Genomic DNA, 72,089 nt, shown 5'->3' on the forward strand with positions numbered 1-72,089 from the left:
CTTGTGGACAATGCAGAGGGTCTTGATTTTGATCCTTGCAGCCACAGGGAGCCAGCGGATGGATTTCAGCGCCAGAGAGATGCGGTTCCTGAGCTTGAGGACAAGGATATGTCTCAAGGTTCTGTTCTGGGTGAGTTGCAGAGGACACAGAGCAGAAGCAGGGAGGTTGAGGAAGAGGTTGTTGCAGTAGTCCAGCCTAGGGAGAACCAGGGCTCTAGAGACAGTGGGCCGATAGGGGAAAGTGAAAAAAGGTAGAAGACCTCTGAGGAGGTGTAGTTTATAGTTAGACTTTTTAGAGATGTCCGAAATGTGAGAGAAGAAGGAGAGAGAGCGGAGTCGAAGATGACCCCAAGGAATTTAGCCTCGCAAGTGGGTGCGGGTGCAGGTCCAAGGGAGACCAGCCAGAGTGAAGTGGGAAAGCGGGAGCAGGGGTCCCAATGCAAACAATCTCATGTGTACTGCCGTTGAGGCAGAGGTCGTTTTTGCACATCATGACTGAAAAGCGGACAGTCCGATATGAGCAAGGAAGAGGAGGTGGCTGAGGGTAGCCTGAAATATAGTTTTATGTCATCCGCATAACACAGGAAGTTAGAAGTGAAAGTAGCAATCGCACATGCCGAGACAGCCATATAGATGTTGAAGAACCAGGGGGATAAGTCAGATCTCTGGGCAACGCCACACGTTGAAAGAGCAATAGCAGAGAGAAAGGCTCTGAGTTCTACCTGTGATGGGCGGTTGGAGAGAAAGGAGGTTAACCATGCCAGAGCCTAATCTGTAATTCCAAGGGTGTCACGGAGACGTGCGGTCAGGATGTTGTGGTTAACCATGTCAAAGGCAGAGGAGAGGTCAAGGAAAATGAGGACAGATGGAGTGTTAGTGTCAGGATTTGAGAGCAGGTCTTCAAGCGTGTTCAAGAGAGCAGTTTCTGTGTCTCTGGATGCTCTAAAGCCAGGCTGATGGTCATGAAAGCAAACGATAGAATCAGTGTGGAGGGTCAGCTGAGAGATAGCCAACTTCTCCAGGAGTTTGCCCAGGAAAGGAGTGATAGATATAGGGCGGTATTGTAAGCGACTTCAATTCAACACTACAGCTAAGTCAATGCCTAGTCTGGGATGCTGATGGAAGCCCTTATTGATGTATTTGTATATCCAGTTCGTTTACTCTGGATGACAACCCTTATATAACACCCCTCTCTCAGAATCCCCCTGACCCCACTGAGCCAAGAAGTTGGTTTGTTTTGCAAATTAAAAGGTTTATTTGAAAATTCAACAATATATATATATCTATCACACTTTTATAGTAAATTAATATTTGATAGCACACTTGTGAAGATGATAGTGATCAACAATTGATAATGTTACAGTGGTACACTCTTTTTGATGGCTTAGAAGTGATATAGAGAGAATAAAGTAGCTGAGAATGCTTTTATGGCTTCAAGGACAATGCAATGATGAATGAAAATGCAGTACAGAAAATAAACTTGATATGACTTCAACAAAAGACAATGTAATCACTTTTCTTTGACAATTCACCCCCCCCCCCTCTATGCAAGGTAAAGAGATGGGAGGAAAGCACACAGTTCTCAGGAATGCAATCAAATATAATTCAGTTCCCCCCTAGCAAGCTTAGAGGAAAACAGGTAGGAGTTTTAAACACAAGCAAAATCCTTTTAAATGTGGTGGCAATGAAGTGAAAAATATACTGAAATTGCTTTTAATTCCCTATAGGAGGTTCAGGGTGAGTGAGAGATACTTTAAATTAATTCAGGATCTCTTTAGCAATGCTCTATGAATGATTGTCAGGTTGCAAACGAATTTCAGCAAGGAAAGCAAGGACAAATATTTTTACACGTGTCTGAAATTAAGCAAAATGTCAAAATGTCAAATCGCGGCAATTTAGTTGCGTGCGTCGAGCGCAATTACAGAGGCACTATAAGGAGTAGGAAGTCGGTTCTAGGTTCGTTGGAAAGCCTAGAATCTTAGCTTTAAGCACAAACGGTTCCGGAGATACGGACGATTTTGTGAAGGTAGTTTTTCAGAAATGAAATCACAGATTCAGAATGACAGATGACAGTTTTCAGTTTTAAAGATGACAGAATGACACGATTCTAGGAGGCAGTTCTAATAGGCTAAAATAGTTTGGATAGGATTATTTCAAAATAAGAGATTGTTTTTTTCACAGTTCTGACTGGGTACTCACACTATAAACTTAGACAGGAATGCGGCTTCGTCACCGATCGGGTCAGGATTGGCTGGATTTCTGCTAGTGGTTCTTCACAGCGATCTGGTCTCTGGGACTCTGGTTCTGTTATCGGTTCTGCTAGCGGTTCCGGATACATCGGTCTCTGGTTCTGCGGGTCTGGATCTAGTGGATTCTTAGCAAGCAGCAAACCGCACAGCCCTGCGGTTGAATAGTTTGCAAATGATTTTTGAGGCTTGCTGAAGAGAACTCAGCTTGTGGGTTAGCCTCTCTGCTACAAGTTCTGAAGTAAAGTTCTGGATCCCTGGAGTTCTGGATTTGAAGTCTGGAGTCTCCCGGCAAAGCGTCCCGCAAGAAAGTGGAAAGTGATCTCCCTACCTGGGTTCCAGTGGCTCTTTTTATGTGTTTAGAAAGTGGGTGGGTCGGCTCATTCTGCATGCCCAACCCTCTCAGCTTATCATTGGCCAGTTCCTCCTCTCTTCCTTGATTGGGGGAACTGGGTTGTGAGTCAGAGTGATGAGGTAGGTTTATGGTCAGAGGATCCTCCCCTTGTCAAATTGCACACAAATCTATTTCTGATCCAAACACATATTTATCTATGTACCATTTTTCTAATATTATAGGTCCAGTTAACATATTTTCTGTAGCACCAAACCATCCGATCCCTGTCTTTGTACGATGTCGTGTCCACTTATGACAGAATTCTCCCCTTTTCATCCAGATAACGACCTCTAAACCTTTCCAGATTTTACACAAATGTGCACCAGGGATATGGGATTCAGATGATAAAGTGTCAGATTTTTAACATGCATACATTTGGAGTAACAACCTTTTTTTCCGCTACTATCCCCAAGAACATACCACAGGGTCCTAATACCTCTTAAAATGTGCACAGAAAAATCACAAGAATGATGATGTTATTTATATAATTTTTACAAGTCCGCACTATGAATTATCCATCTTTTTAAAATCATGCTCTGGCCCCAAAGGGGTGTGGTTTTCCAAAGCACATGGTGGAATTTCTGGTTTATCCACTTCCCCCAAGCTGAGCTTGCTCACAGATGCAGTGCCCCTCCCAGTTTCTCCCAAGAGGAAGCCATTTTACGACCCCCCCGCCCCCAATATAACATTTGCCTGAGTCAGGGACAGTGCTTTGTTTAGTTTCCTGTAGTTCCCAGGTGCCACTCCCCTAATTCAATCAGAGAGGTGTCATCTCCTTTTGGCAGGGGCAGCAGGATGCAGCCAGGCCTGGGAACACAGCTGCTGAATTCCCTCTCCTGTCAGGGGTAGTTGTCAGGCAGAATCCAGTTTCATTAAGCCAGGCTTCAGCTAAATGTCACTTTTGTTCCCAGTTTATCTTCATTCAAATCAAACTCACAATTTTTGCACATGCTGATTCTAAGTTCAAAACTATGACCTTTCAACAGTTGCAAACTATGTGATACTCAACAGTAGGTCACTCATTTATTTTAAACATTTAGATTTTAGTGTCTTTCAGTCCAATTTCACTTCAGCTGCTGACATCCACAGCTCAGTCAGTTTTGTTATAAACATTGTTTTGGGCTCTTCATCTTTCCAGATTTTGTATGCACACAAGAATACATTCTGCCAAATGTCTGCTGGTGTTCATTGAGATTTTTGAATATCTTGTGATGTTTAAAATAGGCATTTTTAGCTTGCATTCAGGGAAACAAAGGTGATTTTAAAGCGCTTTTGTTTAGCCAACCGGCACTGCTGTTTTTCCTTTGGCACACATTTCACTCATGGCCCTCCTGGCCCATCATGCTTGCACTGGTGGGTGGCAGGTCAGGGGACCACTTTGCTGTGCGCAAAACTGCATGGTTCTCTAGGATTCTGGCGCAACTGTGGGCTTTTCCGCCATCTTGGATTTTCTAAGCCCACAGCACCAAATGTTGCAGCTTAATAGTCCAAACGTGGGTCAGGACACCCAACAGTATTTTGCCAGAATGGTGGTGTCGGCAGAGGGTTTCCTGACCAGTTGGTGCACAAAGGAGTTCTTAAGAGCAGTTGACAAAAGAGAGTTTGCAGAGATCAGCCAAGGGTGGAGCGAGGTAGTCAATGCTGTCCTTAATGGTTTTGGAGGGGCAGAGTCCACCTGCTTTGATGAAGCCTTCATAGACCAGACTTGTCTGGTGACCTCATGCATAGCGGTGTACATATGTAGACAACATGTCATAATTAGCAGACATTTACATATTAGCAAATCTATATCAAAAATACATTGCATGCAGGCAAGGGCTAGGTTAGTGCGGTAGGAGAGTGTGAGTTACATATAATTCTCTACGAGCCATTTAATTGTGCTCTTTCTGAATTTGATAAACGTTAGGTCAGATCTGAGTGTGTGTGGTAGGGAGTTCCACAATTGTTCTGCCCTAACTGGGAAACTGTACCCTCCAATGGTGGACAGTTTAAATCTTGGCACTGGAAGACAGTTGGGGTGGGCTATTCTTGGTGGTCTGATGGAGTTTTTTCTGATAAATCGTTCTGCTAGGTAGCGAGGGGCTTTGTTATTTAAGAAATTGTGGATGAGGGAAGCCGATTTCAGATAAATATTTTCTTGGGTGGAGAGCCATTTGTGTTTCCTTCTTATTTCAGAGATGTGTACTCTTCTAGGATGCTTAAGACAGCCCTGAGAGCATTATTTTGGAGCACTTGTATTCTGTTGATGGTTTGTTTGTTTGCCCCTATGTAGAGAGCATTACAATAATACAAGTTTTGATAGGATGAGGGCTCTAGATAGGATTAAGCAGCTGTCAACTGACAGGAATTGTTTTCCTGCTCGTATTAATTTACATGTGTAGGCCTTAGAGGAAGCCAATTAATTTACCTGTTTGGTAAGGGATAAGGTTGAATCAAGGTAAAAACCTAAGGTTTTTACTTCTCTGGCGACCTTGATAGTATTCCCATCAATAATGAATGCCGAGTAGTTAAGGTTAAGTTTTGAGATACGAGCTGCGGTACCCAGGATGATGAGCTCTGTTTTGTCTTCGTTCAGACACAGGCCATGGTTAGCCATCCATGCCTGAACGATGCTATAGACTCTGTTCACCACAGCCAGATCTTCCCCATAATCCCCAGTAAATGGTAGGAGAATCTGGGTATCGTCTGCGTAGTTGGTATAAGTGATACCCAGATTATCAAGATCGTCAAAGAGTGGCTTGGTGAAGATATTGTAGAGTGTTGGCGAGACGCATGATCCCTGGGGCACTCCACAAGTAATAGTTATTGGGTCTGCTGTGGCCGATGTGGAGAAGACCCTCATTGTCCTGTCACTAAGGAAAGACTGTATCCAAACTATAGCTTCCTTTGAGAAGTGGGCCGCTGAGTCCAAGTGACTACACAGGAATTTAGGGTCCACCAAGTCAAAGGCAGCTGAGAGGTCTAGTAGGAGGAGAAGTGTTAATTTTCCCTCATCTCTTAGTGAATCTATTTGGGCCTTTAAATTGATAATGGCTGTCTCTGTGCCCTGTTGTGGTCGGAAACCATATTTGCAAGCGCCTAAAAGTAAGTTCACCTCAAGGAAGTTCTGAATTTGGGTGTATGCTACCTTATCTAAGATTTTTAGTAGAAATGGCACCGTGGTGAAAGGCCTGTAGTTGGTGGGTATGTTAGTGTTAGTTTTTTCAGAAGAGGGAGTACCCAGGATTCCTTTAGATTGCGCGGGATGATGCCAGTAGTGAAGGAGGCGTTAATAGGTTTGGTGATGAAAGGGGCTAGATCTCTAGCAGTGTCCTTGATCAGTTGTGCTGGGCATTGGTCACCTTTGCAATTGGATGGTTTAAGCGCAAGAATCATTTTCTCTCACTCAATAAGTGAGACCTCAGAAAAGTTAAATTGGGTATGTTCTTTGGGTTTAGACTTCAGTGTTTTGTTTGGGGGAGTTTGAGTTTGAGCTGATAGTAAAGCTTTCTTTAGAGCTATTTAGTTTTAGCTAGATTGATTTCAGAAGAACAGAATGAAAACACAATCTAGCCACTGGGTACAGCTAAGATCGATTTTAGCAGAACAGAATGAAAACACAATGCAACCACTGGGCACAGCTAAGTTCAGTTTTAGCAAAGCAGAATGAAAACACAATGCAGCCACTGAGCCAAAGCTAAGTTCAATTTGGCAGCACAGAATGAAAACAAAATGCAGCCACTAGGCACAGCTACGTTCGACTTTAGCAAAGCAGAAAAAAACACAATGCAGCCACTGTGCAAAGCTAAATTTGAATTTAGCAGAACAGAATGAAAACACAATGCAGCCACTGGGCACAGCTAAATTTGCTTTTAGCAGAACAAAATGAAAACACAAGGCAGCCGCTAGGCACAGCTAAGTTTGATTTTAGAAAAGAAGAATGAAAACACAATGCAGCCACTGGGCACAGCTAAGTTTGATTTTAGCAGAACAGAATGAAAACACAATGCAGCCACTAGCACAGCTAAACTCGATTTTAGCAGAACAGAATGAAAACACAATGCAGCCGCTAGGCACAGCTAAGTTTGATTTTAGAAAAGAAGAATGAAAACACAATGCAGCCACTGGGCACAACTAAGTTCGATTTTAGCAGAACAGAATGAAAACACAATGCAGCCACTGAGGCAAAGCTAAGTTTGATTTTTTGGGAGGTAGTGGGGGTGGGACAGAACAAAGTAATGGAGGTAGATGATGAATGTTTTAGTAGAAGGGGACTACCTTCAGGGTAGTGGTAGGTGTCCTGATGTTTTTCAGTGGGCTCGGAAGTTGATCAATTTCTCCTCAGCTTCTATGTGCTCAAGTGAGAGGTGGTGGGGGGCCCTAGTCCCGGCCAGGCAACGGACAGGAACAGACATGAGACTTAGGAGTGGGGCTTTGGGAGGATGGCCGGCCAAGCCTGCCAACCTTTCAATAAACCCAGTTGAGGAAGGCCTCAGCCAATCCTAGGCCACCTGTATCAGTAGCAAGAAAACAGTTTCCCCAAATGGGATGCCTCAGTCACAATTCTTTTAAACTTAATTTCAGGTTAAATACTTCATCAATGGAACGGAAGGAAAGATTTGCCAGGCTTTTTCGCGCGATTGTGCGCTCAGCTTTCTATTAGCCCAGGGGACGTACCTTCATTGCAGATTGTGCAGGATGTGCACTGCAGGGCTCTTGATGGGGGTAGAGGGCATTGATGTCTCTTAGCAGCCTTCGCTAAGAGTTAGGGGGAGAAGAGTGAGTGCAGCAAGCAGGAGCCAGAAGCGCGGCCTTGGGAGGAGAGCCGGGCAAGCTTGCCGGCTTTTCAATAGGCCCAGTTGAGGAAGGTCTCAGCCATTCTTAGGCAATCTGCATATGTAAACAAGGTGGTCTATGTGCAGGCAGCCATCTTGGAGTGGCAGCACCAACAAAGAGTACCAAGAAAACTGTATCCCCAAATGGGATGCCTTAGTCACAATTATTTTAAACTTAATTTCAGGTTAAACGCTTTATCAATGGAACAGAAGGAAAGACTTGCCAGGCTTTTTTGCGCGATCGTGCGCTCTAGCCCAGAGGGCTTGCCTTCATATCAGATTGTGCAGGATGTGCACTGCAGAGCTCCTAGGAGGGATGAGGGCACTGATGAGACCAATCTTGTAACAGCCTTTGATAAGAGGGATGGAGAGAAGATACGCTAGTACAATATACACGGTCCCATGTCATTTCATCGACAGAAATTACTTTGTAGTAATTTACTACAAAGTAATTCCTTCACAATTGTGCATCAAAGGTTTTTCTTTTTTATTTACGGGGTCCCTCCATACACCCCTTCTCCTTCATTACTACCCGTACCCCAAACCCTCCACACACCGTTTTTACCCCTTAACCCTTAAATACCCATATATTTCTATGTAATTTCGAAGTAATTCCTTTGTAGTAAATTACCACAAAGTAATTACTGTCGATAAAACAACGGGATACCATGATACACATGAATCCCACTGCACAAAGGGTGCCACTGCTGGGTTGCTGTATTGTTTTTTGCTGGTCCCTTGCTGGCCCACCCACACTGATGCCACGTTGCACAAGAGCACAGAACACTTAACAACAGTAAACGACGGGCCAGGAGGCCCTTGCGGCAAAACTCGCCACACAAAGGGTGCCGCTGTTGGGCTGTTGGGGCTACTGCGATGCTGGTGGGAGGAATATTAATATACCAGTTGAAATGCACAAAAAGAAAGAGCAAAGAGCAGCCGCACCACAGCCTAGATGTGGGAATCAGCCATGCAAGTGAGGAAAGGCTAATTTTTCATCCAGCAGCCATCACTGCTAATAGATATAAAGTGCTGGAGTCATTAAATTGCGTGGATGACAACAGTGCAGCTCAGCAATCGAATGATAAGCCACATTTACCAATTGGCCCACAAAATAGGGATCAAAGGTCGACTTCTGTGAGTGACAATAGCTCTGCTCCAGAGGTATTAGACAAGCGACATGTTACAAATAGTATGACATGAAGAGAGTGGGCTAAGTAATGGGCCAGGCAGCAATGGGATCAATGGAGGGGACACAATGGAAAACATTTCAAGCGCTCCCATGGGCTGCATGAGCTCCAGAATCATTGCATCAGCATAATGTTGAGGATAGTTATACGTATTTAGACAGACATACACATAGGGCCTCATTACATGGTAGGTGGTAAGGGTTTACCGGTACCGGTAAGGGCACTGATACCGGTAAACCCTTACCACCTTACTACGAGGTCCCTTTGCGGGACCCGACCTTAACGGCTGGTGTAGACCAGCCGTTAAAGTTGGAACCCGCAAAGGGACCTTGGTGCTAATTACGGTACCGCAATTTGCGGTACCGTAATTAGCTCCTTCCCCATTCCCATTGAGCCCTAAGGGGCAAAAATGGGAATGGGGAAGGGCCATGGAGAAAGTGGGATTTACTGCCCCGCCAACCTTGGAATGGGGTGGTAATTCCCCTTTTCTCCATGGTGGTACCGGTATGGTACCGGCGGCAACCATGGTGCTAATAGCACCATGGTTTACCGCATTCCGTGTAATGAGGCCCATAGTTAAGAAAATGCTCGCCAGGGTGCCCAAGATGGCGTGTAAGCCAGTAAATCAACTGAGAGCAACAGATATTATGCAGGTCTCAGATTGCCCGAGCATAGGAGAAGAGAGACACATTGATAGCCCACAGGATCGCAGCAAATATAGGATGGAAGTGAAGTGAAATGAATAAGTAGCAATGATTGTCCCCCAAAAAAAATTAGAAGCCCCCCAATTCAACAAAAGCCAAGTATAAGACCAATATGCCATCTGGCATTGAACAGTGCTCTAGTAAATCCTGGGTTGAAAGAGGGAAGGAGGATACAAAAGTCGGGGGAAGGGTTAAGGAAGGCGACCACAGCAGTACAACCACAACAGAACAAACACAGAGGAATAGGCATTATGTGTTTATGACAAATACTCCCTAATGAATGGGAATTCCAGAGAGTCCAAAGAAACATTATTGAACAAGGTAATGCACTTGATCCAATACGTGAGGGATAGTCAACCAGTAACCCAAAAGGAAACAGTGGACTGTGTGCATTACCCAGCAAAGGATGATATTCAAAAATATTTCATACAGGAAGAACTCAAGAGCAACTTTACTGTCACTGGAATACGGAACTTGCCCACCAAATGGTGTTAACATATAACTAAGAGCCCAGCAAATATGACTATAATTATTGGATTGATGCCCAATAAGAGCGAGGTGGCATGGGTACAGTTGCATAGTGACTCCCAGGTGACAGGAATACAGGGCAGAACATTGATAGCAGGTCCACGATTGTCTGGAACATCTAATAATACAGGTACAGGGCTAGAGGGTGTAGCTTGACCAACATAGCACCTCAGGAGCACCATCGACCCCATGCACTGTATTAACACAGGGGCAATGCTGATCGCAAAGTGTGAATCCTATCTTTGAATATAGCAGTCTTAGCACGACATTTACCAAATGATACCTAGAATGCATGTGTGAGATTCTTTCAGATTGTGTACTTCCAGGAACATGGGCAACTACATTAATACCATTCCAGGAATATGTTTGCCATGGCATCCCGGTAATCAAAGGAAAGGAGGGAGACCAAATAGAGGAATGGCCACCCGGATAGACCCTGCATTAATCTCCTTTCAGGAGATTTTAGATTGTAATAACAATAATGTGTAACAATCCCAGATAGAAGCTCAGAATGGGGTTGAGCTCTTTCTTTCAAATTTGAATAACAGACCAAACACGGGTGAATGGGATATCACCTATTAAATGTCTAAAAAGTAGCATTGAAAGATTACTAGAAATGCACCAAAAACTGTGCACATTGCTGTAGCAGGGGACCAAAATATGCTATATGACCCACTGTAGGTGACCCAGATGATAAGGACTAAGCATGGGATATTCTGGATCTTTAGATTCCAAATCCTAAGAGGCGACCATAGAAGTTGCATCTCTAAACCTAAGAGCATGTAATGGTAGGACAACTGGCGATAAACCGGCTAAGGAAACATTAAAGGGCAGACAACAGAGTATCCATATAGATCATACCCTCCTTGATCTTAAATCATGTCTTGAATGTGAGAAACAGTAGCAATGGAGTGGTCCCATGATAGGCTCACGGTAAAGTGGGGAAATATCAATAAAGAGGACACAGTGCCAGACATCTACTAAGGAATATGCGATCCATTAGGACACACACTTAAGGACATTACAGCAACGAATAAGACCCAAGTCAGTTTACATGAGGAAATAATGGAGAAAAAAAAAAAAACCTTTGTGGGAAAAAAAAACATGAAATACGGTGGAGAAAGTGTCAATAAAAAGAACACAATGGTACGACGAGAACGACTTAAAGACATTAATAGCTGATACAGGGCAAATTAGGGGTAACACAGAAAGGGTGTGGGAATTCATTTTGAAAGTGCTAAAAAAACAATAATGCCGTGACATTCTGGAAGTTAATGACCACACCTCGATATGAAGAAAGTAGGACTATACAGGGCTGCATCACAGAGAACATCTGGCACAGTTACTGCAAGGACCTACGCAGGGAAGGCAGAGATTGTGGAATGGTGGCGGTTACTGCATTTGGCTTAGAGGAAGGAATCAGGGATCCATTAGTATTTACACTAAATGTGATAAGGTCGGCAATCTCAACTCAGTGTGGCAATAAAGCCTCAGGTCCGGATACTGTACCAGTGGATATATACAACACCGAGGATGTGATCTGGGCCCCATATTTCATGCAACTTACTTGTTAGTGCAATGGTAACCTCCAACACAGGACCTGAAACATGGAGGTCTGCCGAGATATTCCCATTGTATAAGAAAGAAGGATGTCACTGCCCATCCAACTATAGACCAATTTCACTATTGGATTAATTTGGAAAAATGTTTGCAAAAGTGATATTGGGTCATGTAAAGATATAGATGTGCGAAAACCACATAGTAAGCCATCTACAAGTGGACTTTACACTAGGCATGAACGCAAACGATGAGTACTTTAGAATGTCTATGTTGGTTGAGAAGTATGTTACATTAAGGGAAATGAATCTGCATGTCACATGTATGTATTTATTTATTTAGTGGTCACTTATAAAGATCCTATATGCTTAGACAAGTGTTTCAAAGTACTGCGGGGCAGAAAACGCACAGAAAATAAAATAGAAATAAAATTTTTTACAAGGCCTTGGAACGTTCAGAATGGGCAATTACAATGCGTTAATGTGGTACAAACATGTGAACTGAGGAATAAGAGACTTTAACAACATAAAACAGAGAACATCCCAGAGGCCTGGCAGCATTTAGAATAGTGCAAGTGCAGTTCAATAAAGTGAGGGGGAAAGGAGTGTGAAGGTACAGACAAAGACATTAAAAAAAACCAGATGCCATCCTAGAGGCCTGATGGCATGTAGAATAGTGCAAGTGCAGTGACATAAAGCCAGGGAAGCGGGGGAGGGGGTAAAGAGAGGAGAATGTACAGACAACAGACAGGAGGCGAGAAGAACAGGGCTAGAACAGGGCAACAGAAGGAGAAGAAAGATAAGTGTCCATCACAATGGCCGCACAGATGTAAGGCCACCTACATTTGATTAATGCAGAAGGCACTAAAGCATTCATGACAAGGTGGTAATGTTGTAGGTGCTGGTCAGAGAGTTGTCAATAGGCAGAGGGGAGAAAAGAAAAAGCACACATCAGTAATTAGCAGGGTTAGTGCCACAGAGAAGGAGAATGGAACGTCGAGGCTCATGCCTGCTTACCATAGCGGTTGAAGTTCTTAAGCAACAGTCAGTCCTCAAGACCTTAAGACAGCATTTGATTGCGTCCCGAGGAAAACTTTGTGGGAGAGATTATACAATCTAGGTATACCTTACTCATTGCTCGCTGCAATGCAGATATTGTACCAGGACATTAAGGCTGTGGTAAGATAGGGTTTGGGGGAGAAATAATAGCTGTCCAGAAATTGGTCAGGCAAGACTGTCTACTGACGCCAACGCTCTTCTGTCTGTTTACTAATAAGGTGTTTGAATGATTGATTGATATTTTATTTCTATCGTGCTCATACACCAGTGTTTCAGAGCACGACAAGGCAAGGGAAAGGGAACAGGGGAGAACAAAAACAACGATCTTACTAGGCCCAGTGACATTGAGAACGTGCAAGTGCAGGGTGGAGGGAGAAGGGGGAGAAGTGCATGGAAGGGGGAACAAAAGGAGAGTGCGGAGCGAGAAGGAAAAAACTAAAATAATAATAAAATAAAAAGGCAACAAACAATGGGAGTGCAGCCAGCAAGTGGCAAGTGCTGGGTTTACAACAGCAGGCCATGCAGGTCTGAAAGTGCAGGAGGAAAAGGGGAGGGCTGTATGGGTACAGATACAGACCCCAGTGCAGGTGGTCACCTGGAGGCAGTGCATGAGGGTGGCAAGATGAGCAGGTACCTGGGCCCAGAGGACAGAGGGTGGCCAGGTGCATGGTGCTGAGGGAGAGTAGAATCAACAAGGGAGAAGGGAGGAGAAGGCAGAAGCAAAGAGGAAGGTTTTGAGGTGCTTCCAGACCCCGAGATGGTTCTCCTCAAGTTTTAGAGTGGCAGGGAGGCTGCTCCAGAGTGAGGCCCCAGTCGAAGACAGAGATCTACCCCCAGCTCGTTTCTTTGAGAAACAACTGACCCTGAGGGAGTTAGAGGTAGAGGAGCGGAGTGATCGAGATGGGAGGTATTTGCGGAGGGATAGCTGAAGGTATGTTGGACCCAGGCCCCAGAAAGTCTTGTGGACAATGCAGAGGGTTTTGAATTTAATCCTTGCATCCACTGGGAGCCAATGGAGAGATGTCAGAGCTGGAGAGATACGATCCCAGGGCTTGAGGCCAAGGACAAGTCTCGCAGTCCTGTTCTGGATAAGTTGTAAAGGGCGGAGAGTAGAGGCAGGTGGATTAAGAAAGAGGCTGTTGCAAAAGTCCAACTTAGAGAGAACCAGAGCTTGGGAGACAGTGAGCTTCTGGGGGAATGAGAGGAAAGGAAGAATACCTCTGAGGAGGTGCAGTAGGAGGTTTGAATTTTTTGATACATCAGCGATGTGGGCGGAGAAGGAGAGTGTGGAATCAAAGGTGACACCAAGGTTCTTGGCCTCGCAGGTAGGGATAGGAGGAGGGCCAAGGGAGGCTGGCCAGAAAGTGAGGGGAAATGAAGGTGATGGTGTGCCAATGAGGAGGATCTCTGTCTTGCTGGCATTAAGACAAAGATTGTGTGCGGCACACCAATCTTGGATGGCAGTTAGGCAATCAGTGATGAGAGAGGTGGAGGAGGTGGCCGAGGGCAGCCTGAAAATGAGTTGAGTGTCGTCTGCGTAGCACTGGAAGTTTGAGCAAAAAATGGCAATACAGCGGGCGAGAGTTGCCAGGTATTGGTTGTAAAGACAGGGCGAGAGGTTAGACCCCTGGGGAACACCATAGGTGGAGAGGAAGACAGATGATAGGAAGGACCCAAGTTGGACCTGGCAGGGTCGATCAGAGAGGAAAGAGGTCAGCCAGGCCAGAGCCTGATCGGTGATGCCCAAGTTATCCCAGAGACGGTTGAGGATGATGGTATGGTTGACCGTGTCGAAGTCAGAGGAGAGATCAAGTAGGATGAGAACAGACGGAATGCTAGGGTCAAGGTTGGAAAGCAGATCTTCACGGATGTTCAGGAGAGCAGTTTCCGTGCTTCTGCCAGATATGAAGCCAGACTGATGGTCATGGAGACAGCCAACAGAATTTAATGACATCTTGTCAAGCCCCACAGATTCCCCAACGCTGGCTATAGACTAGAATGCAATACTGATGGTTGCTGATGACACAATCTTAATATCACTATCACCAGCTGAGCTGAACAAGCATCTCCCAATTTTTTAGCCATTTCTGCGATAATGTTGGCTTAGCCATAAACTACAGCAAGACCAAAAGAATGGTTTCCACTAATAGTAGGAAAAAACAGCCAACCTTACATCTGATAATGGGGTTAACAACATTGAGCTGGTCGTGAAGTATGACTACTTGGGTTTGAGATATGCGGTTTCAAGCAAATGGGAGCAACATCTAGCTAAGGCGAATGAGTCACTAATTGATAGAGCGGGGCAATTGAGAAGTGTGCCGCGGTCCAAGGCAATGGAGCACCAAATCCAGCCTTGGTCTCCTACAAATCACTCTGCAAATAGCAATGTATGGGTCAGTGCTTGCGGTACATGTGGATTGTAAGAGGCTGGATGTAGCCGAGCATCCATTTTTTAAAACATTAGTGGGTTTGCCAAAAAGCACACCACTTTTTTCAATGCACATGGAGGTAGATGAATGCACTTATAGCCATGTTGCAGCCTTAATACCACTACTATATTGGGTTTGTTTGTGGTACACGGTCGCACTGTTTGAACACAGGGAGGCCCTAGTAGACCTCATGAAATAAGAAGGTGGAAGTCTAACACCCTGTTGTGTATATGTGAGCAAAGTCCTGAAAGATATAAGTCAAACTGAGATCTGGGATAACCGCAGGATATGTTAGCTGCATCTTAGCCATGACTCATACATGCTTTTCAAGAATAAAGAACAACCTTGCTTGAAAAGTTACTCATGTTACCCATGCTTTTGAAATATTGGGAGAACAAACATTGTGAAGGTTATGGGAAACCCAAGTGTATTCAGGCTTGGAATAATGCCTCTTGCATGTCGCTTAAATAAGAGAGACAATGCAGTTCCAGAAAAAGGCCCCCATTGTAATATGTACATAAAATATGAGGAGCATTTCTGTTTACTATATCTAGCATATCTAAAACAAAGAAAGGTGGTACTTAAAACTGAGGTATATCAGGCATAACCTCAAATGTATGGCTGATGCATGGTTTGTATGTAGAAGCACGGAAGAGGAAGTCACAATGTCACAACGTATACGCTGGCCAAATATTTATTCAGCGCATGGCATAGGAGGGCGACACTGATAAAAGCTGCTGATAATATTCCTACCATAAACAAACTGAACACAGAAAAAATCTCTAATGATTGGCCGAAGATGAGCTGCCACATTGCACTGCCCCCCTTAAGACCTTATCATTGCATATGTTTAATAACATTGTTTGTGATATAGTGGAATCTCAAAGATGAAGAACTTTTGGTCAATGATTTGTGAATTGAACTTAGGTAACCATGAAGGAACAAAGGTTGTAATTCTTGGGACAGTTTTTCTGAAGTTCAACTAAGGGCTTAGTAAAACCATTCAACGGAGGCAGTACAAGACTCCACTCTTAGTATAATGCTGTACCACCTGAGTTCATGGTAGCTTAGTCAGAGCAGCCAGGCTTCTCTTAGGAGGGAGAGAGGGCTGTTAAATCATATAAATGAAATTGTAATACAAATGGTCCAAAGAAAGACTAAAACACTATGTATAAATGGTATGCCTAGATACATCTTGTTGGAAATAAGTACTATCACATTATATATAACCATAATTATAAAAACACAACTCTATGCTTGAAGGTGTACAGACACAGCATATAACCTTATTTGGAACACCTAGCAGGAGTTCTAGGGAAGTCAAAACCAATAGTTACTTTTAGATTACTTTCAGTAATACCAGGGTAGTAGACCATATCAGTTGTACTGTGACGCTCAGCAAGAAATCACATAGTAATATCAACTGGACAATATACTGTTCTGATCTAGTGAAACACAGATTCTAGGAACAGTATAAACCTATAACTCTGATTGAGGATAACAGTTATTCTAGGGGAGTTGGATCTCGGGTGTAATATTCAATTACAGTTGCTTTCAAGTTCACAGACTAAGAGAAGCAATAACTCAAACTTATTTTAGGATAACACGGTTATTCTCAAGGTAAGTAAAACCTATACACTTTTTACAGGAACTATCAGAAATATAAAGGCAGGTATAAACCTATGACTGTTTTTGTGTCTGTCTACAACAGACCAGGCAAAGCAAAACCCAGTTTTACACTTTATGAATGACTCAAAGTTATGCTAGGTAGGTAAAACCTAATGCAGGCTTATTCTGGACATGCTAATAGCAAGGCAGGTGAAGCAATACCCAGTTGGGGACACTCATACTTTTATGCTAACAGGAACACTGAAGTGAAACCAACAGCATTACTTTTGGCGAAGAGGCACAACCAATTCACAGGTGAGTAAAATAACTTTATATCTACTTCTCAGAGTGGCAGAACATTTCTAAGGTAGGTAAAACAACCTTATACATACTTTTCAGAATGGCAGAACATTTCTAAGGTAAGTAATAACTTTTGTAACTGTTCACTCTCAGAGTTACAGTTACCAACCAACTTCTTCTGCAAGTAAGCAACTTTTAAACATGTATTCACTTTTTAGACATAAGGATCCGTCTTTAGAAGTCGTTCCCTTATTCTAGGAGCATGAGTGTTCTCAGTGGCAGAAGGGGGGTTACTAGGGTCTAGAGCCCAACAGGCACTGTCAGGATAGGTTCTTAAGTAGCAAAGGTCAGGGTTCCTAAGAAAGACTGTTAGAGCAAGTACTTTATTTTAGAGTTAGTTGAGGGCCCACAGGCTTCACAGAAGACACCCTAGGAGGATTCCAGCAGGAGGCTGGGTGCACTGGACGAGATGACTCCCAATCACAGAAAATACCCCAAACCTACACAGGAATCACACGAGACTTAAGGTAAGTAAATACCCAAGCCAGCATAGTACCACAGCACAGAAGAAGATTTTGCAGTAGGAGGACTTCAGGATCTGCAGCCAAGAATGTGGTTGTTGAATTCCTTGATAAGAAGACAAAAGACAGGACTATGGAAGGACTTGTGCAGTGAGGATCATGGGGAAGGCTCTAGGCAAGGTTTTCCTTGTGGCTGGATGTGGCTCTGTGGATTTGGCACCTTTTTCAGGAGCACAGAAGAAGACAGAATATCACTGATTGGATTCTTGTTGTTTGCAATGTCCAGCACTCCTTTGAGGGTTTTTTTCAGACTGTATTCATGCCTTTGGAAACCCAGCAGGATGCCCGCAAAGTTTCAGTGAGATTTGGAATTCACAAGACAGTGCATCGCACAATGGCTTGAGGTCCAAGGGTATTGGGGTATTACATCCCCCCTAGGTCGCAGCACAGCAAGCGATGGCTCAAAATGCAGGTGTTCTTGAGTGTAGTAGGTCAGCAGTAGGTCAGCAGGATCTCTGGTAACTGGACATAATTTCAGTCCCGAAATCTTCGCAAATTCTTCATCTTTCTCTTTGGTTTTGGTTCTAGTGATCGACTACCTCTTCAGCTTCCAGGTTTGGACTTTTATGCAGAAACCCAGCCAATCAAACAGCCTTGCAACATTCAAACTTGGGGTGTTGGCCATCCTCTCAGGACAGACAGACTTCCAGTTTGAAGTGGAATCTCACACTCAGGCTGGAAGGCAAAGGGCTGCAGAGTTTTTGACTCCTCCCTCGCTCCCTTCCGTCACAGTGGAGCCTGAGCGTGGAGTCCACAGGTCTCACGCCAAAGATAAAAATCAAACAAAGGCATTTCCAACCCTGGAGGTCAGGGGAAGGAACATGAAAAGAAACAAGAAAGGACAATGAATGAATGGGTGCTTTTACCGGGACTGTGCAAATAGCCTGTGGTAAAGTTGCAACAAATGAATCAAAAAGTTCACTGCCAACAGCCATTAAAGGTAAGTTTGTCCTTGTAACATACATGTTACATTTAAAATGAGAAAGGGGATACTCAGTATCTCCCCAGTACTCCACATAAGGTGGTGGGGGGGTGTTGGTCCCACTTAATAAAATGTAAAAGGGATCCAAAGATCCTTTCTACCCTTGGGAACTGTAGTTCTCACAAGGTTAACCAGAGAAAGTGAAAAGGGGAGCTCCTAGGGTAACCCAGCAACAAAAGGCACTTATTGCCAAAAAGGTGTCAAAGAGGATAACTTTTAAAACACACTATGGAGAGACTTAAAAATGAAACCCATACAAAGAGTAAAAGTATCTGTGAGTGTGGGAAACGTTCCCATTCACAGAGGTATAAGGAACCCTCATCCACGATTAGAATAAACAAGTTCTTGGGTTGACACAGGTCAGAAAGATGTATCATTACTTTGAAAATGTAACCTAACAGTAATGTCATAAAGTGAGAGTTGAATCATATTTATTGCATTCCTACATATATGTACCGAGTTGCAGGAAGTCTGAATAGCCAAAGATGACCTTTTATACTACAGACAAGCACTGTGCACTTTTTCAATTCAGACATGATCACTTTTTATCTTCATTGCAATTGTTTTAGTCGTATTGTCATGTGATTGCTGATAACTTGATTGTATATGTGTTATGTATATGTTGTATTGACGTATGTCCGAAATACACATGATTGATTGATTGATCTAGTTCTCTCTCTCTCTCTCTCTCTCTCTCTCTCTCTCTCTCTCTCTCTCTCTCTCTCTCTCTTTCTCTCTCTCTCCCCATGCCTCTATCTTTTTCTTTGCGAGTGAGAGACACATTGTGAGGTGTGGATTTCTGAGAGACACTCCAATCACAGTATAAACTTTCACTCTTTGAAAACATTTACAGCAATAATTTGCATTGATCACTTCCAATATATGTTTTAGTTATAAGAACATCACAATTGTCTCACTGAGCCAACTACCTTATACTACAATAACACACAATTTTCTGACAGAAGATCATCATTTAAAGTTTTACAGTCTGCTATTCTCCTATTATGCTCTTTCTAAATTCCAAATGACGAAGGGAAAGGGAACACATTTATTTATTTTATTTATGACATTTGTGTAACGCCCAAACCCGGGGCTATCACAACATTCATTACATAGCAGAATACAGTTACAGAATGGAATTGGTTATTAGCACAATTTGAAAAGCAATGTTAACAGTAAATTTGCAGTGCAGGATAAGCGTTGCTTTGTTACAGACTGCATTGGTTATTCGTACTTGTTGAAATCCACGTTTTTACATATTTTTGGAATACATGATGGGTTTGCACATTTCTGATTTTGTTATGGAGGGCGATCCAGAGTGAGGGTGCGGTGATCCTGGGCCTGCTTCTGCCTGCCCTTATATTTTTGAAATGGGGGTTAATCAAGGAAATACTGGTGTTAGACATGAGGAGTCTTCCTCCTTATTTTATAGCAGTGAGTCAATGAGGTAGGTGGGTGCTACTTTATAGATGCATTTGTGTGTTTGGGAGAGAGATTGGAAATCAATCTGTGCTTTTACTGGAAGCAAGTGGACCACTCTTCTGGTGTTAGAGATGTGGTCGGTACGCTTGAGTACTAGTATTGCTCTAAGCGCTTTGCTTTGTAGCAATTGTAGTTTTGCTAGGTTAGTGGCTGAGGTGTCCATTAGAAGCATGTTGCAATAATCTAATTTGGATAACATTAGTGCACGTGCTAGTGTTAGACAGTTAGTTGGAGTCAAAAACAGTCTGCTCGGTGAGATGAGCCATGAGGTGTAGGCTGTGGTAGAGGACTGGGCATTTACATGTTTTGTCATTGTCAAATCAGTTTTGATATGTATGCCGGAGGTCTTTACTTTTTTTAAGACAGGGATGGAGGTGCCATCACTGCCGATGGAGGAGAAGGCTAGGTCAAGGTTTTTTTTAAGTGGTGGGCAGAGTCGACAATGAGGAGCTCAGTTTTCTCATCGTTTAGGCACAAGTTATGTGTGGCCTTCCAATTTTGTATGTGTGAAGGACCGGAGGGGGGTGTCTGTACTCCTGCCCTCTATATGGTAGAGGAAAGGCACAGAGGACTGCAGCCAAGATTCTCTATTGTTGGTAGCAACGGATGAGCAATCAAGGCCTAGCTTCTCAGGAGGTAATGCAGGCTCGTTCAGTACAGTGTAGTCCCCAAACCCACCCAAAGGAATGTCTACACACTGTGTTAGTTAAAACACAGTCTTTATATAAATAAGGTTCAAGGTTATATACACAATCACGATAATACACTTTGTGTTCCGACAATTCTGAAATGGTAAACATATACAGTTCTTGGTGGTACCACTATAACTCTGATTCCATTAAAATGCATCAACTGTACTCAGTTCAAATAGCATACGAATCAACACAGCAAAACAATATCAACCATAGATTTAGGAGGAAAACAAGTGGGTTAGACAATTGGCAGAATAACCGGCCTCTACCCCTAGGCACAGTTCTGTATGAGGATCCCCCCACCTAGGCAACCTGTGAATGAAGATGTACTACAAGCCCAGTCCATATATTGTCTATTAAAGTATTATCTTCTTCTGTAGTTCTACAACCCAAATGTACCTTATGTTGGAGAGTTCTTTGTCGGGGAATCGACAGGCCCTTCTTGAGTGCACTCCCTTTCAGGCAAGAGCCAAGGGTCATCGAACTTCCGAGATGAAGAAAAGGTGGACGTTGTTGTTGAGGTAGCAGCTTCGGTCCGTGTGGTGCTCATTGATGATCAGTTAAAAACGTCCTGCAACAGGGGAAGCATGCAGTGCACCTCGATGATGATGGTTTGTTGCTGCAAAGAGTCAGTGAAGAACTTTGGCCCAGCAAAGGCGTCTAGTCGTCAGCGTCTGGTGTCGGTGAACGGGGCGTGACCACGGCTGGCTTTAGTAGCTTCATCAGTGTCTCTGAGTTCTTCGGGTGGCGGGAAACCCACCAGTGGATTCTCCTCGGTCGTTGACGACCTTGACTTTCTCCGGCAGGACGAAAGCGGTTGACGAGTATGAACAAGGGAGTCCTTGGATCAAATGTTCTAAAGCAAAGGGAGAATGGCGGATTCAGTCGGTGACGGCGGGCGTCGACGGCGGACGGCTGTTCGGTACTTCTCTTTGTTCTCCTCGGCGGTCCCCTTTTCCGGTTGGCAGCCGTTTGTAGGTCTGTCTACCAGGGAGCTTTGGCAAAGATTAGCTGTTGCACAATGGTCCCTCGTAGGTCGGGAAGAGGTCTGCTAGCCAGGTCCTCCCTTGAATAAGTTCTTGAAGGCACAGCAGCTTTCAGATTGCAAGGAAGGGAACAGCGGTTCACCTTCTTCTTCCGGCTCATATCGAGAGTAAGCATCAAGTATCAACTTCAGCTTCTGAACGGCGTCAGTTTTTATGTCAGTTTCTACTTCAGCTTCTGAACAATTTCTAGAATTCAGAAGTATTAGGGATAATGTTCTCTTAAGTGCTAATTCCCTCTACCTTAGAGCCCTCTATCTCTTTTGCTATATTTTGGGACTTTTAACTTTTAATTTTCAATGTGTTTTTTGTGTTTGTTTCTTTGGATATGGAGTTTTAGACAACTCCATAGGCATCATCTTTTTCATGTGTGTCACACAGCACCCTCAGTGCAGTGGCACAGGGATGTCTTTCAGGCTTCCCAAGGTTTAAATACCTTCTCTGGGACTGACTACTGTCTTCCAGTGAATGTAAAGTTAAATTGACTTTACTAGTCTTTTTAAATTGCTAGACCCAGTACACACTGCCATAAAGCAGAGTGCTGGAGGGAATACCTAGTATTCCATATGCCTAGAAAACTCATGTAGCCCTCAAAAACTGCCCTTTCCTCTTAGAATGGCTGGTGGCAGTGGTATTAGCTTGATTTTCCTGACCACGATCCGTTTAAACGCACCGGTAGTTAAAATCCACGGGAGCCATGTTTTTCAAGATGGCGTCTGAGCCCCCTCTGTAAAAACAGGTTCAGATCGACTTTTTTCACCATTTCTTTTTGGAAAGGTCCTTCTAGTGTTTGTATCTGCGCGCCAAACCAGGTTTGGTCCCTTTGTTTGTTGGACTTTGGCGGGCTTCAGTGCTGAAGCCCTCCTCCGGCACTTGAGTGTCTGGGGGTGGACAGGATGTGAGGGAGGTGCCCAAAACTCCCTGTGCGTAGTCTCCTAGGAGACCTGAATGCACTCTGGCATGATTGGCTGGCTGACTGTCCGGCAAGGACAGCCACCCTGCTGGGCGAGTGACAGGTAGGCTGAAAAGAATGGGAGAAAACTGTTTAAAAGCAGGTCTCTGGGACTTGGAAAGCAGAATCAACCACGGGAACGAAAGGAATGAAAACTAGCTGAAGGAAGAGCTGAAGGAAGATGACTGCTGCAACTCCTGAACCGTTGGTTTTCCCAGTGAAGCCATGCTGCTGGTCTGAATTGCCTGAAACTTCCTCGACAGAGAAGACCTTCAAGGACGACTTCTTCCCTTGAGCTGGTGGGAACAACCAACTCGCAAGCCACCTGGAAACTATCTCCAAACTGGTCGAATTTTCATCAGAGTGCTGTTGAAAACCAAATAGCCAGTGAGAAGGATACCAGATTGTGGACTTTAAGACACTCACACCTTAAACTAACGTTTTGCCAAGCTAGTGGTTTCTTCCCTGTGCAGTGCAGGAACCTCCCAATGTCCTCCCTCTTCTCCCCACAACTGAGGCTCAGGAACAACGAGATCTGCAGGATCTGCCAGGAACAATTGCCTCTGCTATAGCTTTTCTTCATCCATAAGGTACTGTGCAAATGCGGTAGAGAAATCCTCTTTGTCACAGTGAAAGTTTGTGAAACTTTCCCAACTTTGGAGACTTGTTCGCTCCTAATCCGACATATAAATCTTTTCCTTGCAAACTACTTCCAAGAACATTGGCAAAGACTTAACCGTTTACTACCAGAACTGTGCTATCCTATCCAAGACACTGAACCATTGACTTTGGCCCAGGCCTATTGAATTGAATTGCCTCTTGTAGCAAGCTGGAACTATTTGACCTGCCTATGAAAGTAACTGTGTTTTAGATTCTTATAACATTTGTCTTTCTACCCCTTTTGAAAGTTACTGAAGTGCCATTATGCTCCCTCTTCAGGGGAGCCTAACTAGTTCAGAAACTTATTGGTTTAGTACTGTAGTGTATTGGTGTGTAATATTGAGCTGCTTATTACTAGTGGAATGTTTTCTAACTAAATGTGCAAATGAATATATATGCCTTTCCCAAGAAACCTTGAGTAAGTGTTTGTTTGAACTACTGTGATTGCAAGTCCTTTGTGTAACATCTTGTATCTTGTACTGCTCACAACCCTCTTGAGTTATGTCTGGCTACTCAGCCACTGCTACCACATAACTGTGTAGTACAGGCTTGTACCAAAGGTAAGATTGTGCTTACACCTGTAGTCTTAATTGTGTGTAGTGTTCTCAAAGTAATCCAGAACAGGACTGCAAGACGTTTCCTTGGCCTCAAGCCCTGGGATCGTATCTCTCCAGCTCGGAAATCTCTTCATTGGCTCCCAGTGGATGCAAGGATTAAATGCAAAACCCTCTGCATTGTCCACAAGGCTTTCTGGGGCCTGGGACCAAATTACCTTCAGCTATCCCTCTGCAAATTCCTCCCCTCTCGAGCTCTTCGCTCCTCTACCTCTAACTCCCTCATGGTCAGTCTTTTTTCAAAGAAACATGCTGGGGGTAGATCTCTGTCTTCGGCTGGGGCCTCTCTCTGGAACAGCCTCCCTGCCACTCTTTAACTTGAGGAGACCATCTCTGGATCCGGAAGCACCTCAAGACCTTCCTCTTTTCTTCTGTCTTTGCTCCACCTCTCCCCTGCTGATCTGTTCTCGCTTGGCACCGTCCACCTGGCTACCCTCTGTCCTCCGGGCCCAGGTACCTGCTCACCCTGCCACCCTCCCACACTGCCTCGGGGCCACCGCTGCACTGGGGACTGTTTCTGTACCCATACAGCCCCCCTTTTTCTTACTGCTCTTATCAGACCTACTCTGTCTGCTGCCTTAAACAGAGTACTTGCACATTGCTGGCTGCTCTACCACAGTTTGTTGCCTTTATTATTTATATATTAATCATTATGTATCTGTTTCTCCTCTGCTTCGCACTTTCCACTTCTCCCCCTTCCATGCACTTTTCCCCTCCCCCTCTCTCATGCACTTGTGCATTCCTAATGTCACTGGGCCTAGCAAGATCGCTGTTTTGTTCTCCCCTGTTCCCCTCCCTTGCCGCGCTCTGAAACACTTGTGTACGAGCGCAATAGAAATACAATATCAATATCAATCTATATCAAAGTGTACTGCATGCAATTCTGCCTTACACTGGTGGCAGTGGTGGGATAAAGTATAGTTGTTACATTGAGAGTGCTGTTTGTACCTTAGATCAAATAACACTCAGAAGGCTAAGCACCACTAGAAAAGCAACTGTTTTATCATGCCTGATATGGAGAGCTACAGACAGGAGACCCTAGTCACTTTAACAGTTGATCAACTAAGACAAATATGTAAAGCTAGGAACCTCACTGTTAAAGGCAAAAAGAATGAATTGATAGAAAAGTTGTTGGAGTTTCAAAGTCTGAGAAGTAGGTCTTTTATACCTACTCCTTCAGCAATTGTGGAAAATGATGATGAGGATGATAATGTTTCAGAGTCCAACTCAAATGTTATTGATAGGTTAGAAGAAACAGAAGATCTCAAGAAGTAGGCCCTACTTACCTCTATCTGCTCTTAGGCCTCAACCTCTAGCCACAGGGACCCTACCAGGTCCTGTACTGAGTCCACAGTGTGTCTCTCTTGAGAGGATGAGGCTTGAGTTCGAATTCAAAAGGCTTCAAGCCCAAACTGAAAGTAAACATCAAGAACTTAAACTTTGGGAAATGGGATTACAACTTGCTCTTGAAATTAAGGTTCTGGTTCTTTCCCAGAGTCTTCTTGGTCTTCCAGTCCTAAGAGGCCTCAAATGCCCAAAGATGCAGTAAGTATGTATGAGGTTAGGCTTGATATTTTGGATTGGTTGGCTGCTTTTGAGTATAACTGTGGGATTCAAGAAATTACAGGGAATCAGCTGATTCCTTGGCTTTTGTCTAGGCTACCCCAGGTTGCAACTGATGCTGTAATGGAGGTGGGGGAGAATAGACAGGATGGAGTATGAAACTGTGAAACTAGCTTTGATAGCTAGGTTTGGGAAAACTCCTTCCCAGTATCTTAAGAGGTTTAGAACCCTCAAAAAGCATGATGGTACCCCTTGGGCTACCTGGGTGTGTGAATGTTTGAAAAACTTAGATGGTTGGGTTAAGGGTTACAGAGTTAACACTTATGAAGTTTTGAGAAATCTGTTCATGTTAGAGTCTTTCTATGATGCCTGCTCTCCTGAGCTGAGACAGCACTTGGCTGACTCAAATGAGATTGATCCCAAAAAGTTGGCAAGAGCAGCTGACTCATGGGTAGCCAACAGGGCCACTCATAAAGATTCTGGGGCCACTCATAAAAAGGATGAGGGGAAGCAGCACACAGGTGAGAATAAAGATAGCTCTAATTCCAACCAACCAGAAGAGGCCCTCAAACAACAGAAGGGTACACCCCATGGGAAACCTGGTAGGTCTAGTCAATCCTCTGGTGCCCAACCAGAGGGAGGTCAGCAGCAACCCCCATCCCAGAGAGCCTTTGCTAAATGCTATGTCTGTGGGTCAACTGACCATGTGCATGGAGATACCAAATGCAAGGGTAAACCAACAGGGGTCAGCACTGCCTCCTTAGCCTTCTCCCCAGAGGAAGAAGCACAAATGGCTAGTGCCCAGTTTCAACTATTTGCTGAAGAACCCTTAGGTCTTCAAGCACTTGTATCCTCAGAGTCCATAGGTCTGGTTAAGAAACAGAATATGTGTGTGTATAACTCCATTCCAGAGAACTCTAGAGGGTATTATATGGACAGTGTTCTTGTAAATGGCCAGGACACTCCTGCCAGGAGAGACACTGGGGCCAGCAGAACAGTAGTAGATGGAAGGGTTTTCAAGCCTGAGGATTTTGCTAAGGCACCCAAAGGTCAAACTATAGTTGCTGGAGGCCCTGTCCAATTGGTTCCAATTCTAAGAGCCCTCATTCAGTGTAACAATATGACGGTGAGGATTCCTGTCAGTATTCAGAGTGAAGTGCATGGGAGAGTCCTGTTGGGCAATGACTTAAAAACTCTAGGGGTAGTGTCCAGTGCCCCCAGGACTCCCAGTGTGAGGAAACAGATCCAAACCAAATTGGCTAGAGAGGCAACCTTAAGAGACTACTCTGAGCCTGTGGGAACCTCTACAGAGATCCCCAATGTAAACCCTGGTGTTAGTAAGCTGACCTCTAACCCAGGAAAATCTGAGGCTAGAATAGTAGGGAAATGGGAGCCCCCTCCAAGCTCCATCATTGCTCATCCAATTGAAAATTATTTGACCCCCCATGCTTCTGAGGAAGAGGTGGGTACACAAATTGGACCCCTCCCTAGGCCTGTGAGAGCTGCTAATTCTCAAAGCTGGTGGAAAACCAAGCACAATAGGTCTAAGTTTAAACACCTTAAGACTGTTGGATCTTCTACTGAAGACTCCAGAATAAATCCTAGTGTTAGGAGGGAAACTTCTAAGCCAGGTAAACTGAGATCTCAGAGGAAATGGAAGCATGTACCTTGCTTGACCACAACCCCTCCAACCAAGGTACCTGAGACCCAACCTGCTTTTGTCAGAGAGGAGGTGAGGAACCATGGAGGCCCCTCTAGATCTAAGGGATCCCTTTCCAAGGACCCCTTGAAAAAGCCTATTGTAGGTTCAGAGGTTGTTACAAATTCTGAGGGACTGTTAGATCAGATCCTCTATACATTAAAAAAGAGAGATGTACCACAACAGGTTTGTAGCTCATATAGTCTACAAATGAAAACCACTGGTTTTCCACTGGTAAAAAGTTTCCTAGCAAGGGTTACAAAAGGTTGCTGGTGTACGCGGCAGGCCAGTTAACCAACTTGCAAAAGGAGATCCATCCTGGTGGGGATTAGATCCTCCTGTTCCTTAGTCTGGATTGGGTGAGTTTTAGGGAGAATTCTCCAGAATGGCTAATGTCCCTTACCTACTGAGTCCCTCAGCAGCTTTGCTGGATTTCTATGATTTATTTGTTTTCCCATGGTAAGAGTGTGAGCCTTTTTTCCCACTCTTACATGTGTTTTGCTGTGTGTTTTACATTTTTGTGTTCATGGACTGTGGAGCCTCACCTACTCCGTAGGCATCATCTTTTTACTGTGTGTCACACAGCACCTTTAGTGCAGTGACACAGGGTTGTCTTTCTCAGACTTCCCACATTAAACTCCATTTTCTGGGACTGACTACTGTCTCCCAGAACATGTAAAGTTGCCATTGACTTTATTAGTCTTTTTAAATTCACAGACCCAGTGCAAACTATCTTCCATTTATTTATTTATTTATTTATTTGCATTTATAAAGCGCACAAAACTGCCCTGGGGCATCGTGGCGCTGTTACAGCAGACTTAGTCTTGAACACAAACATAGGAATGTGTTTACAGATGTAAACCGAGTTACAGAGTACGTTTCACATTGGTAATAAACATTGAGCTTAGGGGTTATGCTATGCTGTGGTTACAATGCAAGCATGAATGTGCATGTGGAGGACTTTTAGCGGAATAGGAGGGTTTTGAGGTTTTTACGGAAGGTGTGGTATGATTTTTCGTTCCTTAGTGAGGTAGGTAAGGAGTTCCAGTTTTTAGGTGCGAGGTGTTGGAAGCTGGTTCCTCCCGCCCTGGATCTTTGAAACGTGGGGACATCAATCATGTTGGTGCGGTGAGCTCTGGTGGGTCTGATGGAGGCTTTCGGTGTGATTCTTTCTGCGAGATACGGTGGGGCATCCAGGGAGAGGCATCTATGTGTGATGGTCATGGCTTTGAAAAGTATGCGTTCCTTCACGGGTAGCCAGTGAGCATCTTTCCTTGCTTGCGAGACGTGTTCTCTTTTTGGAATGGACAGCGCTGCCCGGAGCGCGTTGTTTTGCGTGATTTGGAGTTTTTTTAGGTTGTGGGCGGAGGTGCCTAGGAACAGGGCATTACAGTAGTCTATTTTGGAACCTATAGTGGCTCTGGCGATGGACAGGCAGTTTTTAGTGGAGAGAAAAGGCTTGACAGCATTTATCACCTTGGTGGTGAGTGCTGAGGAAGAGGCTATGGCGTTGACCTGGCGAGACATAGATAGTGAGGCATCTAGGTGAACACCTAAGGTTTTAACAGTCTTGGAGACTGTGATGGTGGAGTTGTCGATGTTGAAGGATTTGTATTGGGGGGGGAGTTTGTTGAGAATTTCATTGGTCCCTACTATGAGGATTTCGGTTTTGTCCCCGTTTAAGCAGAGGCCGTTGGCCGCCATCCAAGTTTGGATGGCTGTGTAGATTTTGGTTAGTGCTGTCGCATCTTCTTCGTAGGTCCCAGTTAGCGGGAGTAGTACCTGTGTATCGTCTGCGTAGTTGGTGTACGCTATGTTACGACAGTCGAGGTCATTGAAGAGAGGAAGGGTGAATATATTGTAGAGAGTGGGGGCGGTGCAGGAGCCTTGGGGGACGCCGCAGTGGATGGTAGTAGGGGTTGCCGAGGCAGTGTCTGAGAAGACTTTCATGAGTCTGCCTTTTAGGAATGAGGCCACCCATGCAATGGCTTCCGGGGAGAGTACTGGAAAGGATTAATAGAGTACTGGAAAGGATTAATAGTTATCCCTTTTTGTCTGTTTCTCATGGAACATAATTTTGTTCCCCTTTCTTGAAGATTTGTCTGGTGGCAGTGGTGTTTACCATATTTTTCCTACCGCGGTCCATGAAAATAGCCTTGCTACTGCTTTAGGCTATGTTAGTGTGTTTTACTCTGCGCGCCAAACCAGGTTTGGTTCCTTTGTTCGCCGTCCTTTGGGGGGATTCTGCACGGAAGCCCTCCATAGGCGCCTGAGATTCTGAGTGAGGGGCACAGGATGTGAGGGACTTGGAAGGCAGAGTCGCCACTGGATCAAGAGAACTGAAGAGAAGCTGAAGGAAGAGGACCACTACCACGACTGAACCTCCCGGTGAAGCCTTGCAGCAGGTCCGAATCTCCAAACTTTGATGACAGAGAAGATCTGCAAGGAATCTTCTTCCCTTGAGCTGTTGGGACCATCCAGTTCGCCAAACACCAAGCAAGGCCTCCCGCCCCTGGTCGAATTTGCTCTGCACCGCTGCAGTGAACTAGATAGCCAGGAGGACCAGACCCTGTTTGGGTTTTAAGGAGCGCACCTTGTATTTGTTGCTTTGCTCTGATGCTGGTTTCTTCCCTGGGCAGTGCAGGACCCTCCAGTATTTCTCCTTCATGTCAGACTGAAAGTCACTTCAGCAACCGTGAGCCAGCAGGATCTGCCAGGAACATCTGCCTCAGCTACAGCATTCTTCTTCTTCTAAGGTACTGTTCAAACCCGGTTGTTTGTTCCATCCAAAAGCGGTGATAGTGTTTTAAATCTTTCACCAATCCGAGGGCTTGTCCTTCTCTACTCTTTTAAGTAACTTTTCTTCCGACCAACTTCGTTTCAAACTCTTGGCAAAGACTTATCCGTGAAACTACGCTGAACTGTGTGATCCTCTGCAAAGACTCTGAACCACTAACATTGGCCGAGGCCTATTGATTTTAATCCTCATTGTAGCAAGCCTTTTCTAGATTGCCCTGCCTACTTACTTGTTGGTGCTGCTTAATTTTGTATAACCTTGTTTTTCCCTCCCTTTTAAATTGCTGGAGTGCAATTTTGCTCACACTTCATTTTGAGCTTAACTTGTCCAGAATTCATTCGGTGGTGTGTAGTGTATTACGATTGTGATTTTCTGCTGCTTTATATTAGTGAACTGTTTTATAACTGATTGTGTAAATAAATGTATATTCTTTTACTCAGAAACCTTGAGTCAGTATTTGTTTGAACCATAGCAATCGCTGTCCTTTGTGTAACTTCTGATACTGCTCACTTTACTCTTGAGATACGTTTCGATGCTCAGCCATCGCTACCACTTTACTGTGTAGTACAGGCTCGTACCAAAGGTGAATTTGTACTTACACTTGTAGTCTTAATTGTGTGTGGTGTTACCAAAGGGTACTGCATATGATTCTGCCTAACAGCCCATACCCTGCTCTGTGGGCCACACACAGGTGCCCTCAATCATACACTAGGAGTACAGGGTTGTTCACCCACCCCTGGGTGCCATAAGAGTATCCCAAGGGTCTGTTCACCAAACCAAATACAGGAAGAGCTGGACCGCCAGGAGTCCCCCATGAACTCCTGTGTGGAAAACAAGTCTGAACATACATGATAAGGCAATAAAGGACAAGGATTCAGAGGCCCTGTCCCTCTGATGCATTTCCAGCATCACAGTCACCCCCCGCAGACTGAGGTTAGGGTGCCTAATCTCCCACGAGATAGACATCCTCATCCAGATGGTCAACATACCTTCTGGAAAGGCCATATGCATTATCATGACTCTTCCCTGGTCTATGCTTGTCTACTGATTAATATGATCAGATGTTCCCTCCCTTTGTCATCTAACTGGGACAAGACAGCTCCAATTCCGGTGTTTCAGGTATCCATCTGGATGATAAAGGACTTCCTGTAATCAGGCGCACACAACAAAGGTGCCCTACACAGACTTTCTTTCAAGCCAACAAATGCCCTCTGACAGTCTTCTGCACAATTAACCTTCCTTGGTTGTTTGGGCGAAGTCTGAGGTTCCATAATCTGCCATGAAGTTGCGGTAATACCCAGTGATGCCCAAAAAAGCTCTCACCTGGATTTGAGTAGTGGGAGTCTCCCAGTCTTGTACATCGTGTACTTTACTAGGGAGAGGTTGGATTTAACCCCCTCCTACCTCATGACCAAGATTTGTGACTTTCCCCTGAGCTATCTGGCACTTGGTGGCCTTGATAGTGAGGTTAGCCCTTTTCAAGGCCTGCAACACCTTATCCATATGTGTCAAATGCTCTTCCTAAGTGGAACTGTAGACGGCAATGTTGTCTATGTAGGCCACACAAAAGGCCTCCAGCCCACTGAGTGAATGATTGACCAATCTCTGGAAGGTGGCAGGGGCATTCTTCAACCCAAAAGGCATGACCCTAAACTGGTAGAGTCCCTCAGGTGTTGAGAACGCTGTCTTTTCCTTGGCATGGTCCGTCAGAGCTATTTGCCAATAGCCTGAGGTAAGGTCAAAGGTGCTCACAAATTTGGCAGCACCTATGGTGCTCATCAGCCCTGGGAAATGGGTGCGCATCAGTTTTGGCGACAGCATTGACTCCTATGTAGTCCACACAGAACCTCCAATTCTTTTTACCTGCCTGGGAACTTGCCTTGGGGACAAGGACCACTGGACTGGACCAGGGACTGGTTGAGGGTTCAATAACACCCAGATCCAACATTTTGGGGACCTCAGCCTGGATGTGGTTCTTAACTGTATCTGACATACAGTAGCACCTGCTTTTCACAGGCACACTGTCAGCAGTGTCAATTACATGCCTACACCACGGTGTAAGGCATGGTGTCAGTGAGAACAGAGAGGCATACTGCAGACCCTCTGCTGCTCTGTCATCAGATCTGGAGAGAGATGCACTCCCTCCACTTTGCCATCCTGAGGGTTGCTATGCAGCAAAACAGGAAGGGGCTCACTCTCATCCTCTTCTTGCTCTGAAGCCAGCAAGAGACATGAGACTTCTGCTCGCCTATGGATAGGCTTGAGCCTGTTAAAATGGAATACTTGTGGGGCTACCCCAGGGACTCCCATTTCAACCAGATAATTGACTTTGCCTATTTTGGAGATTATCCTGAAGGGTCCAGTCCACTTATTTGCCAAAGCCATAGGCTTGGTAGGCTCTATCACAAGGATCTCCTGTCCTGGATTCCAATTCACTTGTGATGCTTTAAGGTCATGCCAGTATTTGTTCAATTCCTGGCTTGCGTTAAGATTCGCTGTCGCCTGACCCATCATCTGTGTCATCCTCCATCTGAGGCCTAACACATAGTCCCCCACTTGCTTGGCAGGACCTAGAGGGGTGGCTTCCAAACCTTCTCTGATCAAGGCAACGGCCTCCCTCACTGGGTGGCCAAAGAGTAACTCAAAGGGGCTGAAACCAACACCCTCTTGAGGTACCTCTCGGTAAGCAAACAGGAGGCAGGGCAGGAGGAGATCCCATTTCCTCCTAGGGGGTTCTTCCGAAGCGCCTAGCATGCCAATGAGAGTTTTATTAAATCTCTCGACCAGACCATTGGTCTGGGGATGGTAAGAGGCGGAAAACTTGTAGGTTACCCCGCACTCTTTCCACATGGTTTTTATGTAACTCGACATGAAGTTGGATCCTCTGTCAGAGATAACCTCCTTAGGGAATCGAACAGGGGTGAAAATGCCCTGGAGAGCCCTGGCAACCACCTTTGCAGTAATAGTCCAAAGGTGTATAGCCTCAGGGTACCTGGTGGCATGATCAACCAAGACCAGGATGAACCGATGTCCACCTGAAGTGGGAGGGTCAAGGGGACCAACAATGTCAATGCCCACCCTCTCAAATGGTGTGCCAACCACTGGCAAGGGCTGCAGTGGGGCAATGATACTGTCTCCAGTCTTGCCAGATAACTGACAAGTTGGGCAGGTCCTGCAGTGGGACTCCACTTCTACTCCGATCCAGGGCCAGTAGAAATGGGCAGAGAGCCTTTGCTTTGTCTTCTTGGTCCCAAGATGACCAGCCAAGGGCACCTCATGTGCCAACTGTAGCAGGAAGGGCCTGTAAACTTGGGGTACCACCAACCTCTTGAGGGCACCAGGTTCAGGCTTAGCGGACTCACTAATAAGGAGCTCACCCTCCCAATATATCTGAAATGTCCTTGGCACTTCTCCCTGTGCCTGGAACAGGGCCTGTTTCCTCAGACCCTCGAGAGAGTGGCACTCTCTCTGACCCCTACAGAAGTCTGCCCAGGAGGGTCCCCCTTCAGCCAGCAGGCATTGAAGGTCGGGGTGGTCCTCCGGGTTGAGCTCCTCTCCCGCAGGCGAGTCTTCTGCCTCATCTCTCTCAGGAGTTGAGTTTGGGTTTACCACTGGACCCAGCCTGTCTGAAGCATGAACCCCAATTGGTGCTGCTGAAGCAGCAGGAAGAGAAGGGGTCCCTTTCACAGAGGCACCTTCTTGCTCTTCCTTCTTCATGCCTTGGGTACCGAGGGTACCGGACTCGCAGCTGGACCTGGTGTGACCTATGATCGGGTGACCACCGCAGCAGCCATGAGCAGACCATCCGAGATCATCCCCATTTCAACCAAATCGTTTCCTCACAAAATGTTAGCAGGCACGGTGTCATGAACCAGGAGAGGAAGCGTTGCTGTCTTGTCTCCAATCGTGATACTGACGAAGGCTAGAGGCGATAATTTAGGATAATTTAGGAGGCCCAACAGCTAACCTGGTGGTTCTCAGAGGAGCACGTACATATTCCTCTGGCTTGAGCAGGGTCCTGTCCACCACTGTTATGCTTGCCCCAGTGTCTCTCAAGCCAGTAGAAGGCTGGCCATTCAAGAGGACACTTCTCAAAAACCTACGGGTGTTCTGTGGGATTGTCGCCAGTATTTCTGTGTACCAGTCCCAGGCCCTAAGGGACCCCAGGGACATCTCTACAGGGGCGCCAAATGTGATCCCTGTAGAGGAGGGGAGGACAGTGGCCTCCACCTCAGGCATGGGATAAGGGTAGGTCAGGCTGACAGCCTGGACTCCAAGTGCCTTACCTTTACACTTGGGGTCACCCCTTTTGTGATCCAGAGCCCCACAGTCCCAACAAGTGCCAGGAATGCGGGGTATGGTACTGGAACCACTGGGAGCCTGCTTTGCAGCAGTTGGACCACTACTCTTACTCCCACCCACATAGGATTTCTCCCCACTAGATTTTGGGGTCTTAGGAGAGGATGGTTTTGGTTTATTCGACAGTGACTGCTTTTGGGACTCCTCAGCCTTTGGAGAGGTCGCCTTTTCCTTTTTCCTTGTCCTTCCCACTGTAATCCTTAGGGGACACCCAGTGGGAGACCCACTTGTCAGCCAGCCTGGCCAGCTTAAAGGGATCTAAAATGTTCTGGTCAGCAACATACTAATACATCTTTTATCGAACAGGCCTCCGAAAAATGCACACAAAAAAAAAAAAAGGTGTGACAATTCAACAAACGTTTTTACTTTGTAGCCATCAATCCACCACATCATGTTCATGTGTGCAGCACTCACCCAGTCAACCCAAGACACGTTCTCTCCTTTCTTAAATTCCCTGTACCTTTGAAGGTAATTCTAAAATGGTAAATATATACAGTTCTAGGTGGTACTATGATTACTCTGATTCCATTAAAATGCATCAACTGTGCTCAGTTGAAATAGCATACAAATCAACACAGCAAAATTATATCAACTTTAGATTTAGGAGGAAAACAAGTGGGTTAGACAATTGGCAGAATACTGGGCCAAAGCATTGGTTCCGTATACAATTCAACACTGTTTCTCAATATGCACCAAATGTTGCATACCTGTTAGGACCCTCCAGACATTACTGGCTACATGACATTTGGACATCCCACCACTTTCTCCAGATTTCAGCAAAACTATGAATTTGTCAGTGGTTTTGAGGCTTGGCAAAGCATTGTTCCTTATACAATTCCACAAAATTTCACCAATCTGCACCACATTTTGCATAGTTACCTTTTAGGAACCTCTGGACATTACTGGGTATATACCATTTGGACCCCCCAACCCTCCCTGGATTTCAGCATCTTCACCCATGTCACAGTTGCCTTAAATCGGCAAATGATCAATGTGGTCATAAAAGGAACAGTCCCGACACGAGGAACAAAGCTCAGGGTCCACATTTCAATGCCCTAGGATGCATTATATCTGAGCTATTTGCACCATAAATAACTGCAACAAACTGCACCATGCCAGGGAGAGGAGACAGGTCTGGAGAAAGCAAAGAAGGTCCCAGTATGCAGCAGCACACCAACTCTTGCCTCCCCCAACGTCTGCTCCGGGGTATGTCAGCCAGCCACAAATGTCCATTCTCAGTGCAGTTTACTTCAGGGTGCAAAGCACATCAAGCAATAAGCGAATTGGAACAGTGACCTACAGGAGCAATGATTTTCTAAAATTGATGAGAGTTTTATCATGTCTGTCTACAGAACCCATTCAGAGAACGGGTAATGCTGCTAGTAAGAATATATTTGACAGTGCACATTTGTTCTCCACAACTCCTGCCACTTATTCAGGGCACACCAAGCCAATTTTTCAGAGAGTGAAAAAGCATAAGAGGTTGTGTGACAGACACCTCCCCTTTTCTGCCATGCTACATACATCAGGATCCCATAAGAAATCAGCGTGCCCACTGCAGTCCATTTGGTTGATGCCTACCTTCTCAACACTTACCAACTGAATACTGATAATGATCCTCTGGAATTCATGACTGGCAAATGGTCAGTGTGGCCATCTTTTCTTGTTTAATTAGTGCCCTCCAGCTAGCAAACACTATAAACAGCTTTAGGCACACCAGTGCTATTGGTTCAGACCACCAGAGATGCCTCAATGACAAAGACATGAGCAAGTTTACTTTCCAGAAATGAACCAGCATCATATTGATAAAGTCTTAGGTGTGAGAAAATGCTAGTCTCATAAATTGGTAGACCACAAAATAGATTCCACAGATGATGAAGATATGTAAGAACATCTAAATTGGAATCAGTGGTGGTCCTGCCTCAAATAATTTGACTTTACTAACAGCACTGTCTCTCTGAGTGCAAGTACCATGCTCACAAACTGGAGGTTGTGTCTCAATTTATTTGGCTCTACCACCCAGGAGATCGACCAATACGTTTCCTTGTACTCTCTTGGTGCCCCATGTTCCCTCTTTGTCTAGCCTCATACCCTGTCATCTAGATGACTGTAGGGTGGTGCAGGAGCATGTGCTTATCCATGGCATCAGCCACTAGCCTGTACTTCAGCTCACACCTACAGACAGAGGTCATACAATGTACACAGAATAAGCCTGCATTCCTCATGTAGTCTTTCCAAACACCGCCACACCCTGATTTCTACCACAACCAAGAGAAGGCTATACTTCTAATGGTTATAAAGGGGCCCTGTTAGTTGATGGCACCACTGTGTCTGGGTGTACTGGGCCAGACATGAGGGGTCAGGCAGATGGCTGGTTGGCCCAAATTCAGCTGGGATAAAGCTGCTTGCTAGAAAAGTGCTAGTGTGCAAGCTGAATGTCATCTGAAACTCTCTTGATGCCACAGTCACTGTTACAGGAGGGTGCTGCACTATCCAGGTCTGTGGCACATGATGTTCACTTATTAAACACATGGTTGTGTCAAATTCTACATGCTACATACATCAGGATCCCATAAGAAATCAGCGTGCCCACTGCAGTCCATTTGGTTGATGCCTACCTTCTCAACACTTACCAACTGAATACTGATAATGATCCTCTGGAATTCATGACTGGCAAATGGTCAGTGTGGCCATCTTTTCTTGTTTAATTAGTGCCCTCCAGCTAGCAAACACTATAAACAGCTTTAGGCACACCAGTGCTATTGGTTCAGACCACCAGAGATGCCTCAATGACAAAGACATGAGCAAGTTTACTTTCCAGAAATGAACCAGCATCATATTGATAAAGTCTTAGGTGTGAGAAAATGCTAGTCTCATAAATTGGAAGACCACAAAATAGATTCCACAGATGATGAAGATATGTAAGAACATCTAAATTGGAATCAGTGGTGGTCCTGCCTCAAATAATTTGACTTTACTAACAGCACTGTCTCTCTGAGTGCAAGTACCATGCTCACAAACTGGAGGTTGTGTCTCAATTTATTTGGCTCTACCACCCAGGAGATCGACCAATACGTTTCCTTGTACTCTCTTGGTGCCCCATGTTCCCTCTTTGTCTAGCCTCATACCCTGTCATCTAGATGACTGTAGGGTGGTGCAGGAGCATGTGCTTATCCATGGCATCAGCCACTAGCCTGTACTTCAGCTCACACCTACAGGCAGAGGTCATACAATGTACACAGAATAAGCCTGCATTCCTCATGTAGTCTTTCCAAACACCGCCACACCCTGATTTCTACCACAACCAAGAGAAGGCTATACTTCTAATGGTTATAAAGGGGCCCTGTTAGTTGATGGCACCACTGTGTCTGGGTGTACTGGGCCAGACATGAGGGGTCAGGCAGATGGCTGGTTGGCCCAAATTCAGCTGGGATAAAGCTGCTTGCTAGAAAAGTGCTAGTGTGCAAGCTGAATGTCATCTGAAACTCTCTTGATGCCACAGTCACTGTTACAGGAGGGTGCTGCACTATCCAGGTCTGTGGCACATGATGTTCACTTATTAAACACATGGTTGTGTCAAATTCTACAGTGTTTGTACATCGAGGAGGTGCCCAAGCAATCTTACTTGGAATACCCCAATGAACTGTCTTCTGGCAGAGGTTGCATCTTGAACTGCCTGCCTCCCCCTGACAGTCACACTCTCTAACAAGCTGAAGTAGTCCCAATTCCATGACCTTGTTGGTGGTGATGTCCGGTGTGGGGATGCCTTCAAACCTCACCTCACACTGTTGTGGAAAGCCAGAGATTATGTTGTCTCTTCTTCGTGCGCATGTAATGGTGGAGTGGCCCAGTCTCCTCGTTCAGAGCCATCTGCTCTGGGACCTTAACTGGCTCCTCTGTCTGGTGTTCTTTGGTCTTCAGTGCCACCACCACCACCTGTACCTTCTCCTGCCCTTAATCCACATGCTGATCTAGGACTATGTTGCTACGTCCCAATGAAGCTCTTGGAGTACCCCTTCCTTCCTGCCAAGATCAATTTCAAGTTAATTGCAGGCCTTGTACGGGTTTTCCTTGAAGGGATCTGCCTCTACGACTCAAACACGGTAGCCAAAGTCTACTTCTCCTTATGATACCTCTCCCTTTCCCCATGCTCTGTCTCCCCCTTGTTATCACCTCTTAAACCAATGTCCCTCCGACTCACGTTTTCATATGAACCTCCATCACCCCTTCCTCTGGTTCTGCTTCTCCCAGTGGGCAGACTCCCTAAACCTCTCAAATGGAAGAGGAGTAGTACAGTTCCCCATCATTTCTCCCCGGGCTACCCCCAAATAAAAGGACATGTTGTCTAACGTTCCGTGTGCAAAACACACATTTGCCTAGCATGCCTATTGTGCTTAAAGTGTTCATGTGCAAAACGCAAGAGAGGTGATTCTCACATGAGTCACATGAAGGGAAAAGATTTGTGAAAGATGTAAAAAGTAGGGTTGTTGACTGAGCATAGCACTATATAACTTGTGGTTACATACATAAAATGTTCTATTCAAACACAGGAAAGGAGAGATGTTAGCATACATTACTTCTCAATCGCATGCTAGATTGTTTTCAAGAAGAGATGTAAATAACTCAGAGGTGCAAATGGAGAGGCTTTAGGGCAGTCCACCACGTGGAGGTTGCTCTACACTGCATGTCTGAAGCTCAGCATATGTTTATCTATTTTCTAATATTTGTTCTGTGTGGTGTATGTTTTCTATGCACTTGAACATTTCTTTGTGATGCAGGGTCTCTCTTCAAATGGTGAATATGTCTCCTATCTTGACCAGGAAACCCAGAGACCAGGGTAAATGGTGTGAGACTTACAGGGAGTTAGGGTTAATCTACTTTTGTCAACCACAGGGCAATAGAAGACCACCGTATGGGGGAACCCACTGCACCATGTCCACATGTCCATGGAGAGATCCTGCAAATCCTTTATGAATCTTTGTGACGTTTGGCATGAGTGTTTAGATTTGGTCAGACCAGTTACATATCAAATGTTGTGAACATTCATAAACATGAACAAAGCTACAGAGGAATCAAGCTTTTCATTGATCTGAGTAAAGTATGTTGGCCCCATTCATGGAACAATCTGCGCTGAAAATAGGGTACTAGTGCAAAAAAATCATGCACAAGTCCCTGCTCGTCGTTTCATGGAACACAATGTGCGGGGCTTACCCAGGACTTACGAGGAATCCATGCTGGACCACCATGTAACCGTGACCCAGCGCACGCCTTGCACAAAACTCAAAGGGAAGGACCAGCCGCACCTGTGCAGCCATGTAAAAAGGCGGCGGAGCACGTGGAATGAGGAAGAACATGCAAAAATGTGATCGTCACGAGGGATGTTCCACCGTCAAACTATTGCACTGTCCATACACGTGCAAAAAAAACATATTGATGGAATTGTACAGGGAACGCCGGGTCGCGAAAATGCAAGCGCAAATCCAGAAACATCTATGCCATATGATAGCAGGCGTAATTGTCGATGTGCACACTAAATAATGCATACAAACCATGCACGCTCAACAAACACACAGATACAGCCACACAGGATGCACTGTTTGTTGCAGCAATCATCCAGGGACACCACAGGAGGAGGAGGTTGGCCAGGGCTCGGATCTTCTATGCAAGGACAAGCCTTTTTGGGATGCCTGATGACCAGGTCTATGGCAGGTAATTCCCCCCCCCCACCCCATATCATCCTCGATCTGGTCACGGAGTGGGGGAAGATGTCCTCACATCACCCACCATGTGCACCCAAGCACTGAGCCCCTTGCAAAAGGTGCTCACTGCTCTGTATTTTCTGGCCACTGGCTCATTTCCATGGACTACCACCATTGTAGATGGCATGTCCCAGGGCCACACAGTTTTGCTGCTTACACCAGGTTTTGGCAATCATAACTGCACGCCTTTCTGTTCACGGGCATATCGATATGCCCAGAACACAAGCAAAAAGGCATATAGTGGTCCAGGATTTTAATGGGGTGGCACACTTCACAAAAGTGCTAGGTGACATTGATTGCACCCATGTTGCTCTACGTATATCTAGATCAACAAAGAACAACTACCGCAACTGGAAACATAGGCACTCCATCAATGTTGAGGTTGTATGTGATGTCAAGGGAATCATTACTGAAGTGTATGCCAACTATCCTGGTAGCACACATGATAGTTACATCTTCAGGATGTCCTCGCTAAACTGGGACATGGAAGCTGGGAATCATGGCAACACATGGCTCATTGGTGAGTATGAATAGCTGTGCACATGCATGCATATTGCACACAGACCAATAGACACTGTCAACAAATGACAATGACAACCATTCTCAACTCTACAGGGGACAGCGCCACCCCTCTGAGCAGATACATGATGACACCCATGCGCAACCCCAACACACCTGCCGAGGTAAGGTACAACACTGCCCATTTTGCGACTCGGGGCATAGTGGAGCGAACATTTGGAGTGCTCAAGGCCTGTTTCCATTTCCTTGAGCACTCTGGTGGTGTGTTGCTATATGCACCAACAGTAGTCTGCAGGATCATTGTGACAGCACGTGTCCTGCACAATTTTGCAACACTGCATGGCATCCCGGTGGACATGGTGGTGGCACACCATCCATACCCACAGGCACACCACTTGTATATGGCTGGGCATAGGGCACATGGGGAGGCTGAACGTATCCAGCATATGCAATCTTTCTTCACCTAAAATCATCCCCCTGTGGTGTGCACACAATCCTGCCAAATACCAAATATTCAATGATGCCAATGGGCCAATCCACTGAGCTCACAAAACCACCATGAGAGAGAGCCCGTGGAAGTGCAAATGTGTGTGCATCCCTTATAACTAAAAAGACATTTCATTTTGTGTTTCACAAAGAAACACATTGAAGAGGGAGGACACCACTACCACCATGCCAACCATTTAATGAAATCACACCTTTGGCACCAAAAACATCCCATATGACTGCGAACATGCCTGTTAAATGTCTAAGCAGCGATAAATCATGAAACATGTGTGAGCTACAAGTCATACATGGCCTCAAAAATTAACATGGACACAAAATACAAGCAAAATGCCATATTGCTGCACACATGCCCTAGAATGTGCATGATGTGCAAAAAAAGGTCCCTATTGTGGGGTGTAGAAAAGCAGTGCAGCATCGATCCACATATGACACAATCTGGCAACATGACCACACTAAACCCCATCCCAAAACCAAAAATTAACAAGAGGTAATTGACAATTGTGACAAAGAGGGCGACACACCAGAATAGCCACTTCCAGGCATGCATCAACTAATGTAGCCATTCCATAACAATCAAGATAAATGCACATGTTACCTGTCCTATTGGCCTGCAGTCGACTGTCAAACTTCATCCCATGAAATAGCCATCATTCCCTGACAGAAGGATCTGTAGGCAATGAAAAAAATGGAACAGAGTGCAGCTAACACATGCATGCATCCAAACAATCAAGACCCACGACCCACGCCCCCCTCAGTGACATACAACACATGCAAACAACAACTCACAAAACAACATTCAACACGTATCCCAGCACAAAAGCAGCAACACTACATACTGCATGCAAATCAAACACACAAAACACACACACTGACAAACAGCAACCCCCACACTGCCTGTCCCCCTGAATGACATGCAGAAAATGTGTATGTCACATATCCCCATTCTCAAGACATTGGCACATACCCAACGCACGCATCAGTCAACATGCTGCATGAAAATGAGAGACCATCACATGTGCAGATAATTGAGCCCCCAAAAAAGCAGGGACACCCTGGGAAGACTATCAACGACATGACAAGGCATGCCATTACCTGCATAGTATTAGGACAGTGCACTGAACACAGTCATGGGAGCCCATGATGCAAAGCACAAGAAAACAGGTACACAAATACTCACCTCTTGTACTCCAGGCAGGATCATGCTTGATGCCGCAATTCACAGAGGCCGATGTCAGATTGGAAGGCTGGCTACTGAGGGAATTGCCATGGAAGACATAAGCAGACAAGACAAAGCTATGTGATACTGCAAGCAAGGATAAATGCATGCTAAATATAGGATGCAAAGTAAAAGTGCAATGACAATGCAGACTTCATTTTGACAGCATACACTTGGTCCAATTGTGCATTCAATTGAATGCAGCAGTACCCAGCAGCTGCATTAATCTTCAAGCTGCTGCACCATGGTGCAGCATGTGTGGGACATGCATGTGAAAACACCAGCACCACACAACATAATGTGCTGGTTCACAACATAGCATCCCAAAAATGTGCATCAATGATTCCATGGTTGTGGCTTGTAACTGGGGCTGCACACCATAATTGGGAAACCCTAAGCAAGAGAAGCCAAATGTGCTGTAGAACCATTACCCCACAACATTGCAATGGATATGAAGTGTCACTCAGAACACATGGTCAAGTGCAATGAGACACACACCAGCACAAATATCAATACCTGTTACAGGCCACAAACAGCCGGCCATGCCGCACACTCCCTACCACCAAAGAAAGGCCCACACAGTTGTAACTTTCACAATTTTAAATAAGAAACCAGTGGCCCCCTAATCAATTGAAACTTCATTATGCCCATACCTTTCACCAGAACCACACCCTGTTAAACATGCATCCATGAGGTTGTACTGGTGCCCCACAAGACAAGTCAATCCAAACTGAGCACACACAGTGCAGGACTCCCAGCCAAACCCCACACATGCATCTGCAAATCGGGAGACAAATCGGGAGACACATTCCCTAAATGCAGTGACATGCATAGCAACATCAGAAGATCATGCACATCCATGACAACACATGAATGGATCCTGAAAATATGCAGAAGCACCACAAGGTAAAATAGGGTGACAGAACATAGATTGTGATTTGCCCAGCACAATACAGAGAGGGAGACAAAGTGACAGTGAGAGGGAAGGCCAAGTTAAACACACATAAAGGAGTACACTGCCTGGATTGGAGATGGCCATTGTCATGCACTACACCACAGTAGTTGCAGGAATAGATGAGTTGACTGACGGAGGTAACAAAGTGACATGAGTACCACTTAAAAAAACATCCTGGCCTGGTAGCATCCAAAGCACATATAAATAAAGTTACACATGCAGCAAACATGGGGAACAATGATGCACGCTCAACATGCAAGAGAGTGCTCAGCAAACCCGCTGACTGTGCCACCCTGGTGTGAATCCTGCATCACTTTCACCAGGAACTGTGTCTCTGAATAAGTGACAGGAGGGCCAGTGCCTGGTGGAAGGCATGGGGAGCATGGATGTCAAAGTGTGCAGGGTGTCTCCCCCGGGACAGCAGTCACTGCCACATCATGGATTACTGAAACAACATGGGACAAGACATTACAACGGGCATGGTAAAGTAACATTCATGCAGCACACATGTGCAAAGATACACTAAACCCATAGTTACCTGCACATGCCATCCTGTGCACCACCATGCAAACACGCAGGTTGACCTTACTATGCATGTCTGTATGTCTACCACTCCAAATGTCATGGCCTTGGGAGGGTAACTGCACACCTCAAGGTAAAAATACATTAAAAAAAATAAAACCTGAAAGGGCAACTCAAAAATAACATGCCAACATCCGGGTCTGGGGTCTATAAAAAGTATCATGGACCGGGTTTGGGGGTGGGGAGGCACCCAGCAGGAGGGAGGGGCAGGGTGCATGTCAATGTCCTCCCAAAAAAAATTGAAAAAAAACCCCTCCATGGGCTCACAGATGGCACAGCTACCGCAGACTGGGAGGCATGTCTGTGCTGGCACCCCCCATCCTGCATTGAATCTGAAGCTGGAAGTGGTGCTGGAGGCTGGTGCTGGAGGCTGACCACTCAGTGCCCTGGCTTGGTCCTCAGTGGCAGCCACCATGCATGACACTGATGAATGCAACAGCAGACTGAGGGTTTGGAGGTCACTATGCAGAGCCTCACGGGTTGCACAGAGTTCCTCTGAGATTGTCTGTCTCAATTATAACATCTCCTGGCAGAACAGTCTTTTGCTGGCTGCCTTTTCCTCACAGATTGCAGCTCTGTGGTCCAGAAACACACACCTCAGGGCTTCCCTATGGTCCTGACCCTCTGCATGCATCAATGCCTGCAGACACTGCAGATCTGCATGTCGGCCCCTGAGGTTGGCCTCCATGCGCAACCTGTGGGAGTGGCATGTGGACCGCATGAACTGCAGCTGTTGCTCCACCTGTGTTGCTGGGGGGATCATGGAAGTGCCACCCTATCCATGCCATTAGCCAAATTCTCATAGGTAGCACCCTGTCAGTGTGCAGAATGCAAGATCTGCTGTACCCACTCTGTCTGTCCAGTTGGCACACATCCCCCACATATGCAGGGCCCACGCCTGCCTGATCCAAGGGAGCACAGCCCTTGCTGTGATGCCTCTGTCCCTGGCTGCAGGACTGTAACACTCCGGTGTATATCTGTCCCCGGAGCAGAAACCAGTACATGGGAGTGTGGCCTTGCAGCCGTAACCACCACAGATGGGTGTGTCATCACTGACTGGCCATGTGAAGGCACCTGACCCCCTGCAGACTCACGGGCCAAAACTGCTCCAACCATTGGTGCACACATCTCAGCCAGCATTGACGACTGCACATCCGGTTCAGCATCATTGCCAGTTGTGTTCAAAGAGTCAGAAGTGTCTGCAGCACGGCTCAGAGAGGTTCGTAGCACCAGTGGGTTTTCACAGACTGCCACGCCACGTCCTCCGAAGGTGGTGTGAAGCACCACAGACTCTTCTTCATCTTCTACCTCTTCCGCTGCATCTGGTGCCTCCTCACCTGCACATAGACAAAAAAAGACATGTGTAGTCATGTGCAATGTGTCTTCAGTAAACATGGGTATCACATTGCTGTCATGCAACTCAAGGCAGGGCATGTCACCATAAGAAATACAGCATCCACACACTATGGACCACAAGCTATCTGGGCATGGCATATCCAGGCTGGCAACAACATTCCCTGCTCACGGCCATGCTGCCAGTGGACACCTGGCCAACAAACAGGTTTGTTAAGAAGCACATTATGGCCCATGGTACCGTAAATTGTTGTTCAATATCAATGAAATGGGCATGGGGAAATTACATCACATGGCAACAGGTAGACAGACATATCCACATTCAAGTCTGCATCCATCAAATGCCACACCAGTGTTGTCTTGGTACAGGGACTGTACACAATGGAACATGATGTAAGTCTGGGAAAAAGGAAACAGTCCCAGTTGATCTATGGCTGTAAGAGTACCACCTAGGCAGGGTCCGTGAAGTGGAGAGAGTAAGTCAATAGAGTTGAAGATAGGAACAAGGTACAGTGAACCACAACAGGGAGAGGGGCATGGACCCATGGATGCGGGCTGAGTGAGTGTGGGAGGATAACAGGGAGCAGGCCTCAAAACGATTTGCCTCAGGAGTCATTGCCATTGGGGCAGTGGGGATGGGCAATGGCTATACATACCCACACTCGCACAGAACACACCATAAGGCATGATGGGTGTCATCTTCGATGTTCTATGTAACATGGAAGCACATGTATTTTTGCCCTCATCTGAATTCTGAATCTAGGTAAACCCTGTTTGCATATGTATTTATGCCCTAATTTGAATTCTGAACCTAGGTGAACCCTGTTTGCATATGCCTCCTCTAGCTTAGCGTAAACTCTAAACCTAGGTGAACCCCCTGCTCAACTGTATCTGCTTTCACATGCATTCTTTGCCATAGCGTGAATTCTGATTCATGCATCTAGGTGAACACCCCCCTGCTCAACCGTATCTGCTTACACATGCATCCCTAACCATTGTGCGAACTCTGAATCCAGGGGAACCCCTTTTGCTCAATCACATATGTACTTGCTATCACACTCACCCCTGCCTATTTTAGTAACTGGCTTGCAAGTGCCTGTATCTGCCCACTAGCCTCCAGCCCACCTATTCTTGCCTGCTTCCTGCACCCTGCAAACTTGCATCTAGCGTGCCTGTTTTAGTAATGTGCGCTTAGGTTCCTTGACCTACACTAGCCCACTATTATGTATCTACCACTACTCTACACAGTTCTACTCAGAACCATCCTCGACTTGACCACCATTGGCCACAATTGGATGACCACCCTTCACAACATGAACCTAGTTCAACCACAGAATCAGCTACATCATGGTAATGTACCCCCGGAGCAAACCAACATGGCCATTATACCATGCAGCCTCCAACAGCGTAACCTTAGACTCTGCGCCAGACTCCAAAGAATGTATGACCCTTTAGCTAATGCCCAACCCGTCTCTAATCACAACAAGCACACCCTGCTTACCACCAACAATCCACTACACATAACCAACACCGGCCAACACCGACTACAACTCAACAGTCGAATCTTTAGAGATTCCTCCTCCCCTAAATGCCAACACAAAGCCCAACCACCTTCTGCCCCACCCGCCCTACCTGGAATAAAAGGAGCCTTATTAAACACCCGCTCTATGGTAGCCCATGCCACCGAAATAGCGGACACAATCCAAAATGAGAACTTGGATTTCTTGGCCATCACGGAATCCTGGCTCCATCCCGCAGCAGGACCAGCCATTATGTTATCTATCCCAGACAATTACACTCTTATACGCATGGATCGCACCACGTCTAGAGGTGGCGGCTTGGCTATAATTGTCAAAAACAACCTAACCCTAAGACTCTCCTCACCCTATAAAACCAATTCCTGCGAATCCCTCACAGCTAAACTCACCATTGCCAACAATCAAACTATCATTATCGACCACCAGGCCCCATAGGCTCCTTTGAGGAAGACCTCACAAATCTATTCTCTGACAATTTAAAAAACTCCACTCAAAGCCTCATCCTAGGTGTTAGGCAGAAACCTGTGCAGTTCCCTCTGGGACCACAGCAAAAGATTTAAGACTACAGGTGTTTGGCAGTAAACCCACTTGGTAGCAGTCTGTACCACACAGATTCACTTGGTAGCTGTGGCTGAGCAGTCAGACTTCCCTCAAGAAGAGTTAGGCCGTATTTGAAGTATACAGGATAGGGCAATTTACACAGTAGAACAAGCAGACACTGATCAGAGCTTGGGTGTAAAGATATATAATTATTTATTTAAAAACACATCTAAGGAAAACACACTGGCACTAATATGGCAAACAACTTCAATCACAGTTACTATAAGTGTATATCAATATTTCGACAAGTCTAGGTTCAACGGCACCACTTATTTGCAGACAGAGGTGAATGCTTTAACCTAGATGGCACTCTAGTATTCGTTAGAAAGGGAGAGAAAAAGGCAGGGTATGAAACCAACTCAGTACCAACACTTTTATGAAACAAATGCAAGGCGAGCAAGGCAGGGTCTACTGTAAATCACAAAGTTCAGAGGCCAGGCCCACTCGGAGAGAGGCAAGGCTGTATGTCCCAAAAGGTTAAGAAGGTCTGGAGGTGACCCAATCGAAAGGTAAGGATTTAAGACACCTCACACTAACCGTTTCAAGGGAAGCCAGGTGGACACAGTACCTTGAGAGTGAAGAGACAGCTCCGGCGGGGGCAGTTGTTCCTGGTGGTGGATGCAAGTCGGGGCTTTGCCAGAAGATGAGAGGATCTCGTCGTCGAGGAAAGTTGAAGATCGTTGCACCACCAGGGAAGAGACCAGCCGCGGAGTGCTCCGTCACAAGGCACCCCCTTTTGGTCGCTGTACAGTGGTTAGTGGCTATCCGGTTGCCGGGGTACTCAGCATGGGCAATTTGACCACTAGATGTCCTGGAAGCGAAGAAAAAGCAAGGGACTGGTTGTTCCCACCAGTCAGGGGAAGAAGACTCTCCAGCAGGGAGATCTCCTCTGTCGTTGGGAAGTGGTGAGTCGGTTCAGCAGGGCTCCACCGGAGGTGTCGTCGTGCAGGTTGGCTCAGCTTTACCCTCGTCGGATTCTTAGGTCCTGTGGTGACTTCTGAAGTTCCAGTCCCAAAAGCCCTGCTTTTATGCAGAAAACCCCCATTCACTCAGCCTAGCTGTCAATCAAACATGCTAAGTGGTGAACGGGGCGGCTCACCACTCGGGCCAATCACACCAGAGTGTGACTTGAGTTGGCAAGGCAACTCAGTCCAGGGTGCCTAAACCCCCTCCCACACCCCCTGTGGTACCCAGACAGAATGGCACAACTCTGGAGGGCTTCTGTGCAGAAGCCCGCCAAAAGTGGAACAAAGGGCTCAACCTTTGGTTCGGAGTTACAGAGGCGAACACATACGCCATTTTAAAAACCGAGTTCTGGCAGAAAATACCAACCGGTGGATTTATTTAAGACAAATACACCGGCGGTATGTTAGAGACTAAATGTGAAAAAGTATTAGCCTCCAACAATGGGAAGAATCCCATAGGAATATATTTGCGGTCGAATATAAAAAGTAGTATCCACTGCCTCCAGCCAAAACCCGACGAGGGGGGACGGGACAGTGCCCCCTCGAACAACAGACCCAGGGGTAATCGAATTCCCCCTACCAGTACGTCCACAATACGATGGTTTGTACTGGTTCTGTTAGTAAATTTAGGTCTAGTAAAGCCAATGGTGACTATACATGCCCTGGGAGACAGTAGTCAGTCCCAGAGTATGGAGTCTATGGTGGGGATCCTCTAGGACACCCCAGTGTTACGGCACAGAGGGTGAGGTGTAACACACATAGCAAAACACATGAGGCCCTATGGAGTAAAAGACCCCATAGCCCATAGAACACATTAACATTCAAAGAAATCAACCACAATCATGTCCAAGAGTGGGAGGAAAAAGAGTCTCACTCTTGGCAGGATGAAAAAAACAAACTCCAGGAATCCAGCAAAGCTGCTGGGGGACTCACTAGGTTAGGAAATTCAGCCTAAACAGAGAATTCTCCCTAACACTAGGTGACTTCAACCTTGGATTCAAGGACCCACGTGACCCCAATGCCACACAAATTAACAACACCCTGGAGGAACTAGGATTCTCCCAAAAGATCACAGATCCCACACATATCAAAGGAAGGACCCTCAACTGGATTGCCGAACATAACTGCCCAACCACTATCACCTCTATAATGCCTCATCTATGGTCCAACCACTACATGGTATCCTTTACCTTAGAAGCCACCACACCTATGAACAACAGTACGCTAGCCCCCACTGCACCTACTAGAAACAAAAAAATATTACCCCTGAAAATCTTATCCCCCTCATTCTCCCCACCTTAAATTCCATTTCAGATCAGTCTGACCCAGCCTGCATGGTAGAAAAATACATTGAAGTGATGCTCGCCTTTATCGCACCACTGAAAATTAGGAAGAACAAACCCCGCCAACACCTAAATACCTGGTTCACACCCTTACTGAAAGACATCAGACAAAAGAAACGCCTAAGCGAAAAAACCTGGAGATCAGACCACTCAGACACCAACAAAAACAACCTGAAGAAATTAGCATCCCTCTACAAAAAAGAAATCATCTTAGCGAAACAAACCTCCTACAACACCCTTATCACTCAAGCCAAATCCAACACAAAAGAATTATTCGCCATTCTGAAGGAAGTAGAATCCCCCACCCATGCGTCCGACTCCTGCCTCAAGGACAAGAACTGGTGCACAGGCATACAAAATGCCCTTGCCAACAAAATAACAATGCTTCAGGCGAAGATCAACAACAAAAAAGCGTCCATAACTGCCCCAAACATTGTTAACATAGGCCCCCCCTCCAAGGCTACCACTAACCCATTACTGACTCTGAAACCTCTGGACACCCCCCCCCTTCTACTTTCGCAAAGTCTCCACCAAAGAAGTCGAGAAAGTCATCCTCACCCTCAAACCCTCTAATTGCCAGGGCGACCCATGTCCAGCCCAAATCATAAAAGACGCCGCCCGTGAACTCTCACCCTTCATTACTAAACTTATAAATGCCTCTTTCACATCAGGTACCATACCCAGCAACCTGAAACATTCCTGGGTCCTCCCACTCCTCAAAAAGCAAACCTTGGACCCCTCCATCCCAACCAATTACCGCCCCATAACCACTGTGCCGTTCCTACTGAAAATCCTAGACAAAGTAGCTTACCAACAAATTCAGCACCACCTGGAACTAAACCACCTCCTAGGAGTCCCACAGTCCGGCTTCAGACCACAGCATGGCACCGAGACTGCACTCCTAGACCTTAAGGCACAAATGGACACACTAAGAGATAAAGGCACGACTTCACTCTTACTACTCCTTGACCTCTCTGCCGCATTCGATCTGGCAGACCATGCAATACTATGCAATCATCTGGTCACGGCAGCCTGCTTCTCCCAGGAAGCAGTCGCATGGATCCAGTCTTTCTTAGATAACAGGACAATGCGAGTCTTCTCTCCTCTAGCAGCTGCTGACCCCGCACCCATTACTTGTGGCGTACCCCAAGGATCCTGCGTATCTCCCACCCTCTACAATATCTTCACAAAGCCCCTTTTCGATGATCTAGATGGTCTTGGTATCACCTACACCAACTATGCAGACGATACACAGATCCTCATCCCGTTGACGGGAGATTATGACAAGGATTTGGCCTTTGTGAATAGAGTCTACCTCATCATCCAGGCATGGATGGCCGCCCACGGTCTATGCCTGAATGATGACAAAACTGAACTCCTCATTCTAGGCACTTCTTCCAACATCAAAAAACTTGGCCCCAACTATGACTCCTTGATAATTGACAATAGCATCATTACTGTAGCCAAAGTAGTTAAAACCCTCCGTTTTTATATAGACTCCACACTTACATTTGGTAAACAAGTGAATTCCATGGCATCAGCCGCCTCCTACACCTGCAAGCTAATTAGAGCAGCCAAGCCCTTCCTCTCACCTAATAATTGCGTCATTCTAGCAAGGGCATTAATCCTGTCGAAACTAGATTACTGCAACACCCTCTACATAGGCAGTAACAAATACATCACCTCCAAAATTCAGACACTTCAAAATAATGCCCTGCGAGCCGCCCTAAACTTCCCTAAAAATGGCCACATATCAGACCTTAGGAGATCTACCAACTGGCTTTCCACTAAAGACAAAATCCTCCTCAAAACAGCCTCCCTTACATACAAATACCTCAACCATGCAGCCCCGCAATACCTTATAGACAGATTCACCAGACAAACAGTCTCTCGCCCCTTACGAAAAGCTAACTCTAACCTTTTGTTAGTACCCAGATTCAAACTTACTAAATCTGGCAGGAGTAGCTTCACTGTTAAAGCGGCACAACTGTGGAACTCCTTTCCAACTGCTCTAAGGGAAGATCTCCCTTACCAGCAATTCAGATCCAATCTGATTCAATGGCTAAAAGATGATGATGCCTAACTTCGCCCTACTGTCATTTGGGATCTCATGTATATTTTGTATATTTGCTCTGCTCTATTTATCTGTCATATCTGCATTCTTGTTAACTCACTGTACATACTTCTGTGATTTTTTGATACTACATGTCTACAGCATTGTAACCGTAGCTGTACCCCTGTTTATTTGTAACATGTAACCTAAGTTGAACAACCCTCTTTCTGCCTTCGCGCCCGAATACCCTTGGGTCTGGTGCGCGATATAAATAAACAAACAAACAAACATATGTACATGTGTGAAAAGAGATTCTATACCATCCAGGGCATGAAGTGTAACTTCTATTTCGGACACATGCACATGTCTAGCAGAGCAGAGTTGCTGACATCAAGGATGCTGCTAACAACTGTGCACGTTGTGGTATAGTGTTGCAGATGTTGGGGGTATGCTAGTGGGGGATGAGTACGGTCACACAGACATGTTCATCTGATATACAACACATGGTTTGTATCCACTTTTGTGTACACAGGACAGGACTCAGTACACCGCAAAACATGTTTCACGCGGGGCAGTCATTACAATGCAGCCAGATGTGCACTGCAATTGCTGCCAGTCAAAGGATCGAATCTAAAGGGTCGACAGGTCAAAGGATCGACACCAAAGGGTTGACAGGTCAAAGGATCGATTTATTTTTTTTCCACATATTTTTTTTTTTTTTTTGGGGTGGTCCCCTCCCACCCCCTTTTTTTGCTAAACACCACTTTTTTTCCCCTAAACGAAAACCGAAAAAAATATATATAATTTAAAAAGAAAATTCAATCCTTTGACCTGTCGACACTTTGGTGTCGATCCTTTGACCTGTCGACCCTTCGATCCTTTGACTAGACACCCACTGCAATTATACATCTTGGTGATGCTTTCATTCACATGCTCAGGGTGCATAATGTTGCGCGCTCACCGGACGTGTCCTTGTAATTTTCCAGGCCTCCCACACCTTGCACCTGCTCCAGTAGAATGAATTGGCTCATAGCCTCTTCATGCTCGGTCAGCTCCTCCTCCTAAGGTGACCTCCCTCCAGTTGCCAGACCAGAGGCGAGGTTGGCACCCAGCTTGGACTTGGTGCGACGGGTAAGATCATTCCAGCGCTTCAATACCTGTGCAGCAGTGCGCTTTCCAAACCCTAAAGCATTGATCTCATCCATGACATGCTTCCAACGCACCATACGCTGAGCTTGTGTATGTGTGCTCCCCTGATGCTGGCACATGTCAAGTGGTGAATGGTAATGTAGTCCATGAGGATCTTGAGTTCTTCATTATGGAAGTTCTTCTTCCTCAACGTGCTAGTGTCCTGTGCCATGTCATGGGTTGAGCTTCTTCCTGCTGTGCAGGCTTGCCTGTTTGCCACAAAGTATTGGTGCCAAACCTGTGTGGCTGGAACCACTCTGGGGTCCAGATGCTGGACAACAAGTGGGTTGGGGCATGGGATTACCACCTGGGGCTGGGACTGCTGCTTCCACAGCACGTACCTTACCCTGGCCCCGTCTGCCACTTTCCCTTTTGTGGCCATTTCACTCATGTTCCAGGTGTAACAGAAATATGGAATGCACACCAAGTAATTGTCATGGGCGATTTGAGTGAGGGGTCAGTATACTTGATGAAAGACATTTTTCTGTGGTCCAGCACGGCTCAATTGCACCCCAGGTGTGAAAATTACGGTATATGTAACACACAGGTAGCCCAAAATAAAAATAAATGCGTACGGGACCAGGATAGCTTCTGAAAAAAGTGGGGGAGAAGGTAACTGTTGCAGCCCAGCCCCTGGGTTCAGGCGGGCATGTTGAGGTGGGCGTGCCTACTGCAGTTCTGTTCCCAGGGCATGAGGCTGTGCAGGCCACCGTGGAGGTGCCTGTGCAAAATCTCATCCCTGGGCCATCGGATGCAGCAGTGTGCACCTGCTAGGATGCCTCCACCCAGACCCACCACCTGTTGTGGGCTGATGTGTCCACCCAGACTGACACCCCCTTACCATCTGGTGTGGCCATCCGGAATTATGTGCTACCCCTGCTGGCCGGGTTGATGAGGCGGACAGGTGTTGTTTGTGATGATGGGTAGGCTACTCGCAGTCTTCTTGCCCATCATCACAGTGAGCTATACTCCCTCATCGGCTGGCTTGCAGCATGCCTGTTCCATGGTGTCCTCTATGGGATTTTCACTTCTGCAACCACCTGCCCTCTTCCTTCTCTGTGAGCCAGTCGTCCTGCAGGGGTGCCTTCCATGCCAGATACCAGAAGGGCCCCCTGAGCACCAGTCCCACCCATAATGCCCTGTCTGGTGGAGACAGGGTCACCAGCAATGGAGGGACAGAAGGTACGCATGAGCAGTGCAGGTGCCATACCACCCCGGGTATCATCATTAACTCGAAGGGCGTATCCACATAGCCGGCACTGGGCAGTGTGGCAGCAGGTGGCAATGAGGAGGAGGCTATTTGTTGCAGGGCAGACCACCTAAAGGAGGCAGGTATGAAGTGAGGCAGGAGGCAAACATGGACCTCAGGCAAATGATGTCCTCTGTGTTCCGAGGATATGAAGAGCAGCTCAGGGAAGAGAGGCAGCGGGGTCGGGAACCAAGGGTAGTGATGACCATGGCTGAGATTGTGCTGCATCGGTCAAGGAGGTGGTCTGTCATCCTAGAGGACACTTACAGGGACGCCCGAGTGATAGAGAGACAAATGCTGGAGAACCTGCAGGCCCGTCAGGCAACAACGGAGGCCCGCCTGAGGAGGGAGGAGGTGGTACTGGACTCAGCCCTGGTGGAAACGCTTGGTGAGATTGCAAAGGAGGACTAGCCCACTGCCCTTGTACATAGTGAGTTTTTTATTTATTATTTTCCCCAGACGTTGCAGACTTTCTGTCCCAGTTTTTATTGTATATACTTTATTAGGCATAAGATATTCGTTTTATTTCAGATTTCCCATGCACTGCTTTGAACTTGATTCCCTGTTTATTTTTATGCATATTTATATCCAATACATCATTCTGTTTGTTTCATTCCATGCTTTGTGCAGTTCATTTGTGTGTCAGCCTCTTTGATAGTTCAATTTTCAGCCAGTGAATTTCTCCATTGAAAGTCATGTGTCTTGTGGCATGCATGCTTGTGTGTTGTTGTTACTGGGATGGTTGCAAATGGAAGGATGCACATGTGCCTGACATGTGGGGGTGGGCCCATCAGAAGACTGGGTCTGCACTGTATGTTTTCATTTGCATTTTCCTGTGCAGCATCACTGTGTGTCTGACATCAGTGTGGTTGGGTTGGAGGGAGGTGGGCTCACTGGGGAGGAGTTGCATGGTCACGTTAATAGCATGTTAGTTTGTCATTGCTTTGTTCTCCCTCATTCTACGTTCCCCCTCTTACTCACCCCCTTCTCCATCTCCCACTACCCCACCCTCCTACATGTCTCACTTCACTCCAGTCTCTCATTCTGATGTTTCCCTCCACCTGTCCAAAACTCACCCTACTTCTGCCCCATCTGACCCTCTCCCCACCCCTCTGATTCCCAAAATCTACCCTCTCCTCATACCTTACCTCACTTCCTTCTTCAACATCTGTCTCACTACTGCCACCTTTCCTTCAGCCTTCAAACACGCTACTATCAACCCTATCCTGAAAAAACCCTCTGCTAACCCCCACTTGGATTCCAACTTTCACCCAATCTCTCTTTTACCCATCCTCTCTAAGCTTCTGGAATGGCTCGTCTACTCCCAACTGTCAGCATTTGTTTCCAACCTCTCCCCACCCCCGCTCAGTCTGGGTTTCGCCCCAAATACTTTACCGAAACTGCTCTCACCTCACTTTCTTAACTCCCTGCTCACCGCTCACTGCTCCAAACACTCTTCTGTTCTCATTCTCCTTGACCTCTCAGCCACCTTTGACACCATCGATCACCCCTTACTCCTAGAAACTCTTTCCTCGTTTGGTCTCAAAGGCTCTATCTGCAACTGGTTCTTCTCCTACCTATCCAAACACTCCTTTGCCGCCTCTTTGGGTGGCCACACCTCCCCAACCCACTCCATTGACTTCAGTGTTCCCCAATGTTCTGTGCTTGGCCCTTTCCTTTTCTCACTATATACCTCCTTCCAACCCCGAATCATTTCTTCCTTTGGTATCTCTCACCACTTCTACACCGATGACACCCAACTCTTCCTCTCCTTCTCTTCCTTCTCTCCCGACATCCACCTCAAACTCTCTTCCAGTCTCACTGCTATCAAATCCTGGATGTCCTCCCACCTTCTCACCCTATATACTGACAAAACCAAAGTTTTATTCCTTCCTGCCAAAACACTTCCTCCCCCTTCCCCCCTTGACCCCCTCCTTCCATCCTCTTTCCTCCTTCACAAATCACCGTCTCTGCCTCTACCCGCAATCGCAGCCTCCAATTCGACTCAAACCTCTCCTTAACTCACAATATCTCTCTTACCTCCCGTGCTTGTCGCTTCCATCTCTACAATGTTTGTAAAATCCGATCTTCCTTCACCTTTCATGCCACCAAACTCTTAATATCTTCCCTAATCCTTTCTCGGTTCTTCTACTGTTCGGCTCTCCTCTTTGGCCTCCCCGCCTCACATCTAGCCCCCCTTAAGTCCCTCTACCATTCTGCAATCTGTACTCTCTGTTCACTCTCTCCTCATGACTCTAACTCCTCTTCACTCTCCTCACTTGGCTGGCTCTCCTTTCACTTCCAACTCAAATTCAACGTCCTATGTCTCGTCTTCAAATCCCTTCATGATCTTGCCCCTCCCTACCTTTCCTCCCTCCTCTCATTCTACTCTCGCCCTCTCCGTTCTGCTGATCACTTCCTACTCACTGTCCCACCTGCGCCTTGCGCCCCTTCCCGCTTCCGCTCCTTCCAGCTTCTTGCCCCACTCCACTGGAATTCTATCCCTATCCTCTCCATCTCCTCATATTCATCTTTCCACTCGTCCTTAAAATCCCACCTTCTTCAATCTACCTCCTGACAGCTATCTACTACTTCCTCACCATACTCAGGTTTTATTCTAATGATCTTGGAAAATCGTTGTGCATATTGTTCTTGGTTATTTGGCTTATTATTTGTATTATATTGCTTCTTATGTATTCCTTTTGTTTCATGTAAAGCACTTTGGCTTAAAGCGCTATATCAAATTTAATAAATACAAATACAAATAAAACTCATGTCATGCAGACATGGCCACCAGCATGTGCACACTGTCTTCTCTCATGTGTCGTTCAACCTCTACCACTGGAATGCATTAGTGGGCCATTTTTGCTTTACCAGAATGACAGCACAATTCTCCAGTTTCTGGGACTCATGCTCTCTCTGACTGCTTTACCATCACCCATGCATGGCCCTGTCATGTGATTGTTCCCTGACAGGTATTTGCTACCCATTCCACCCAGGTCACTGATGCTCAGGCTGTGACACGCCTGGCCATTGTTTTTGGATCTTGCAATGTCTTTTGGTAGGTTTGCTTCTGTCGTGGGCACACATTCAGTTAATGTGCTTTGATGCATTGGCAATGTGCTATGGACAACATGCACATGGATTTGCATTCACTTGTCACATGTGTATGGGGGCTGATTAAGGCCTAGAAGGGTGTGTGAGCAGATGTTCCACTCTTGGCTGGAACTCTGGTGCTTTCAGTTGTTCGTATTTGCAGTGTACATGTTGGTGTTACACTTCATGGTGCTGTCAGACTACAGAAGTTCCGGTGAGCTGCAGACATGCATTACACTGGTATTGTGGTAGACAGTCAGGGGAATGCCTGGGGGGTGTCACAGGTGAGGGGGACTGGTGGGTAATGCCCAGTTTTGAGGGGGGCTGGTGGGTGTTGTCCACTCTGGAGGGGTGTCCCTGGGGGTTTGTCACAGTTGAGAGGGGCTTGTGTGGGGTGTCCAGTTTGGAGGGGGGCTGGTGGGTGTTTTCCAGTCTGGAGGGGTTTGCAGGGTGGATGTCACAGGTGAGGGGGGCTAGTGGGTGGTGCCCATGTTAGGCGGAAACCTGTGCAGTTCCCTCTGGGACCACTGCAAAAGGTTTAGGACTACAGGTGTTTGGCAGTAAACCCACTTGGTAGCAGTCTGTACCACACAGATTCACTGTTGGTAGCTGTGGCTGAGCAGTCAGACTTCCCTCAAGAAGAGTTAAGCAGTATGTGGAGTATACAAGATAGGGCAATTCTTTACAGGAAGATAAGCAAACACGCAACAAGGCTCAGTGTAAAGATATTAAGGTATTTATTTATAACAAAACATCTATATAAAAACACTAAGGTACTATCACGGCAAACAAATCAAATACAATTACTCTACGAAGAAGAAACGATCAATCCCACTAGCAATATTTCGACAAGTCTAGGTTTTACCGGCACCACTTATTTACAGAGAGGTGTATGCCTCAACCTAGATGGCACTCTAATATTAGTTAGGAAGGGAGAGAAAAATAGGCAGGTTATGAAATCAACACAGTTCAATACTTCACGGGAAAAATGCAAGGCAAGAAGGCACGAACCACAATAGATCATAAAGTTCAGAGGCGTAGGCCCACTCGGAGAGAGGCAAGGCGATATGTCCCAAAAGTCTCTAGTAGAAATGCGTTCGAGTCTTTGTAGCAAATTGTTATCGGCAGATTGAACCAGTTCAGAACAATACGTGAGAAAAGCTTGGAGGCGACCCAACGGAAAGGAGAGGATTAAGACACCTCACTCGAACCGAACGAAAGGGAAGCCAGGCGGACACGGTACCTTGTTGTGGAGGGCAGCTCTGGCGGGGGCAGTTGTTCCTGGTGGTGGATGCACGTCGGGTCTTTGCCAAGAGTAGAGATGTTCTTGTCGTCGAAGAAAAGTGAAGTCCGGTGCACCACCGGGGAAGAGACCAGCCGCGGAGTGCTCCGTCACAAGGCACCACCTTTTGGTTGCGGTACAGGGGTAGTGGCTATCCGGTTGACAGGGTGCTCTGCACAGGCAATTCGACCACTGCGTCCTGAGGCGAATAAAAAGCAAAGGGGACTGGTTGTTCCCACCAGTCAGGGGAAGAGACTCTCCGGCAGGGAGATCTCCTCTGTCGTCGGGAAGTGGTGAGTCGGTTCTGCAGGGTTCCACCGGAGGTGTCGTCGTGCAGGTCGGCTCAGCGTTACCCTCGTCGGATTCTTAGGTCCTGTGGCGACTTCTGAAGATCCAGTCCCAAAAGCCCTGCTTTTATGCAGAAAACCCCCATTCATTCAGCCTAGCTGTCAATCAACACATGCTAAGGGGTGAGCGGGGAGGCTCCCCACTTGGGCCAATCACTCCAGAGTGCGACCAGAGTTGGCAAGGCAACTCGGTCCAGGGTGCCTAAACCCCATCCCACACCCCTGTAGTAAACACAGACAGAATGGCACCACTTTGGAGGGTCTCTGTACAGAGCCCGCCAAAAGTGGAACAAAGGGCTCAACCTTTGGTTTAGGAGTCACAGAGACGAACACAGACGCCATTTTAAAAACCGAGTTCTGGCAGAAAATACCATCCGATAAACTTATTTAAGATAAGTAGACCGGTGGTACGTTAGAGATTAACGAGAAAAAGTATCAATCTCCAACAATGGGACGAATCCCATAGGGTTATGTTCGGGGTCGAACATAACAAGTAGTTTCCACTGCCACCAGCCAAAACTCGACGAGGGGGGGGCGGGACAGTGCCCCCTCGAATAACAGATCCAGGAGTAATCAAATTACCCCTACTAGTACATCCACAATAAGATGGTTTGTACTAGTTCTGTTAGTAAATTTAGGTCTAGTAAAGCCAATGGTGACTTCACATGCCCGGGGAGACAGTAGTCAGTCCCCGGGTATGGAGTCTATGGTGGAGGTCCGCTAGGACGCCCCAGTGTTACGGCACGTAGGGTGCGGTGTAACACACATAGAAAAACATATGAGACCCTATGAAGTAAAAGACCCCATAGCCCATAGAACACATTGACATTCAAAGGAATTACCCACATACATGTCCAAGAGTGGGAGACCAAGAGTCTCACTCTTGGTAGGATGGAAAAAACAAACTCCCGAAATCCAGCAAAGCTGCTGGGGGACTCACTAGGTTAGGAAATTCAGCCTAAACAGAGAATTCTCCCTAACACTCGCCCCCTCCAGACTAAGGGACAGGAGGATTTAATCCACTCCTGGATGAATCTCATACCTCTAGTCGATGACATACATCCTAGAGAGACCATCAGCATTTTGGTGGTGACATCCTGACCTGTGCTCAATGGTGAAATCAAACCCTTGCAGGCAGATCCACCATCTCAATAGTTTTGGGTTTTCCCCTTTCATTTGCATTAACCATCGCAAGGGTTGGTGGTCAGTCTGAATGACAAAAGTAGAACCATACAAGTACGGCCTAAACTTCTTCAGAGCCCACACGATAGCAAAGCACTCTCTTTCGATTGTTGCCCACCTTGTTTCAGGATCCTTCAGCTTGCGGCTGATGAAGCAAACGGGGTGCTCCCTACCTTTCCCATCCAGTTGACTGAGTACGGCACCTATTCCTACATTTGAAGCATCTGTCTGCACAATGAAGTGTTGGCGGTAGTCAGGAGCTCTGAGTACTGGGGCTTGGCAAAGAGCCTTTTTCAGGTTTTCAAAAGCCTGATTGCACTCCTCGTTCCATCTAACCTTCTTAGGAAATTTGGGCGAGGAGATGACATTCAGTGGAGAAGCTATGGTCCCATAGTTCTCTATGAAATTCCTGTAATACCCAGTGAGGCCTAGGAAGGCTCTCACTTGGGTTTGAGTAGTCGGTGTTGTCCAATTTTGCACAGCTTCAATCTTACTGAGCAAAGGCCTTATTTCTCCACCTCCTACCTCATGTCCAAGATAGACTACCTTACTCTGTCCAATTTGGCATTTACTCGCCTTTATGGTCAGATTGGCTCGTCCAAGAGCCTGCAAAACATCTCTCAGGTGGGTTACATGTTCTTCCCAGAAATTGCTGAACACTGCGATGTCATCCAAGTATGCCATGCAGAAGTCCTCCATCCGATTCAGAACCTGGTTTACCATCCGTTGAAACGTAGCAGGTGCATTCTTTAATCCGAAAGGCATTGCCTTAAACTGGTATAAGCCAACGGGGGTAGAAAATGCAGTTTTCTCCTTGGCATGGTCTGTCAGGGCTATTTGCCAATAGCCTGACGTCAAGTCAAATGTGCTGAGGAACTTGGCGGCGCCAAGTTTATCCACCAACTCATCTGTTCTTGGCAAAGGGTGGGCATCAGTCTTGGTGACTGCATTAAGAGCTCTATAATCCACGCAGAATCTAAGTTCTTTAGATCCGGCCTTTGGTACTAACACAACTGGGCTAGACCATGGACTAGTAGAGGGCTCTATTACCCCGAGATCAAGCATCTTGCTGACCTCACCTTTGATGTGGGTTCGTACGTTTTCTGACATGCGGTATCCTCTGCTTTTGACTGGCAGACAGTCACCAGTGAGTATGTCGTGCTGGCCCCAAGGGGTCAAGCCTGGTGAAAGCGAGAACAGAGAGGCAAACTGATTCAACATAGATTTGCACTCTTCTTGTTGCTCGGGTGTCAGATTGGAGGAGAGATTTACTCCTTCAATTTTTTCATCTAAAGGTAAGCCTCTGAGGAGATACGGAAGAGCTTCACTCTCTTCTTCCTCCTCGGATGATGCTAGAAGCAACCCTCCTACATCAGGTCTTGAGACATACGCTTTTAGGTGGTTGGTGTGGAAGACTGTCGGAGCCTCCTTGGGATTGCCCAAGTCCACCAGATAGTTGACCTCTCCGAGTTTACCCACAACTCTGAAGGGTCCCATCCACTTATCTTGCAAGGCCCTCTGCCTTGTTGGGATCATAATGAGAACGAGCTGGTCTTGAGCGAACTCAACCATGTTAGCCTTTTGATCGTGCCAGTGCTTGACCAATGCTTGTCCAGCTTTCAAGTTATCGCTTGCTTCCGTCATCATGTGCGACATTCTCCTCCGGAGACCTATCACGTAGTCAGTCACTCTGACTGGCTTGGGGGAAGGAGCACTCTCCAACCCCTCCTTAATCAGGGCCAATGGACCTCTGACGGGATGACCATAGAGTAGTTCGAAGGGAGAGTAACCTACTCCCTCCTGAGGGACTTCTCTATAAGCAAAGAGATTGCATGGCAGTAGAAGGTCCCACTTACGCTTAAGGGGTTCTTCTAAAGCACCTATCATGCTCTTCACGGTTCGGTTGAACCGTCTACCAACCCATTGGTTTGTGGTTGGTACGCTGTTGAGAACTTGTAAGTAACTCCACAGGTTTTCCACATGGCTTTCATGTAGTGGGACATAAAGTTTGACCCCCTGTCAGAGATTACTTCCTTAGGAAACCTGACCCTAGTAAAAATACCAAGGAGGGCCTTAGCCACAGCCGGAGCTGTAACAGTCCTCATAGGAATTGCCTCAGGGATACCTAGTAGCATGGTCTACTACAACAAGTATAAACCTGTTGCCTGAGGAGGTTGGAGGATCAAGGGGACCAATGATGTCAATCCCTACTCTCTCAAACGGGACTCCCACAACTGGGAGAGGCACTAAAGGTGCCACATTCTTGGAGCCAACCTTACCAGAGGTCTGGCAGGTGTGGCAGCTCCTGCAGTGTTTTTCTACTTCGGCCCCCATCTTTGGCCAATAGAAGTAGAGAGAGAGCCTTTCCTTAGTCTTCTTGAAACTCAAGTGACCAGCATCTCGTGGGCTAACTGCAAGAACTGTGGTCTGTTCTCTTTGGGTACTACAAGTCGTTTGTAGTCTCCAGGTGCAGACTCGGTCGGTTCACTGTAGAAGGGGCCATCTTCCCAGTGCAACCTGTATTTCCCAGGCTCTTGCCCTTCAGCCTGAGCTTCTGCCTGGTGGCGAACACCTTCCAGAGTTGGACATTCCCTCTGTCCCTTACTGAAGTCTGCCCTGCTGGGTCCACCTTCTGCCAGTAAAGACTGCAGCTCAGGATGGTCAACAGGATCCAGATCTCCAATGAGTTCCTGGCCTTCCATTAGCTCTTCCCCAGAGTCTAATTCTACCACACAGGGTTGTACCTCCCTCTCAGCCTCGGCTGGAGGTGGAGTTACGGGTGTAACTTTGGACAACCGCGGGGAAGTCCGTGTTGGCTGCACTGGAATGCTGGCTGCTGGTTTCGGGATAGAAGTCTTAGGTTTCCCTTTAGCTTCCGATTTCTTGGAGACAGCGGCCGACAATTCCAGTGGAGCAGGAGTGATTTCCTTCTTCATCATCTCCTGGAGAGTACCGCTCATGGTCCTCTCTCTTGCGGGTCTGGTTAGCTCCTGTAACCGTTTACTAGGAGGTCTGGGAGTATGCGATACAACTCCGAGAGTTTTCAAATCGTTACCCAACAGTACGCGTCCTGGTACCTCACTCTGTATGCTGACAGGTATCTTCACAGTCATGTCGTTACACTGGATGAGAACTGGTAATTGGGGAAGCATCTGCACAGGCCCTCCAGCTAACTTGGTGAGGCGTTTGGGTGCCTTAGCAACATCCTCAGCCTGAAAAAACGATTTATCCACCACAGTTATGCTGGCCCCAGTGTCCCTAAAGGCAGGAGTCTCCTGACCATTCACCTGGACACTGTCCTTATAATACTCTTTAGTATTATCGGGGATAGAATTATAGACATCTAAATTCTGTTGTTCCCACAACCCCAGAGATACTAAAGAAACGCTGGCTGAGACTCCAATGGGTTTGTCAGCTAGCAGTAGAAAGTTTCCACTTGCCATTTGGACTTCCTCCTCTGGAGTGAAGGCTAAGGAGACAAGCTGGACCCCTGAAGGTTTACCCTTACATCTGGGATCTCCTTTCACGTGGTCAGTCGAGCCACAAACAAAGCATTTACCGAATGCTTTCTGGAATGGTCGCTTGTTCTGACCTCCTTCCGGTTTGGCACCAGAAGACACACTATTCTGCTGTGGTTTTCCTTGTGGCTTACCCTTCTGGTTTTGTTTGGGGCCCTCTTTGGAATTTGAGTTATTAGAATTCTCTTTTGAGTCTTTTTTAGGCTGTTTCCCCTCATCCTTTTTCTGAGTTGCCCCAGAATCCTTATGAGTAGCCCTGTTGGCAACCCATAAGTCAGCAGCCTTAGCCAGCTTCCGGGAATCCAATTCCTTCGATTCAGCCAAGTGCTGTCTGAGTTCAGGAGAACAGGCATCATAAATAGACTCCAACATAAAAAGATTCCTAATACCCTCATAAGTGTTCACTTTGTAACCCTTAATCCATCCCTCTAAGTTTTTCAACCCTTCACTCAGCCAGGTAGCCCAAGGGGTACCATCATGCTTTTTGAGGGTTCTAAACCTCTTAAGATACTGGGAAGGGATCTTCCCAAATCTAGCTTTCAAAGCTGGTTTCACACTTTCGTAATCCATCTTATCCGCCTCCCCCAATTCCATTACCACATCAGTCGCAACAGGAGGGAGCCTAGAGAACAACCAGGGAAGTAAATCATTCCCGGTGATGTCCTGGAGCCCATGATTGTACTCAAATAGTTTCAACCAATCCAACACATCCAATCTCGGTTCATACATACCCACCAATTCCTTCGGCATCCGGGGTCTTTTGGGACTGGAGCTCCTGGAGGAACCAGAGGAGAGAGAAGCATTTTCCATAGACAACTTTTTCATCTCTAACTCGTGATTAAGTTCTATTTCCCTGAGTCTTAACTCAGCTTGCTTCTGCTCAGCCTGGGCATTCATCCGTCTGAACTCGAGCTCTTGGTTTCGTTCAGATTGAGCCAAGAACCGTTTGTATTCTAATTCGAGCTTCATTTTTTCAAGTTCAAAATAAGCAGGGTTACTTGTGGGACCTGGTATGGGCCCCGTAGGTACAGCTGGTAAGGCAGGTAGAGGAGCAGGGGAGACAGTTTCGTTAGCCTCTCCTTCCTCTTCAGCCTCTTCATCGCCATCATCAGAATTACGATTTAGATCAACACCATCACTGTTATCTACATTTGCTGGAGAGATTGGTTCCTCTAAACCAGTACCCAGACTTTGGTTCACCAGCAATCTCTCTATTAGTTCTAACTTCTTGCCTCTTACAGGAAGATTCTCTTGCCTACAGAGAGCTCACAAACTCTCAGTATTTTCACCTGACAAGGACTCTTGACTGTAAGTTTCCATCGTAGACATGTTTTTGAAAGTTGCTTTTTAGTGCTAAGTTTTGTGGTTAGTTATCCTAAAGTATCGAAAAGCACTCTAAACTGTATACTCGATACAAATCCCACCGCTGTACACCAGTGTTAGGCGGAAACCTGTGCAGTTCCCTCTGGGACCACTGCAAAAGGTTTAGGACTACAGGTGTTTGGCAGTAAACCCACTTGGTAGCAGTCTGTACCACACAGATTCACTGTTGGTAGCTGTGGCTGAGCAGTCAGACTTCCCTCAAGAAGAGTTAAGCAGTATGTGGAGTATACAAGATAGGGCAATTCTTCACAGGAAGATAAGCAAACACGCAACGAGGCTCAGTGTAAAGATATTAAGATATTTATTTATAACGAAACATCTATATAACTACACTAAGGTACTATGACGGCAAACAAATCAAATACAATTACTCTACGAAGAAGAAACAATCAATCCCCCTAGCAATATTTCGACAAGTCTAGGTTTGACCGGCACCACTTATTTACAGACAGAGGTGTAAGCCTAAACCTAGATGACACTCTAATATTAGTTAGGACGGGAGAGAAAAATAGGCAGGTTATGAAATCAACACAGTTCAATACTTCACGGGAAAAATGCAAGGCAAGAAGGCACGAACCACAATAGATCATAAAGTTCAGAGGCCAGGCCCACTCGGAGAGAGGCAAGGCGATATGTCCCAAAAGTCTCTAGTAGAAATGCGTTCGAGTCTTTGTAGCAAATTGTTATCGGCAGATTGAACCAGTTCAGAACAATACGTGAGAAAAGCTTGGAGGCGACCCAACGGAAAGGAGAGGATTAAGACACCTCACTCGAACCGATCGAAAGGGAAGCCAGGCGGACACGGTACCTTGTTGTGGAGGGCAGCTCCGGCGGGGGCAGTTGTTCCTGGTGGTGGATGCACGTCGGGTCTTTGCCAAGAGTAGAGATGTTCTCGTCGTCGAAGAAAAGTGAAGTCCGGTGCACCACCAGGGAAGAGACCAGCCGCGGAGTGCTCCGTCACAAGGCACCACCTTTTGGTCGCGGTACAGGGGTAGTGGCTATCCGGTTGCCGGGGTGCTCTGCACAGGCAATTCGACCACTGCGTCCTGAGGCGAATAAAAAGCAAAGGGGACTGGTTGTTCCCACCAGTCAGGGGAAGAGACTCTCCGGCAGGGAGATCTCCTCTGTCGTCGGGAAGTGGTGAGTCGGTTTCGCAGGGCTCCACCGGAGGTGTCGTTTTGCAGGTCGGCTCAGCGTTACCCTCGTCGGATTCTTAGGTCCTGTGGCGACTTCTGAAGATCCAGTCCCAAAAGCCCTGCTTTTATGCAGAAAACCCCCATTCATTCAGCCTAGCTGTCAATCAACACATGCTAAGGGGTGAGCGGGGAGGCTCCCCACTTGGGCCAATCACTCCAGAGTGTGACCGGAGTTGGCAAGGCAACTCGGTCCAGGGTGCCTAAACCCCCTCCCACACCCCTGTGGTAAACCAGACAGAATGGCACCACTTTGGAGGGTCTCTGTACAGAGCCCGCCAAAAGTGGAACAAAGGGCTCAACCTTTGGTTTAGGAGTCACAGAGACGAACACAGACGCCATTTTACAAACCGAGTTCTGGCAGAAAATACCATCCGATAAACTTATTTAAGATAAGTAGACCGGTGGTGTGTTAGAGATTAACGAGAAAAAGTATCAATCTCCAACAATGGGACAAATCCCATAGGGTTATGTTCGGGGTCGAACATAACAAGTAGTTTCCACTGCCACCAGCCAAAACTCGACGAGGGGGGACGGGACAGTGCCCCCTCGAATAACAGATCCAGGAGTAATCGAATTACCCCTACTAGTACGTCCACAATAAGATGGTTTGTACTAGTTCTGTTAGTAAATTTAGGTCTAGTAAAGCCAATGGTGACTTTACATGCCCGGGGAGACAGTAGTCAGTCCCCGGATATGGAGTCTATGGTGGAGGTCTGCTAGGACGCCCCAGTGTTACGGCACGTAGGGTGCGGTGTAACACACATAGAAAAACATATGAGACCCTATGGAGTAAAAGACACCATAGCCCATAGAGCACATTGACATTCAAATGAATTACCCACATACATGTCCAAGAGTGGGAGAAAAAGAGTCTCACTCTTGGTAGGATGGAAAAAACAAACTCCCGAAATCCAGCAAAGCTGCTGGGGGACTCACTAAGTTAGGAAATTCAGCCTAAACAGAGAATTCTCCCTAACAGCCCAGTCTGGAGTAGGCTGTCTGGGGTATGTCCAGTATGGAGGGGGAGCCTGGGGGGTGTCACAGGTGAGGGGGACTGGTGGGTGGTGTCCACTCTGGAGGGGGATGCCTCGGATTGTCATAGGTGAGGGGGCTGGTGGGTGGTGCCCAGTCTGGAGGTGGCTGGTGGGTGGTGTCCAGTCTGGAGGGGGATGACTGGGGGTGTCACAGGTGAGGCAGGCTGGTGAGTGGTGTCCAGTCTGGAGGGGAATGCCTGGGGGGTGCCCAGTCTGGAGTGGGCTGCCTGAGGGGTGTCCAGTCTGGTGGGGGATGCCTGGGGTGTGTCACAGGTGAAGGGAGCTGGTGGGTGTTGTCCAGTCTGGAGGGGGCTGCCTGGGGGGGTCACAGGTGAGGGGCTGGTGAGTGGTGTCCAGTCTTGAGGCGGCTGTCTGGGGCACACAGGTGAGGGGGGCTGGCGTGTGGGGACCAGTCTGGAGGGGGCTGCCTGTGGGGTCACCGGTGAGGGGGGCTGGTGGGTGGTGTCCAGTCTGGAGGGGGATGCCTAGGGGTGTTGTCACAGGTGAGGGGGCTGGAGGGTGGTGTCCAGTCTTGAGGGGACTGACTGGGGGGTTACAAGTGAGCGGGGCTGGTGGGTGGTTTCCAGTCTGGTGGGTGATGACCTGGCATGGTGTTACAGGAGAGGGGGGCAGGTGGGTGGTGTCCAGTCTGGAGGGGGATGCCTGGAGGGGTGTCACGGGTGACTGGGGCTGGTGGCTGGTGCCCAGTCTAGAGGGGGATGCCTGCGGGTTGTCCACCATGGAGTGCGATGCCTGGGGGTGTGCAGCCTGAGGGGATTGGTGAGGGGGGCTGGTGGGTGTTGTCCAGTCTGGAGGGGGCTGCCTGGTGGTTGTCACGGTTGAGGAGGGCCAGTGGGTGGTGTCCGGTTTGGAGGGGGGCTGGTGCGTGCTGTCCAGTCTGGTGAGGGCTGCCTGGAGGGGTGTCACATGTGAGGTGGGGCTGTTGGGTGTTGTCCAGTCTGGAGTGGGCTGTGTGGGGGAGTCCAGTCTGGAGGAGGATGCCTGGGGGTTTTCACAGGTGAGGGGGGCTGATGGGTGTTGTCCAGTCTGGAGGGGACACCCTGGGGGGGTGTCACAGGTGTGGGGGGCTGGGGAGTGGTGTCTGGATTAGAGTGGTTGATGTGCAGTAGGGGGGTATGCGGCCAGAATAGGTGCCGATGGTGTACAGGGACGTTTTGGTAAAGGGTGTAGCTTCCACTTATGAGGGGGGGGCACCTTATTGCTGGGGAGCAGCCTGGCCTTGTGAGGGAGGGCACACATTTTCGTTGGGGTGCAGCCTGGACTTGCTAGGTGAGGCGCACGATTTTGCTGCTGTGTGGCCTTGGCTTGCGAGGTGAGGCATGCGATTTTGCTGGGGTGCAGCCTGGCCTTGCGAGGGATGGCACACGTTTTCGAAGGGGGGTGGCCTGGGCTTACAAGGTGAGACGTATGATTTTGCTGGTGTGCAGCCTGGGCTTGCGAGGTGAGACACGGAATTTCGCAGGGGTGCAGACTGAGCTTGCGAGGTGAGACGCGCCTTCTCACAGGGGTCTGGATGGTGGACGAGGTGTGGCACGGAGGCTTGCGCCGTGTTTGTCCTTTTGCCTGCCTTTTGGTGTGCTTGAGGGCGTGTTGTGGGTGTCTCTCCCACAGCTTGTTTTTACTTGCGCAACATGTCTTTAAATCCATGAATATGCATGGTGCACAATATTTTTACTGCACCCCATTCCATGAATCAGGCCCTGTGACTCTGTAACACATATGCAGAGTTCCAGAGACCTCCAAGCAGTTGAAAGAGGATTTGAAAATATTTCAAAGGGGTTCACCAGAAAAAGAAGTGCAGTATCGTGGGTTTGGCAAGGAATTTTAAATTACGATGCATTAATACAAATGTAAAAATGTGCACCAAATCTGGTATGCTAGGAAGGTATGCAAATGTCAAATGGAAAAAGCCAGGCAGTCCTTTATCAATGCTCCTTTTAAATGACAGTAATAACTAAAGCTATTTAACATATAGCAGTCACATTTACAAAGTAAAGTGCATTTTAAAGAATGCAAAATGACAAAAGATAGTGATGCAGGTGTCTCATTATGCATCCCCGAGGACCTAGATACCTCTATTCCTCGGTACCTTCAGCTGTGCCATTAAATTTCTCATTGCACAAGAATATTTAACGTGGAATGGGAGGTCATTTGAAACGCCTCTGCATGCTAATGTGCACTAACCGAATTGAAAATTTATATTGTAACAGGCATGCTGTGCAAGAGAGACCTGCAACTCTCACAGAAATGTAGCTGCTAGGGAATTCATTCTGGTGGGTTAGAGCTGAAACCATTCCAATGATGGTTTGGCCAAAAAGTCATATATGGAACGATAACACCTGCAGATCTCAACCAGCAACTGCTTGTTTTAACAACTCCCTCGATACATAAATCTCCTTGGAAAACAAGATATCAATGACTCTTAGAGAATGGCAAAAGTTGAGAGTCGAGTTGGAGAAAAAAGAACAGAAGCAAAAGAGTAGAAGATGTGAGAGAGACGATTATAACGGTTTGTTCTCAATCTTGGAAAATTCAAGTCGAGGACCTCAATGCATTTATAATCAACATGTTTTACTAATAAAACCTTTATTCAACACCTCCCAACATGCAATGAATGCCATTTGTATTAATGGCTTTAAGCATCCAAAACCGCTGATGGGCCCACCCATTGATTAACCCTGAACAAATAGGTTAAAATGTGGTAGTTGTACGTTGGAGTGTTCACCCCTACAGCAGGGTTCTGCACCCTGTGATGCTCCAACTCCCATAATCCCATGCCATTGAGTATGCTGTCCAGGGACGGTGGGAGCTGTAGTGCAAAACATCGAGAGAGTCAAAGGTTTCAGACCCCGGCCCGACAGGTTGCTTGGAGGAAGGGTGGAGTTGCGGATAATGATGAGGGGAGTTGAGAGAACAGATAAGACTGAATTGCTGCCCATATTCTTTCCTACCATGTACAAAGTGACAGACATGAGAATGACTTTCAATTTAAGGTAAAGTAACTGTCTCCCTATAACCACTTTTAATAACTGACTCTACCAATACATTGGGCCTCATTACGACCCTGGCGGAGTGGGTTTACGCCAGCGGTATTCGCGGCGGACCCTTCCGCCCTACTACGAGTTCCCGTAGCGCCATGGAGCCGTTTTCCGCCTGGTTTTTCCGGGCGGAGAAATCCATGGCGCTACGGGACCTTGTTGTTAATTACGCCACCGTATTTTACGGTGGCGTAATTAACGCCTTCCCCACTCCCATTATACCCTATGGGGCAAAAATGGGAATGGGGAAGGGTAAAATGGGGATTGGGGATTTACCGCCCCGCCAAGGTCGGAATGGGGCAGTAAATCCGCCAACCCCCATGGCGGCATTGGCAGCTTTCCGTCGTGCTCCATGGTGCATATTGCACCACGATCTCCGCCAGGGTCGTAATGAGGCCCATTGTAAAGATTATAAGTACCATATTTGGGATGAAGACACCGGACTGAAGACCTATTAATAGTCACTGTAAGAAATAATGAACGAAAGGTACAGACATTATGCAGAAGAGAATCTTTAGTAGATCAGACGTCTCCCATTATCATTCCAATTTATCATTCCAGTCTTGTATGATGAAGGATGCCCTGCACATCATTAATTAAGTCCACTTGCCTTACTCGAGTGCATTAAGAGTCCCTGAATATGTGAATACGGCATGTCCCCATGGGGTAAACATTTTCAACCAGTATTTATTTTTCATTTATATTGACAACTATTGTCTAAAAGCAATCAACAGAACCACACGTTGAAATGTGTAGACTCCTGAGAACATAAACACACATGCGTATTTATCTTACATCATACAATATATGTAGTTCTGTATATATTTATATATATGCATGGAGGAATAATGCTCTTTTGATCACAAAAGAATGTACAGTAGATAAGAAATCAGATTTGACGAAAAGCAGTGAGCTTCCTACAATGGGGTGAGTTTGACTGACATTCTGACCAGGTTTTGGATGGGAGTAAGTGGAAACGTCACTGGGGACAATACATGGGTGGATTTGCATAGATTAGGGACAATTGATATTACACACATTTAATTGCAGGGAGGCAGTACAGCAAGTTGTGTTAGAGATGTGACCATGATGGCTGAAATCCTAGAGCAGAGGCTGAGAAAGTGAGCGAAAGAGGCAGGTTAGAGGCAAAGGAAAAATATTAGCTGGAAGGCAGAACAGACGTACTTTAAGAGGGTTACTGGGAGGCCAGGAGGTAGGCTTTCAGTTGTTTCTTTAATAAATGAGTATGGACTGTGTGTCCGGGTGAAGATAATTCAATGCAAGTGGAGTAAGAAGAGAGAAATAGCAGAAGCATGAGGAAGCACAGGGAGGGCAAGGTGCCACAAAGGTAGTCGGGGAGGCAGACAGTAGAATATGCAATGGCATGTAGAGTAGGATAGAGGCAGATAGATACAGTGGTGCCTTGTCATGGACACATTTGTAAAATGGGAGTAGAAATGTAAATCTTGTCCTGTTTTGCATCATCTGCCATCCAGCTTGGTGACGGTACGAGCAAGTGGGGGTAAAGTGAGTAGATTCAAAGAAAGTGCTGGTAGTGAAGTTAATTATATTGTCGAGAGGACAGATAGCATAGTTGAGGAGACCAAACAGGATGCTTGCAAAGTAATCAATTTTAGTGAACACCAGTGTAGTTAGGAGAGGCTTTGTGGTGTTGAAAGGAAGGAGATGCCAGATTTTCTTAATATTTGGGATGTTTAGCTGAGCTACTGTTGCAATCTTGGGGATAAAAGAAGATGTGAGAATGGTTACAGAAGATGCCACAACAAGAGCAGAGGAGATTGTCAGGTGGGAACTGCACAGTCAGGGGAAGAGATGAAAGAGAGTATTTGGCAGAGAATAAGGGCACCTCTGTTTTGGTAGGGTTTTGCATCAGCGAGTTCAAGGCCATCCAA

Source organism: Ambystoma mexicanum, chromosome 6q (assembly GCF_040938575.1).
Source record: "Ambystoma mexicanum isolate Mex_15411 chromosome 6q, UKY_AmexF1_1, whole genome shotgun sequence".
Classification (NCBI taxonomy): Eukaryota; Metazoa; Chordata; class Amphibia; order Caudata; family Ambystomatidae; genus Ambystoma; species Ambystoma mexicanum.